At 33.8% G+C, this 72,089-nt stretch overlaps 1 protein-coding gene and 1 long non-coding RNA gene across 3 annotated transcripts; one reads left to right on the top strand and one right to left on the bottom strand.

The window, feature by feature from the left end:
* The first annotated feature begins 21,600 nt into the window (after positions 1-21,600).
* Positions 21,601-47,097, top strand: LOC114328751 (serine protease inhibitor swm-1-like). 2 transcript variants are annotated; one of them, XM_028277702.2, is made up of 2 exons: positions 21,601-21,754; positions 27,497-29,292. In XM_028277702.2, the coding sequence occupies exons 1-2, from the start codon at positions 21,694-21,696 to the stop codon at positions 27,736-27,738; spliced, it is 303 nt and encodes a 100-aa protein (XP_028133503.2). In that variant the 5' UTR covers positions 21,601-21,693; the 3' UTR covers positions 27,739-29,292. The 2 variants fall into 2 exon arrangements, with proteins under 2 accessions (XP_028133503.2, XP_028133504.2); XM_028277703.2 differs by lacking the exon at positions 27,497-29,292 and adding an exon at positions 46,847-47,097 and having other exon boundaries at positions 21,603-21,754.
* A 16,716-nt stretch (positions 47,098-63,813) lies between these two features.
* LOC126879278 (uncharacterized) lies at positions 63,814-64,872 on the bottom strand. Its single transcript, XR_007696023.1, has 2 exons — positions 64,436-64,872; positions 63,814-64,166 (listed from the first exon to the last, which is right to left on the bottom strand). It is a non-coding gene; the product is annotated as an uncharacterized LOC126879278 (long non-coding RNA).
* Positions 64,873-72,089: the final 7,217 nt, after the last annotated feature.

Raw genomic sequence — 72,089 nt, 5'->3', positions numbered from 1 at the left:
CTATTTCACTTGAATGGAGTGGACTTACGATAATCCAACATGGCAATATTAAGGGGTTACCAGATTGTAAAAAACCTGGGATTAGCAAAGGTTAATTTTTAACGTTCCAATAAGCTTGCCCACCAAAGTAATTAGAACGGTCGCGATTATCTCCGACATACGCGTTTTTATTTATATTTTAAGCAATAATTGAAAATAACATTAATATTTATTTAAAGCTGCGGAGGACTATTTTAAAAACAGATTGGTGCAGAAATGTAAAAATATAGAAGTAAAAAATATCTACATTGTAATAAGCTAATCCAATAAGATCTAAATTAGAGCTGCAGGGTCAGATAGTAGAACGAGTGATGGAGTTTAAATAATACCTAGGCATCGCATTACCTAGCTTCGGAAAGCTCGAAACAGAAATGGAAAATCAAGTAAATAGAGCAAACAGAGCTGCGGGTAGCCTGAAGGAAACGATATGGAAAAATAAAAATATCTGAAAAGAATTGAAAGAGCAGAATTTACAAAAGAGTCATCAGACCAATAATAACAAATAGATGGAAAATCGCACAAATCCTTGTGCGGATATCCTGGAGCTTTATCTAATAAAAAAAGAATGTGTGTGTACTTTGTACGCACGTAAGAAGTTATACTTCTATTATATAATTTCAACGAAATAAATAATATACTTAACAGGTTAGTTGTATTTTATTTAAATATTAATCTACCTTTCTTACCTACCACTTTCAAAAAATTTTTATTAAAACAAACAAAAATTAAAAAAAATGTAAATCATCTGGGATTGGAACCCGGAACCTCTCGATCTCTGGTCCAATGCTCTACTAACCAAGCTCTCGAACCCCTTCTCTTCTTCTTCTTAACTCAGGCGAGACTCGTTAGTCTCTGGCACTTGGTCATAAGACCTTTGTACGAAACCCTGTTCTTCTCCTTAAACTTTAATAAGTCCTGTGGCCTCAAGGAAGGCCAACAGCTTTCTTATTGGTAGTTTTAGGATCTCTTCTGGTTCAAACCTCATTTGATCAGTGAAGTCCTGCCTTACATCACCTAGCACACTGCAATGGCATAGTATGTGTATGGCAGTTTCTTCTTCCATTTCGCATTTTCTGCACCATGGTTCATTCACCTTACCTAGTTTGTATAGGTGATTTCTTAAACGGCAATGTCCAGTCACCATTTCAGTGACCGTTTTGATCTCTCGTTTATTGAGGTTTATCAAACTGTTCGAGAGTTTTTTATCAATATTCTTGATTATTTTTTTAGTCTGGATTTGCCCTTGAGTGGTTCTCCATTAATTTTGATGATTCTTTCTCAGCCATTTCTGAACCTCGTTTTTCATAGCATCTTTAGTGATGCCACAGAAAGGTTCTGGGCCTTCAAAAGTTTCTCTCGAGCCTTGTTTCGCTAACATATCTGCTCGTTCGTTCCCATGCACCCCTTCATGACCTGGCACCCATATTAAAGACACTTTATTGTCTTTTGCCAGGTTATTGAGGAGATCTTTGCAGTTTCTCACCAGTTTTGATTTGGTGAGAGGGTTCTTTACAGCCAGAATAGCCGATTGGCTATCTGTGTAAATGTTGATTCTCTTAGCTTTAGGGTCTTCATCAATGATTTCATCAATGCAGGCCACCAAAGCAAACACTTCAGCCTGGAACACCGTTGTATGTTTACCTAGGCTGTAAGATTTATTATAGTTACATGTTTGCCCAAAGACTCCTGATCCAGTACCATGGGCAGTTTTAGATCCATCAGTGAACCATATTAAGTCCCCATTAATGTTTGGGACTTTTTGTTCTCTAGATGGTATAATTGTGTTAATCTTCTCAGTGAAGATTAGTTCTGGTGTCATCAAATCTGAGTTCATCATAAAGATGGATTAGTCCCAGTAATGTTTGTGTGGCTATTCAATAGATAATTTGGCCTCCAAGTATTGTTTGCTTTAAATCTCAGGATGGTCATAAAGGCTACCGCCGAAATATATAATTCCAGCGGAGGGAGACCTGTGATAGCCTCTAGTGAAGCCGTTCCTGTACTATTCAAGGCTCCTGTTATATTTAGAAGCGCTTGTCTCTGTAGGGTGGTGAGAATGGTCACACAAGATTGCAAAGCCGTCTTTCTCCACCAGAGAACTGACCCATAAGTGACTGTCGGTCGTATCACTGATGTGTACAACCAACATACCACCATTGGTTTCAATCCCCAGGTTTTACCTACAACTCGTCTGCAGTTAAAGAAGAGTCGCTTAGCCCTATTGGTTATATTGGTAGTATGAGTATTCCAATTGAGTTTCGAATCCAGGGTAACCCCTAGATACTTAACCTCATTGGTTCTTTCCAGTAGGTACCTCTCCAAATAATTTCAGCTCACTCAGTCCAGTAAGCTTCCTCTTATTTGTAAAGGCTACCAGTTTAGTTTTAGAAGGGTTCACGGAGAGGTTCTCTTTCAGACACCAGTTCTCTATTTTGTGAAGGGCATATCGCACCTGATACGCAACAGTGCTGGGAAATTTTCCCCTAGTTACTATTACGATATCATCTGCGAAACCCTGGACCCAGATTCCTTGGGCGCTTAGCCCATGAGTCAGATCATCGACAACTATGTTCCATAATGACCGTGACAATACACCGCCTTGAGGGCATCCCTTAGTTGCCCTCAGATTTATGGTGTCTTTATGCGTATCTGTGGATATTATTCTGCTCTGAAGCATCTGAATAATCCCCTTGCATGTTGTATTGTTGATTTTCTTCCTCACCAGTGCGCTTTGTATAGACTCGATCGAGGTACCTTCTATATCTAAAAATCGAACCCCTTGTAAGTAACATATAGTATCCTGGATATAATTACACAACACGGTGACAAATAGATCATAATGTAAAGTATAAAAATGTTATACCTAGATATTTTATAATCTTACTACCGAGGAAGACAAATCCAAATACACAAAAATTATAATAAATAATACATTTACTAAAAACACTAAAATATTATTTTAATGACTTATTTGCGCTGATATATACATACCTATCTTGATAGATTAGCAACGAACTACATACTGTCTGTGCGCGCATGCGCCAGGGAATTATAAAATTTCACTCTCGATCGTAAAGAAGTATAACTTCAAAAATCATCTTTAATAGCGGGTTTTTTTAGCATTATTTTAGTTCTTGTAAAAAGTAGTTGGAAAATTAATCTAATAAACTTATCTTGTCACCATGTCCGACTTTGACTTTCTCACGTCACTGGAAATTTTTATGATTTTAAATGCCCGTGGCACGTCACGTGTCAATGTAAATACATGTCACTCTTTTTATGCTTTTAAATGTCCGTGGAGACATCAATTTACCCACAGTTAAGAGTATTACCATAATGACCTCCAACAGTATTTTCACACCATAATAATATGTGATACCCTCCTTTTGAGATGTTCTCCCTAAAACTGTTTTTCTTTCTAGAAACATAACTGCAGTTAAGGATTATTATGCCTTAAAGTAAACCATGTTAAATACATTATTTATTTACAGATTGCGCTAGTAATACTACAGAAGTATGTGGAGACTGTTCCCCAGAAAAACGTTGTGACACAATTCGTGTACAACAGCGAACTTGTTTGGTTTGTTTTTGCAGATGTAACAAAGGCTATTTAAAAGATGGTGGAAGATGTGTACTACCCAAGGATTGTCCCAAACAGTGACATTTGAATATATCAATGTGAAATAATTTTGGGTTATGTTTAAGTGAAATTGTTATTGAAAAATGTATATTTATGCTATAGTTAATAAACCAACATCGCATCACGGCAGTCTATAATTATATGTTGACCAACTTTTTATCACTAATGCATAATTAATATGCATTCACGAATATTGATTTAAAGAAAGCACTTCTAGTCAAAGCAATAAAGCACTGAACCTCTAAAAAACGACAAGACAGATCTTAATAATTATTTTGCATGCGATTCGTGAATACGCCAGGAAACTTTGTGACCATAGTCATAAGGTAATATTGAAAAACTGCATACAAAAAATGCATTTTTAAGTGCATCTCAAACAGACAATAAAGAAAAATTCAAAACTCGTCAATTATTGGCAAAAATGAGTTATTTTGTTTTCTGACGACGAATATGATACGAAATGAAATGATGCGATATGAAAGTGATCTCCTGGTGGCCAGGATACCTACTATTTACCTCGTCTTCTGGAGCTTTCGGCAAATTCATTAAAAAATTAGTCAAAAATTGTTACTCGGGGTTTTTGGGGTCTCTGATGACGAATATGACATCAGAAGTGGTCTCCGGAGTACCAGGTAGCCAGGGTACCTACTGTTTATGTCGCGACTAATGATTTTTGACTAATTTTTTAATGAAATTGCCGAAAACTTCAGAAGACCAGATAAACAGTAGGTAACCTGGGGACCAGGCACTCCGAAGATCACTTCCAATTTCATATTCGTCGTCAGTGACCCCAAAACCCCCCGAGTAATGATTTTTGACTAACGTTTTGATGATTTTGCCGAAAACTTTACAAGACGAGGTAAACAGTAGAATTTTCTGGGGGAGGGGCAGACGTGAAGATTTTGCACATTACATTTTGTACACTTTGAGTAACTATACATAGTTTAAAGTAAAGGAAAAGCCAGTGGGCGGCACGCCCCCCACCTTCCCATGGATATGGGCGCTTATGCACTGGGCACGAGGTACTCCGGAGATCACTTACGACGTCATACTCATTTTGAGTGACCCCAAAAACCCTGAGTAACAAAATTGAACTCTTAAACTGTTGAAATTGAATTGAGTTCTTATTTTTTTATTGTCTGTTTGAGATGCATTTAAGGAATGCATTTTTAGTGTGCAGTTTTTCAATATTTCATAGCTAGGGGTTACAATGTTTCTTGGCTCATTCACGAATCAAATGCAAAAAAATTATTAAGATCCGTCTTGTCGTTTTTTTGTCTTGTCTCAACTGTCATTCCATTAGCATACTGAAATTACATAATTTAAGTAATTTGCCTCTTAGAATGAATCTTAGTAAAACGAAGACAATGCATCACAGATACATGACGAAAATGAACAAAAAAGCAACGATTACAGTAAAATAAAATATCCTAAAACCAGTTAATGAATTTCTATATTTGAAACAATATGCAAAGATTTACAGAAGAACAGACAACAGATAGGTATAAAAAAAGACAATTGAAGTTGGCTTGAGGAATATTTGGATAAGTACGAGTAAGCTACATTTTAGAAACTGATGATACCCAATACATCAAAAAGAGTCACCAGCTCTTCTATTTATTTATACTTTCTATTTTCACTACTGATTAACAAAAATAAAGCATTTGAAAAAATTTGTTAAATTAATGTTGAATATAAAATGAAAAACAAATTAACTCCAGAAGTATCCTTAATAAACGAAGTTAGGAACATGTGTCAAAAATTAAATACAAAGTAATAGTGGAACAGATACATCTAGCAATATTGCATACACTTTAAACAAAGAACCAAATATTACACTGTTAATTAGCCAACTATTTCTTTATATTTTTTAATTACTGCTCTGGTTAAAAAGTAATTAGAAGAAACTTAAACTGAAAAAACAATTTAACTAAATTTATAACTTTGAAGTTTAACTTTTTATTCAATAAAGGGCGAAGGCGCAATATTTGGCGACAATCTGTCTTTAATGCATTTATGTTTTAAGAATCCTGAGAAAAATAATAAGCATTTTTGAAAAATGGCTTATGAGTGACTGTTAGTTGTCATCTAACAGTCTTCATGTAGAGACAAGCTCACTTGTTTAGCAACCCACGTGATGGGGGAGTCATTCGGTGCCTAAGGCCCAATCTTTATAAATTATGTCTATCCTTTGGAATTTTCAGCAACTATATTAATATAACTAATTTTTATGCCATTTAAAAGGTTTATGCCCTGGTATTTCTTTGGTGGTTCAGCTTGTGATTAAGCAGTTCTAAAAACTGATGATGATATTTTAAATACTGAAAACGTTTTGTGATGTAGCCCTTAAAGTGATTTTAATAAATGTTATACCTTTTATAAAGGATTTTTCATTAAATCTTTTGTGATTGATGGTATACATCCAGCTATAGGAAACTTCTTTCCTTGTGGATTTTCTAATATAATAAATTTATAAACCATTTAAAGGGTTTATACCCTGGTATATCTTTGGTGGCTCAGCTGGTGATCAACCAGTTCTAAAAACTGATGGTGATATTTTAAATATCGAAAACCAGTACCGGCGCTAGGGAATAAAACGTCTGCGTGCAACACTAGCATAGGCGCACGTCGGTTTTTTTAATTAGTATTTTTTATAGAACTAGCAGAAAAAAAAAGCTCAATTTGGTGCTCCCCAAACAGGGGCGCCTGTCTGCAGTGCATCCCTTGCAGGCACGTTATCGCCGGCCCTGTCAAAAACGTTGTGTGATCTAGCCTTTAAAGGGATTTTAATACCTAAGTTTTATACCTTTTATAAAGGATTTTCATATTTTTTTTTCATTCAATTTATATTTTGTTCCGTCGTTTATAACGTTTTGTTTTGGTGTAAAAAAAATATTATAATGTAAATTATACTAAATACAGAATTAATTTTCAGATTGTCCTACTAATAGCTCGCAAGTATGCGAAGACTGCTCACCACAACAAAGTTGCGCCACCAAACCTGTTGTACCTAGACGAGGTCGTTTCCACTGTGATTTATGTACGTGCAGATGTGACGAGGGATATCTAATAGATCACAGTACTGGAAGATGTTTATTACCAAAAGATTGTCCCTAGGATTAACATATTATATTTATTGTTATTGTTGGATATGTAATTTGACTTGAAAAATATAAATGTGAATGTTATTGAATTAAACGCTTTTTGTTGCAATAAACTCATTGGATTTATTCTCCCGATAACCTAAAAAATATTACAAACAGAGCAGCAGAATATCCAAAAAATATCTACTAATATTTTTTTTTTGGCTTAGATTTACCGTCATACTGCCAGACACATAAGGAATACAAGTTATCAAGTTATACAAAACAGGTTTAAAACAAAGATAACAACTAAAAGGTATTAAGTAACACTAAGCTTAACAGCTAAAACAACTAACTACCAAAGGTATTAATTAAAAATGTTTAAGGGAATTATAATGATAATTTGCTGTCTTTTAAAAAGTTAATTAAAGAGTTGTATACATCTACAGAACCAAGTGATAATAAATATAGTATATTCCAAGGAGTTGCTACTTTACATTTTAATAAATCATTTATTAATTTAGATGAGTAAATTGTATTTTTAGAACAACCAAAAATATATGATCTAAATCACTTTCCTCTTCACAATGCTCACATTTATCATTATCCAAAACCTGTATTTTCAATAAATGCTTTGGATAACATGCGTGCCCGAATCGTACTCTAATAATAGAAGTTATGTACTTTCTAGAAGCTCTACAAGACTTGTACCAAGGAAATTTGGGAATACCTGGCTGAATTAACGAGTATCTATTTTGATTCACAAAAGAGTATTCCTTCCACTGGTAGCTCCACTCCCGATGCAGTGTTGATTTGAAAGAGATTATACTATCAGTCAGTGTTATTTTATGTAGAATATTGGTATCGGATGAAACGCTTTCTTTGGCTAATAAGTCGACATACTCATTATGTTCAAATCCTGCGTGTGCTTTAATCCAGATAAAATGTACATTGATTCCTTTGGTTAAAAGATTTTGTTTAATATGTTTAATTTTATAAATTTATGGGCATTCTTGGATGTTTGGGGGTCCATATTTACCAAGAGATTTCAATACTGCTAAGGAGTCAGACAAAATTATAATATGGGCGAAATCAAATTTAGCTACATATAGTAAAGCTTCATATATTGCAATAGCCTCTGCTGTATAAATTGAAGTCTCCGGTTTCAGTTTGAATTTCTTTTCTATATGTCCCGATGGTATAAAAAAGGCGCATCCAGTTCCATCTGCAGATTTAGACGCATCTGTATTGTTATATTTCTATTTGATATGAAAATTAAATTTTGATAATTATAAACAAAATTCAATTTAATATAAAATAATTTCAATTTTCTCAACCACGGGCATATAAATTTAAAACAACCTGTATACAAAAAATTGTTATATGTAATTTTAAGAAGTGATTAGAATAAGCGTACGAAACTCGGAACAATGTGCTTAGAATAAACAAAGTGAATGACGCGTACCATTATCGTTTCTTCGCGGAAGGTCGATCATTAGCCTATGCTAAATAAAACTCAGTGAAATAGATGATAGTTCATTATCGTTTTTCGCGGAAGGTTTCGATCATTAGCCTATGCTAAATAAGACTCATTTGAAAGAGAGAATAGGTCATTAAAATTTGTAAATAGTTAGAAAGTATTTTAGAATGGGAATTAAATATTTTCTTTTGAAATCCATTAAGCATATTTAGAAAGATTAAAAATTGGTTTTGAGGAATATTACGAATGAGAGTTGGTGGTGGAAGATTGATTTGTGAATTTGGAAGGGATATTTAGAAAGTAGGGGAATGAATGACAAAGTGAGAGCAGAATGTTTTGAGCTGTCGAGAAGTGAAGTCGAGTAGTAGACGGTAGTGTTCGAGGAGTGAGAAAGCCGATGTAGTTCCGTGAGTGTGGAGTATTTATCGTGGAACGAGAAGTAGGCCAGGTCGAGAGTAAAAGAACCTCCTTGAGCCCAGAGTGTCCCGGTAGCTGATAGCAGTTTCGAAAAAGGTAGAACACAGCATCACGACAAAAGCAGGAACGAGAGCTATTCGAGCTAGTTTTTCAAAGGAGAACATCACTGGAAGCCAGGACGAGGTTTGATCGCAGCCAAGGATAGCAGGAAAGGGTCTTGTGTGAGGACATTTTCAGTTCACCAGGAAAAGGTCAGTCTCATTTGTTTGGACATGAATGTATGGGTTTTCGTATTAAATTCCACATAAAAAATTGAATAACATAATCAATAATATCAGAAAAGCTTCATCAAACTTAAATAGAGTTGTTCCTAATAACTCCTAATAGTTAAATGTTAATAAAAACTTTCAATTGAAAACCAAAAGGAAATAAGATTCCCATTTGTAAATGTTATGTTTAAGAATAATAAGAAACAGCAAATATTAAGCATTGATTGCCTTTTTAAATAAAATAAAAAATATTTTGATTATAATTGTAACCCATATGTGTATTTTTTTTACTCTTTTCTTTTCTATCCCGATTAGGAACCATTAAGAAATATTTAGAAGCCACGGAAGTAAGTAATTAATTTATAATTCGCCCTGAGATTGAAAATATATTGATATGTGATCTGGTTAATTAATTAGATTAGTATTAATACATTGATTAAATTAAGTAACATATAAGAATATTATCTCATATCAATAATAAAGATCACATCAACTGTCGTCCAACGTGGAAAGCATTGTAAAGTATTTCTAGTGGCAAATTTGAAGGATAGAAAGAGTAAAGCCGGTATTTGAAAATTTATATGCCTGTGGTAAAAAGTGAGATACTTACATTTGATAACATAAAATTTTAGATCTCTTTAGGTACAAATTTTACATAACTGATTTAATATTTTATTTTTACGATATTTACATTTGATATATTTATTGACAATTTATAATATTTGAGTAAAAAAAAAGTCGTCTTGGTAACATACTAGTAAAATTTCATATTTGGCGGGGATAATACTTCTTGAAAACAAATGTCTGTGATAAGAAGCCAAAGCAAGGACAACAAAAAACAAAAAGAACATTCAGACCAAGAAGATATTTTAGACACGACAATCATGGCATCAGAACAGCAAGAATTATCAGGAATAGATAAACTATTACAACTGATGCAACTCCAGTCACAAAAACTGGATGACAATCAACGAAAAGTGGATCGAAAAATGGATGAAACACAACAAAAATTGGATCAGAAAATGGATAAAGTGGAGAAAAAAATGGATGACAATCAACAGGAAACAAAACAAGCGATAGAAGAGAACAATAAGAAAATAGAGGAACGCATAGAAAAGTATGAAATGAAAATTAAAGATCACATGCAAAAACAAGAAATGAGAATGAAGGACCACATGAAAGAACAAGAAATGAAAATTCAAAATAAAATGAAGGAGTTAACGAATTGCCAGAAAAAAGAAATGGAAAGTTTGGAAAACAAGTTGCAAAACGCTATTCAAGCAGACATAGAAGAAGTGGAAAGAAAGATTGCGGAAATCAATACGCAACAAAATGTCGGAGAAAGAAGAGAAATGGTTATACATAGCACAGATGACGTGAAGATAAGGTTTGGCGGGGATGTAAGAAGATTACACCCAGTGCCGTTCATTAATAGCCTGAAAAAGAAAATACAACACATCGGAAATTTCGATACAGCAAAAGAAACTATCAGAAACCATCTCAAATATGAAGCAAGCCTATGGTTCGATAGTAAAGAAGAAGAATTCGGCAATTGGCAACAATTTGAACAAAAATTTTTGAATTATTTCTGGGGAAAGGTCCAACAATTGGAAATTAACAAGGAATTGCAAAATGGGAAATACAATGATAGGATGGGTGTATCAGAAAGGACATATGCTTTGCAAATTTACAATAATGCAAAACATTTACAATATAATTACTCATCGGAACAATTAGTCGAACTGATTGCAAGACATTTCGAGGAAACGCTGGAAGACCATATCACATTGCAAAATTACAAAGACATAGATAGTTTATGCCAATTCCTACAAATAAGAGAATCACGTCTAAGAGAAAGAAAATCAAGAAGGTCGCGAGAAGATTACAGGCCCCGAGAAACACAAGATTACAGAGATAGAAATCAAAATAGGAGGGACTATACAAGACGAGATTTTAATCCCAGAAGGGAAAACGAAAATAGAGACAACGGAAGAGGAAATTATGAACAAAGAAATAGGCAATGGAATGAGGACAGAAATCGAGAATACCAGAATAGAAACACCACACGCTCAAATCAAGAAAACAGAAATAATGGTAGACAAAATGAACAGGGATATCGAGAAAACCGAAACAGATCCGACAGACCAAGAGAAAATAGAAGAGAAGTAAATAATACCCAGACAGATGAATATGACGGAGAGAGACATTATGACGAAAATATAAACAACGATGAGCAACCGGCGTCTTTTCACGACGGCGCTCACTAAAAACCAAAAATCAAACAGGAATCTTTTGTCACCCCAAGGAGTTTATTAAATTGGCAGGAAACAACGAAAAGAAAAATGGAGTTAATTTAAAATTTGTGGATGGATTTATCAACGAGAAACCAATTAAAATTATGATAGACACTGGATCTGAAATAACATTGGTCAACAGAAAACTAATAGAAGAAGTTAACTTAACAAATTTAATTTATAAAATACCTAGGGTAAATTTAGTGGGCGCAAACAAACGGACATTGGCAACTATAAATGAAGGCATACGAGTAATGGTACGACTGGGCAAGAATATGTATGCACTACAATGTGTAATAATGCCAAACATGTCACATGACATGATAGTAGGAGTGGACGAATTGGCAGAAAAACATGTAGTAATAGATTTTAAAAATAATACGATGAAACTAACAGAAGAAAAAGAAAAAGAACAGGACAAGGAACATGAGAAACAAAATACGGACGAATCAGGTAAAGAACAAACAGTGGAAATGAATTTGGCAGCGAAGCAAGGACAAAGAAGAAAAAGGAGAAAAGGTCAGAAAAAGATAAAAGAAAATGAAACCTGTGGCTCCTCAAAAGAAGAGTTGAGCCCAGAAGAAGAAAATTTGAGAGTATCAGAAACAAAGGAAACCTGGGATTCCTCAAAAGAAGAGACGGGCTCAGGAGAAGAAGAAATAAAGCTAAAAAATGAAAGTGAAAAGAATATGATTGAAACAGTGGTATTTGAAGAGGAGGTATATGCAAACGAGGATGCAGAATGCACGGTAAACATGTGTGAAGAATCTGAGAAAAAAGACAGAAAATTGATATGTGGAGAAGGGAAAGAAAAAGAATTGCGGTTGATGTTAAGAAACTACGAAAATTTGATCAATGAGGAAAACAAAGTGGCTAAAAAATACGAACATTCATTTGAGGTGAAAAACTTGGGAAATTTTCGATCAAAGACTTACCCGATTCCACACAAGTATCGACAAGAGGTGAAAGAAGAAATAAATAAAATGTTGGAAGATCAAATCATCGAAAGATGTGATTCACCGTATGTTAACCCGATTGTGATAGTAAAGAAAAGCAGTGGAGAATTGAGATTATGTTTAGATGCCAGGAATATCAACCAGCACACTGTATCACAATATGAATCACCTATAAACATCGAGGCCATTTTTGGAAGAATCACCGGGTCACACATATTTTCGAAAATTGACTTAAAACACAGTTTTTGGTTGATACCGTTAGCTGAAAAGTGTAGAAACTACACCGCTTTTTCTATTGATGGTATTGTCTACCGGTTTAAGGTAGTGCCGTTTGGATTGCAGAGTGCTTGTGCTGCACTCGTCCGAGCTCTACATACCATTTTGAATCGCCACGAAGATTTCATAGTTCATTATATCGATGATTTATTAATTTTTTCACAAGATACTCAGAGTCATCTGAAACACATAGAAATAATTCTGGAAGAATTGGACACAGCGGGATTGAAATTAAACATTGAAAAATGTCAATTTTTTCAAAAAGAAGTCATTTATTTGGGTTTTCAATTGGACACCAAAACAGTAAGATTATCCGAAGACAGAGTCAAGCTCATAGATGAATACCCAAGACCAACGAATTTGAAAACATTGAGAGGTTTTCTTGGCACGATTAATTATTTTAAAAAACTGATTCCCGATTTGAGCCAAAAGGAAATCCCTCTGATAAAGTTGCTTAAAAAAGGAATAAAATGGAATTGGAAAGAAGAACAGGAGGAAGCTTTCGAAACATTAAAACGAGAATTCGCAAAAGGAACGAAAATATACCACCCCATTTACAATTTACCTTTTATACTCCGAACTGATGCGTCCATACAAAAATTTGCAGGAGTTCTGTCTCAAATACAAAACGACCAAGAAGTGCCGATATGTTTTATATCGCGAGTGACTAAAACACATGAGAGAAAATATAGTGTTACAGAATTGGAGTTTGCCAGTGTACTATATTGCGTAAACAAATTGAGGTTTTACTTATTGGGAGCAAAATTCACAATCGAAACAGACCATGCTGCTTTAGTACATATCATGAAGAATAGATTAGTAAATAATAGAATACATAGAGGTATTCTATTATTACAGGAGTATGATTTTGAGTTCCGATATATAAAAGGAAAAGACAACATAATAGCCGACGCTCTAACACGGGATGAGGACACGGGAAAAAAGGAAACAATTACTCTACAGGTGGGACTAAATAGATTAATACAAGAAGAAGGGATATATTCGTTAAATGAGATAAGGACAAACCAAGAAGACCTAGAGGAAAGAGAGAAAAGAAGAGCGGAAGTAGAAAATGACATATATTTTAAGAGAATAGACGGAAAGGAACTATATTTAGTGACACAGACATTGGCCGAAAAGATAATAAAGAAATTACATGAGGACAATGGGCATATCGGTAGCAGAAAAGTTTGGCTCGTTTTTAGGGAAAATTACATCAGCCGACAGGATTACCGCATTGCAAAGGAAATTACCCAGAAGTGCGATGTATGTCAAAAATATAAGAGTCGGAATTTCAAAAACGAAAATGTTGCCAAAAATATTGAAGCCCGAAACAAACTAGACATTGTAGCAATAGATATGTTAAGCGATCTAATTATGACCACTAAAAGGAACAAACATATTCTGGTAATGGTGGATGTGTTTTCAAAATACGTAAAATTATATAGTTGCCGCACCACAAAGGGGGAGGAAATATTAAGAAAAATCGACAATTTTATAGCCATAGTAGGAACACCAAAAAAGATCCTACTGGACAATGCAACGTATTTCAGAAATGATCGTTTCAAGGGACAACTTCGAGAACGAGGAATAGAGACAAATTTTGTCAGCATCAGGCATCCACAGAGTAATCCTTCGGAACGATTCATACAGGAAGTGACGAAATTTCTTCGCATTGCAACAGATGGTCAACATCGCCACTGGGACAGGAAATTGGCGGAAATAGAAAGGTATCTAAATACAATTCCGAGCACAGTAACAAAAGAGACCCCAGAATACATCATGAAGGGTGTATTGCCGATACGGCCATGGGAAGACCAAGAGCCAAAAGAATATCAACAGGTGATTGAAACCGTACAGAGAAGATTACGGCGAAGCAACGAAAAATATATCCAAAGACAGGAACAAAATAGAAAAAGAAGACCAGTGACTTTCCAAAAGGGTGAAAAAGTACTCGTGAGGGCATTACGAGTATCAAATCTTCCTGGGGGCATTTGCGCAAAGTTGATGCCTGTTTTCGAAGGCCCGTACATCGTGAATAATGAAAATGGGATAAATAGTTATGAGTTGAGGCACAGGAACTCGGAAAAGATCCGAGGAATTTATAATATTCACGATGTATACAAATATCACGAATAAAAGACAGAATTACATGAAGTAGATAGTAAGTTAGGATATAAGAAGTAGATTAAAGTAAGGAAATATACAGGGAGTTGGTTTTGCCTCGAGAAAATTTATTTAAAAATGCAGATAAATTTTATCGAATACAAGGCGGGGATTTGTTATATTTCTATTTGATATGAAAATTAAATTTTGATAATTATAAACAAAATTCAATTTAATATAAAATAATTTCAATTTTCTCAACCACGGGCATATAAATTTAAAACAACCTGTATACAAAAAATTGTTATATGTAATTTTAAGAAGTGATTAGAATAAGCGTACGAAACTCGGAACAATGTGCTTAGAATAAACAAAGTAAATGACGCGTACCATTATCGTTTCTTCGCGGAAGGTCGATCATTAGCCTATGCTAAATAAAACTCAGTGAAATAGATGATAGTTCATTATCGTTTTTCGCGGAAGGTTTCGATCATTAGCCTATGCTAAATAAGACTCATTTGAAAGAGAGAAGAGGTCATTAAAATTTGTAAATAGTTAGAAAGTATTTTAGAATGGGAATTAAATATTTTCTTTTGAAATCCATTAAGCATATTTAGAAAGATTAAAAATTGGTTTTGAGGAATATTACGAATGAGAGTTGGTGGTGGAAGATTGATTTGTGAATTTGGAAGGGATATTTAGAAAGTAGGGGAATGAATGACAAAGTGAGAGCAGAATGTTTTGAGCTGTCGAGAAGTGAAGTCGAGTAGTAGACGGTAGTGTTCGAGGAGTGAGAAAGCCGGTGTAGTTCCGTGAGTGTGGAGTATTTATCGTGAAACGAGAAGTAGGCCAGGTCGAGAGTAAAAGAACCTCCTTGAGCCCAGAGTGTCCCGGTAGCTGATAGCAGTTTCGAAAAAGGTAGAACACAGCATCACGACAAAAGCAGGAACGAGAGCTATTCGAGCTAGTTTTTCCAAGGAGAACATCACTGGAAGCCAGGACGAGGTTTGATCGCAGCCAAGGATAGCAGGAAAGGGTCTTGTGTGAGGACATTTTCAGTTCACCAGGAAAAGGTCAGTCTCATTTGTTTGGACATGAATGTATGGGTTTTCGTATTAAATTCCACATAAAAAATTGAATAACATAATCAATAATATCAGAAAAGCTTCATCAAACTTAAATAGAGTTGTTCCTAATAACTCCTAATAGTTAAATGTTAATAAAAACTTTCAATTGAAAACCAAAAGGAAATAAGATTCCCATTTGTAAATGTTATGTTTAAGAATAATAAGAAACAGCAAATATTAAGCATTGATTGCCTTTTTAAATAAAATAAAAAATATTTTGATTATAATTGTAACCCATATGTGTATTTTTTCTACTCTTTTCTTTTCTATCCCGATTAGGAACCATTAAGAAATATTTAGAAGCCACGGAAGTAAGTAATTAATTTATAATTCGCCCTGAGATTGAAAACATATTGATATGTGATCTGGTTAATTAATTAGATTAGTATTAATACATTGATTAAATTAAGTAACATATAAGAATATTATCTCATATCAATAATAAAGATCACATCAGTATATAGAGCTATTGACTCATTGTAATTGTTCGTTATGGATAAAAGAATATTTTTATTTAAATATATGTTTTCACTATAATTTGGTGCAATAATATCTGTAGGAGAAAAGAAAGAAGAGTACGCGTAGTTTTTGAATAAGTCGTTCGTTTTATCTATATTTTTTCAGAGTACTATATTTTGATTATAAGCTTCACACAGTAAGGGAGATTTCTTTTTTTGCCAATATTTATTGGTTAGATCATGGCAACTCAAAGTCACTATTTTTTGGTATAGAAGTGGGTTAAGTAAGTATACTTTCATTAAATATTTTTTAGATATCTACTAATATAACTCTGTAAATGTAACTCTGTAATATGTCGTAAAATAAATAACATAAATCAGGTAAATAATTACCCCTATTCTTTAAAATAAATTATTTTTGAAAATCGTACTTACAATACAAATTGCTTTTGTGTATTCTGAGAAAGTTTTTTGAAATAGAGATCCCAATAAAAATAGAAAATTATAGAAAACAAAGACCATTATTCCCTGGAAAACAATAGACATGTAGCATTCTTATGGCAGGAACATCTTAAAAAAAATAACAGTGACATTTGTACACCCCATAAAAATTTTATGGGGTTTTGTTCCCTTAAACCCCCCCCCCCCAAACTTTTGTGTACGTTCCAATTAAATTATTATGGTGGAACCATTAGTTGAACACAATATTTTTAAAACTTTTTTGCCTTTTATATTTTTCGATAAGCCAGTCTTTATCGAGATGCAGCTTCTTTTTTAACATCCATAAGGAAAAATTTTCCTGTAGCTGGCTGTATACCATTAATTACAAAAATTGAAGAAAAAAATCTTCTGTGTAAAAGGCATATTAGTTTGAAAACCCCAATAAAGGGTTACATTAAAATACAGAACGTTTTCGCTCTAAAGAGAGCATCATCAGTGTTCTAAGCAAGCTCTACATGCTAAGCCACCAAAAATACATGGGTTAAAACCTTTAAAATGCCGACCAAAGGTCTTGCATTGGCATATTATTTACTAAACCCTGGTGATGGGTGAAATTTAAAAGGTATACCTAAAGGCACCATATGACTATACCACAAGCATGTGGGTGGTTGAGTTGATTTCTCTGTCTTCACAAAGAGAAAGGTAAAAGCCAACTCAGTTGGCTGGTTATCGAAAATCCGGGTTAGCCCGAGTATATGATAAAAATTAATAAAATATGGTATACTTACAGATAAAGTCCATTATAATTGCAAAAACATGAAACATATTTGTACAGTACATGTAAATTACGTACTGTACACAGTATTGTTTATTTCTCAGTCAAAGGGAAAAAATGTTTGATTTGTCTGATGAAAATCGGTACGGGTTAGCCGGACTTCCATGTTATTGGGGGCCGACTTAACGGGGTTCCACTGTAGTAACTAATGGAAAATAAAGACTCGTCATTATTCCCTACCTACGTGAAAAACATAACATGTTATTCACGAATTATACTGAAAAAACTGCTGTAAAAACGTGAAATATATATCGTTTATTGTGAAGTATATAATATATCGTAAATAAAATAATAGTATACTGTAAACTATACTAAAAATATGTATTAATTTTCAGACTGTCCTACTAATAGCTCGCAGGTATGCGGAGACTGTTCACCAGAAGGAAGATGCATCCCCAAACCTGTAGCTTGGCGAAGTTCTTACGACTGCAGATTATGCCATTGTAGATGTGACAAAGGATATCTAAGAGATTCTGGAAGATGCGTATTACCCAAGGATTGTCCGCAAGATTAAAACATTTTTTGTATATAAAATTTGAGTTGAAAAATATAAATATGTAATTGTTATTGGATTAAACGCTTATTGTTGCAATCAATCAAATTTATTAACCTAACATACCCACTTTAAAGTAAAGTTTATGATTTAAATTTCACGTCACGCCAAAATATATTTTAAACCTAATATCGAAAACATATCTGCTGGCAGCGATCAATGCTTGGACTAAGCTGATAGGCCTTGATCACGCGTATCAAAAAAAGTTTACTAATAGCAAGCTGAAAATTAGTTAATAGCTTAACGGTGTCTAGTTGTACAAACTTTGATGTACGGGAAAACTGGAACAGGGGAAGTTTTAGTTGTGAAACAGGTTACAGTTTCGAACGTCTGACTACGAAAACGTCCCACAAATTTTGTCGCACAGAACTTCCAATAATGGATTTGTTACCCTTTCATTATACTCTCATGCAAAAATCAGACAGCTATTTACCACCAATATAGTTCCTGTCATTTGATATGTTCTACGTGTCGGACTTATTAAAATGCCTAACATATTTGTCGGACCAATATTTTTTCATATATTATATAAAGTTTGTTATATAATAAACTTAAAACAACCTGCTAGTTTTCACAATCATAAACGTGTCAGGATGACACGTTCCACAATTAAAATCACGTTCCACAATTAAAACTTTCCCTATTCCCATACATCAAAGTTTGTCCGACTAGACACCGTTAAGCTATTTGCAAATTTTCACTTTGCTATTAATAAACTTTTTTTAGTACGCGGGATCCAGCTCTATTACGAAATATGGTAAGAAATGAGGAAGTTTGTAGACGAACAAGAGGGAAGATACTATCGAAAGTATTACAGGCCAAAAATGGAAATGGGCGGAAAATATTGAAAGAATTAAAGACAACAGATGGACACAAATATTAATTGAGTAGACACAGACGCAGACAAAGCCGATGAAGACCCCTAAGGAGATTGACCGACGGCCTCAAAACAATAATTGTGACCAATTGGATAGCAGAGGGGCAGAACAGAACAAGATGGAAATATTTGGATGAAGCCTATGTTCAACAATGGACAAATCATGAATGATTGATGATGATGATGATCTGCTGGCATAGCTCTAAATTGGACTTGACGATTATGATAAGATATTTTGTCTCTACTTAGACTCTACGGGAAGAGAGTAACACGATAGGAAACATGAATATGCAAATTTATAATTTGCACATGCTTTCTCAAACAAAAATGTATAATAAAGTTTAACGTGAAGTAAAACCCTTCCTGGTGTAGTTGGTACCTATATTTAAATAAAAATTTAAAATTTTTTTAAAAATCCAAAAGAATTACGTTCATAACGTTTTCGGACTTATCAGTCCATCATCAGTAAACTCCCTGTCCTTGCTAAATAGCCACAATGCCAAACACTGGTTAAGTTGTATGTTCCAACTACATAGTAAAAATTATAAAAGAATTTGGCCTAAATTGGATGTCAATGGATTACTTCCAGCCACATGATGCTCTACTGCATTACAATAAAAAAATTTTTTGTGAAAAATATATAAGAGAGACAACAAAAGTAAAAAATGTAACGGAACATATAACAGGGTTAAAGTGGAGATTTCGCCACAATGCCAGACAGGAAGATAAAAGATGGAATGCTGAAAGTCAAAACTGGAGACCGTGGACAGGAAGAAGAGGAAGAGGAAGACCTCAGATGTGATTAAAGGACGAAATTGTAAAAGATGCAGGAACTCATTGGAAAAGCGCAGCCAAGGACAGACAGATATGAAAAGATTTGGGGAAGGCCTATGTTCAAAGTCGGATAGAAATTTGCTATAGAAGAAAGAAGAAACATGCTTTCTGTTATGATATTATAATAATTACATTATGATAATTATTATTATAGCTAATAATCTCCAACATAATGTCATAAACCAAAGAAAAAAAGTATTGAGAATAAATATACATCAATTATTATTACTGAAGTTTTCACAAAACTTTTTTGCAAAAATTAGAATTCACCACAAAACCCCTCGCATCCACCCAAAACACATCCGCCATGGTCTAATAATATAAATAAAATATACACACATTTTCTATATTTAGCACGTAGTCCAGTCGGGTTAGACGACTAACAGACCTTGCATTAGGAGCTGTCCCAAATTTTATTTTTCTTATCTTTAGTTTACTTTTCCTGCCTGTGAGTCTTCTTAATGTTGCTCTTGCCATGTTGGCCTTCTGGACTGTGGCTTCTACATGTTCCTTTGTCCATGATAACTCCCAGGTATTTGGCTTCATCTTTCCACTCGATGGGGTTGTTCTGCGCCGTCAATTGTTCTTGGGGCTGTTGTCTTCCTTTCTTATATATCACCGCTTGCGTCTTTTCGGAGTTGATGGCTATCTTCCACTTTATACTCCATTCCTCGATGTCTTCTAATGCTGTTTGCAGGTTAGTTACTGCTACATCTATGTTTCTGTATTTGGCCGCTATCGCTGTGTCGTCAGCATAAACACTCATCAGGGTACCTAGTGTTCTTGGTACATCTGCGGTGTATATTGTGTACAGCAGTGGTGACAGGACTGCTCCCTGTGACACTCCAGCCTCCGGGTTCCCGAGTTCGGACAGGACTTTTCCTAACCGAACCCTGAAACTCCGGCAGTCCAATTACGAAAAGATCAGCCTTGTCATCGCCCCGCTGTACCCGTAACCTCGCATTTTGTAGATGAGCCCCTTATACCATACTCTGTCGAAAGCTTTGCTTAAGTCCAGGAATGCTGCTCCAGTGTACTGCTTGTCGTTGAATCCAGCTGCTATGTACTCAGTTAGTCTGAGTACTTGTAGCTCGCTGAAATGCTCTGCTCTAAATCCGAATTGAGCTTCTGGGATTATCTCTAATCTGTTTGTTTCTGCTTGCAGTCTGCTGAGGATAATTCTTTCAACTATCTTACTGATCGCTGGGAGTATGCTGATTGGCCTGTTATTCTGCGGGAATGTGTGGTTCTTGCCAGGTTTTGGGATCATGATGACATGGGCCTCTTTCCATGTTTGGGAATATTTTGAATCTCAGTATCGCGTTCACTATGCTTATTAAATGCATTATAGTTCTTATAGGCAAGTGCTTTAGAGCTCTCTTTTTTATTTGGTCTAGACCAGGCGCTTTTCTTGGTGAACTGTTTTTTATGTGTTCATTTGTTTCTTCCGGTGATGTTGGGGGGATGATATCTTCTGGATCCTCTGGTCTTTCTTCTTGCTCTTCGACTTCTTCCATGAAGTCTACGTCCTCGTCTGGATGGTAATTTAACGGGCATTCTCTTTCGAGTGTGGACCTCATCACCTCTGCTTTTTCTTCTATGATGTATACCATGCCGTTTTCTCCATGTAATGGGGGATGGGTTTTCTGGTCAAATGCTATCCGGACTGGACTAACGGCTATATACAGGGCTAATGATATAGGATTGGTTGTCACTGTACTATCAATATTATTTTGTTAGTTATTTCACATTTTTCATTATTAGCATTTTAAAATGAATGCATTAACTTACCGATAAAACAATGAATAATAATATAAATTCCAAAAAGGATAAACTATAAACACTGTAAACAAAAATATAACAGAAGTAGAATAATTAATTCAGTAGATAAACATTTAAATGGCCGGTGGGAAAACACAGTATTAATTACCTTTACAATATTTGTATACAAACACTTTAGCCACTATTATCCACCACAGCTTTTAGTTTCTTTAAAATAGTTTTTAAAATGAAGTTTGTTGTTTTCTGCTTTGTTTTAAGCGCTATCGTTAGTTTGACGGTTACGATTGGTATGTCATTTTTGTTTATAATAATTATATATAATTAAATAAAATATAACAAACTTTGTATTGTAATATTGCAACCGAAACTCATATGGTTTCATAGTTTTATCAGGTGTCATAGTTATAATGTGTCATAGTAATATATACATATGTTATATACAGTCACATACGTTATATACCGTCATAAACACACCGTTTTAAAAGGAATCAACGCCCTTCCGGTAGGGATCTAAGAAGGAGTGTCACCGAGCTACAAGCCCTTATCCCTTGCCGTACCGCTCCTCCATAGGTCGATCAGACACATACATATGTTTCTGGTCGCAAATATATGGCGTATTATTTCTACAGCTTCTTCAGTTAATTTTTCCGTCTTATTTATTCTACCATATTTGTTCACTATTGTGTAGAGTTTTCTTAACTATATTGTGATAACCTTTTGGCTTATATTCTTATTCTTCATTTACCATGTCGTTTCAGAACGTTGGTTAGATACCATCACATATATTTTAATTTTATTTTGTGCCACCCTAAATAACATGTTTGTATCAACACCATAAGAATCTTGCAAGCTCTTCAACAACGAAGTTCTTCTTTGTCCTGGAATGCGTTTGTCAGCTATTTTCTCTTGAATAATATTTTGTAGCAACCTATATTTGGGACCTCTCACTACATGTCCGAAATACTTCAACTTTCTCTTCTTGAGGCCTTTATTTTATAATGTCAGTAGTCTTGCCGAGACGTTCTAGTTTTGTTTGAGTTTCTAATTTTCTCCACCAAAGAAACTTTTAAAATTCTTCTATAGCACCACATTTCAAAAGCCTCATGGCGATTTAGATCGACTTTTTTACAGTCCAAGTCCAAGTCCAATCCAATTTTAGGTCTCTGTTACATTTATACTTTGGACATCCTACTAAAAGCGGATCTGCGGCTTATATTGGTGACTGCCTAATTTAGGTAACAGAAAATAGACAACAACATATTTTTGTGAAGTATGTAGAGCCCGTAAAGCCCACTGAAATACTTAAAAATATCCTTATCTTTCAAAAAATTGTTTTGTAATGTGAGCGAAGACAGAGAGACAAGGTATGTATTCGTGCTTTCAAGTGAATAGTATACGTATACCGTATTCTAAATCACTTCAACCAACAAGTTAGCATCTAGTCAGCGTCTGTTCACCTAGTTGGTGTGGTTATCTTTATGTTCCAGGAACTAAAAATTCCTGGTCCGATATTAGCCGGGCAACGGAACACAAATTATAAGTAACACTAAATCATTCAAGTAACATAATTTTACCTCGGAGGGACAATCCACCTGTTCAATGACAGCAGCAACCAGACACTCGGCTCTGGAGAATTCCTAGTTATATTCAATAATTAGACAATAATATAAACTGGCAAACAACATATCCTCAAAACAAACAACTCGTCGAACAATAAGTCCGTATAGTTCTGCTTGTCCTTATTTTTGTATAGACACGATAGTCTGTTTTTTCTTACGGTTTCATGTACCGCATGTTTGTGTTTACGTTTCCTTTGTTAAAAGCAATCCATTGTATTTTTTCGCATTAGTATGGCAAAAATTTCATCCAGTTGTACTTTCAACCGCTCTCAATAGTGTTTTAGTATTTTACTATTTTTTAGTTACCAATGCTCAAGTTTTTTCTAATTCAGTTTATAAAGGAGTTTGTAATAATATCCACCATTTTTTTAATATTATGCACGCTTTCATAATTTTCTTGAAAAAATAAAGTTTATTTTATTTGGAGCAGAATTTTATTCAACAGCAGCATAAAGAATATTTAGTATAAAAAACTAATACAGCGATATAAGACAAATTCATAATGAAAACAAAGGAGAATAGACATACCGCATGTCAGTCTATATATCCTGAAAGATCCATGTTAGGTCAGTAGTTCAGGTTTAAAAATCAAAGCCCGTATTATTTCAACTTGCGACAATAATATGCTCTATTTTCCGGTGAAAAACTTATTAAAAAAAGTATTATTTCACAAACCGACCATATAACCCCAACGTGTTTTAACGTTTCTTTCGGAACAAGTGTCGTAAATCAAATGTTTTGGAAGACAACAACTGTATTATTTGGAAATAAAAAAATGCTTTTAATTTGTTAGTTTCTGTCAACAAATATTTCAATAAATAAATAATTCAATAAAAATAATAACACAGGTTTACATTTTTTTTGACTATTTGACGAAACCATGTTACTAGGGGCTTTTTGGGGTCTCTGATCACGAATCCGGGGTCCACTGACCTCTTTCACGTCAGGTAAAGATTTCAAGGTCAAATCAAGATTAATCGACAATCAGTCTAAAAAAGTATATTAGGGGTTTTTGGGGTCGCTGATTACGAAGCAGGGTCCGCCGACCTCTCTTACGTCTAGCTTAAGGTCATTTTAAGGTCAAATCAAAATAAATCGACGCAATCGCTCTGAAAAAGTATATTAGTGGGTTGGCGTCGCTGATCACAAAACTCATTTCAAGGTTAAATCAGGACAGTTAAGTCCACAAAACTGATTTGACCTTGAAATGACCTCTCTACCTGAAGTGGTAAAGCTCATCGGACCCCAGTTTTGTGATCAGCGGCCCCACAAACCCCCTAATATACTATTTCAGACTGATTGTGTCGATTTAGCTTGATTTGACCTTGACATGACCTTAAGCTAGACGTGAGAGAGGTCAGCGGTCATCAGATTCGTGATCAGCGACCCCAAGAACCCCCTAATATACTTTTTCAGAGCGATTGTCGATTTATCTTGATTTGATCTTGAAATGAACTTATGAACTTACCTGACGTGATAGAGGTTATATACGCATATATATGCAAAATGGACAACTAATACAAAATTCTCGGAAATGTTCATCGATGTATGCAATGGTACAACAAATTTTCGGTAATATAAGATATTAATTTATAATTTTAATACCTATTAACACAGATTAACATAATTTTATGTTAATCTGTGCTATTAATATAATATACCTAAACATTTTTCAGCTTAGATTTCTTTATGGCGGTGACTATAATGCCAAGCATCAGAGTTGGGGTTCTAGACTAGATACGACCCGAGCAAGAGAGCTATACAAAGCAATAAACAACGATAATCTAGAAGTAGTAACAACACGAGAACCAACGTACTGGCCAACCGACTCAAATAAAACACCCGATCATCTGGACTTTAGCATAACTAAACAAATTAAGAGGAACTATATGCATGCGGAGTCATGTTATGAACTTTTTTCCGATCATTCGCCAGTTGTTATAACACTAACTAAAAAAAATCTCCACAGGGAAAAACCATGTGAATTGCACAACAGGAAAACAAACTGGAACATCTTTAAACAACGGGTCGAGGAGCGACTTCAACTAAACATTTCCCTAAAGACCAATGAGGAGACCGAATATGCAGTAGAACACCTAAACTTAGTTATACAACAAGCTGCCTGGGACTCAACAACACACAGCAACAATGAAATGAAGAGTGAATACACTTCAATATCAATAAGAGAGAAAATAGCCCAGAAAAGAAGACTCAGAAAACAGTGGCAAGCAACTAGAGCGCCATAAACAAAAACGCAGTTAAACAATGCTGTTAAGGAGCTAAAAGAAATGATAGCAACAGAAAAGAATCTACAATTCAGTGAACACATAAAACAACTAGATACAACTGAACAAACAAACTACTCCCTATGGAAGGCTACTAGAAAATTAAAAAGACCCCAATACAATATACTACCATCAAAAAAAAAGAGCAGGGCGGATGGTTAAAAACACCAAAGGAAAAAACAGAGACATTTGCAAGCCACCTAAGGACTGTGTTCATTCCCAATGAAACAACTGACCCCAACCAAGAGGAAACAATAAACCAAGCACTTGAAGAACCATACCAGCTGGAATTACCAGAAAAAAGATTAAAAAAAGTGATATAAGGGCCACAATAAGATTCAATACCAACCCTAAAAAAGCTCCAGGGTACGACCTAATCACAGGACAAATATTACAAGAACTGCCGGATATAGGATATACATATCTAACACAATTATTCAATTCAATCATGAAAATCAGCTACAGTCGAACCCGCATATTAGAATACCGCTTAAAGGAACATCCCGGCTTAAAGAATAGAAATTTAAGGTCCCTAAACGTTTACACCAGCAACCAATAATCGGTTATTAGAATATCCCGGTTATAGGAATACTTTTGCTTGGCACGAAGGTTATTTAAATAAGCGGGTTTGACTGTATTTTCCGCCACAATGGAAAGTAGCCGAAATAACACCCATTTTAAAAGAAGGCAAACCACCTGAAAGGGTAGAATCATACCGGCCCATCAGCTTACTACCAGTGCTATCCAAAGTGTTCGAAAAACTTTTATTAACAAGACTAACGCCTCTCCTAGAAGACAAGGGAATGATTCCAACTCACCAATTTGGATTCAGGCAGAAACATTCTACCATTCAAGAAGTACATCGAATAGTAAACAGAATCCATAAAGACCTCGAAGCATCCAGATATTGCTCCGCCCTGTTCATAGACATAGGACAAGCGTTTGACAAGGTATGGCACCAGGGGTTGCTCTATAAGCTGAGGAGTTGTTTGCCTCTAAATTATTACACACTATTAAAGTCATACCTTACAAATAGACGCTTTAGAGTCAAATACGACAATGAAATATCAGAACTCCATCCCATAAGAGCGGGTGTCCCCCAGGAAAGTGTGCTGATTCCTGGCCTGTACCTACTCTCTACTGCCGACCTTCCAACATCACCTGCCACAACAACAGCTACATTTGCAGATGATACTGTGATCTTATGCTCCAACAAGAATCCAAACATGGCATCAGAACTACTACAAAATAACATAACTGAAGTCAAAAAATGGTTACAAAAATGGAGAATTAAACCAAATAAGCAAAAGTCGATACATGTAACATTTACAACCCGTAGAGGAACCTGTCCACCTGTATGTATTAACTGCAAACAAATACCACAGAAAGATAATGTAAAGTACCTTGGGATTCACCTGGATATAAAACTCACCTGGAAAAAACACATATTTTCCAAGCCAAAACAATTGGGCCATAAAGTGAGAGACATATACGGGCTAATAGGAAAACAATCCCAGTTATCAACACAAAATAAATTACTCCTATACAAAGCGGTGTTCTATCCAATTTGGACCTATTAGATAGAACTGTGGAGAACAGCCGCAAATTCTAATATAGAAATTATACAAAGGTTCCAATCCAAAATACTAAGGATGATTTTAAATATACCGTGGTATATCACCAACAACGCCGTACATCGAGATGCAGGATGCAGAGGTAACTTATGTAAAGGAAGAAATTACATATCGAATAAAAAAATACAAGGACCGATTGCGGGAACACCCAAACCACCTATCAAGGAATTTGATGCAGATGCGTGCAGTGCGCAGGTTAAAACGTAAAGTGACTAGTGATTTAGTGTGAGCTAAAAACAAGTGTAGTGTTTATTTATGTTTTCCCAGAACCAATAATAGTTTAGTAGACTAACTAGACATGTTCGCCACATGTCAATAGTTTAGCCGACATAAATATTACTGAATGCTTATTATTTGTAAAAAACGGCAGATTGTAATAAATTGGGATGTCAATAAAAAAAAAAGATTTCTTTATGGTTACCGTTAAAGAGAAGATTAAATAAATATTCAACAAATTGTCAATTATATTTGGCGTAATTTTTTTATTTTAGGTCGAATGGAATGTCCTCCTAACTCATCTGAAGCTTGCGAAGGCTGTTGCCTCGAAAGAACTTGTCAAAGAAGAGTCGTAGCTTGTCGTCCTATTAGAGATTGTATATATAACCCTATCGCTGTAAATTTATGTAAACTAGTTTGCAGATGTAAACGAGGATATATTAAAGATGCATTGAGTGACCAATGCGTATTACCGACTGATTGTCCAACAATTCCAATTATAACTCCAACTGATTAATAATATGTAATTGAATTAACTAAACTTATTAAACCAAAATGTATACCCTATTCCACGAATATACGACTGTTTTGGATTATCTCGACAACGAATATTTTACTGTGTAAAATATGAAGAACGAAAGTAAAATGCAAATTACATTGTTGTTTATTGGAATAATTATTAGAGCCATTTACTTTCGTATTTATTATATTGCACACTAAAATATTCATTATCGCGATAATCCAAAATAGTCGTATGTTCGTGGAATGGCCTATATTACGCTTTTATATACCGGGTGTCCACTTATATTTTCCCCCATTTTAACTGCCCATAACTTCTAAACGGCTTAAGATAGAAATATGCTGTTTTCGCTTAAATGTTTTTATTTAGTAAAGTTTTGTCTGAATGGATTGAATTTTTTATATCGCTTTCAGATACGAAAACAAAAATTGCGGATTTTTGGAAAAAACGTTGTTGCCTTTTTTTTAATGGAACACCCAGTATATTTTTTTGTAAATTGAAAGAAAGGTCATTTATCTATCCAGCGATATAAAGTTTTTCAAAATCGGTTGTCAAATCACTGAGTAATTAATTTTTAAAATGAGAGGTGCAACATGGATATCACATACCTAAATAACATAACTAAGCAAATTGATATTATGTTATATGATTTCCACATTGCATCTCTCATTTTAAAAATGAAGTGCTCAGTCATTTGACAACCGATTTTAATTTTTTTTTATATCGCTGGATAGGTAAATGATTGTTTTTTCAAGTTTTTAGGTAAATGACCATTTTTTATCTCGCTTTTAAATAAAAAATGGCGGATTTTTGAAAAAAAAACGTTGTTGACTTTTTTTTCAAAACACCCAGTATATTTTTTGTAACTTGAAAAAATTGTCATTTACCTATCCAACGATATAAATTTTTTTAAAATCGGTTGTCAAATGAGTGAGCAATTAATTTTTAAAGTGAGAGATGCAATGTGGAAATCACATAACATAATATCAATTTGCTTAGTTATGTTATTTAGGTATGTGATATCCACGTTGCACCTCTCATTTCAAAAATTAATTACTCAGTGATTTGACAACCGATTTTGAAAACCTTTATATCGCTGGATAGGTGAATGACCTTTCTTTCAATTTACAAAAAATATACTGGGTGTTCCATTAAAAAAATCAACAACATTTTTTTATAAATCCGCCAATTTTGTTTTCGTATTTGAAAGCGATATAAAAGATTCAATCCATTCAGACAAAACTTTTACTAAAATAAAACATTTCAGCGAAAACCTCATATTTCTATCTTGAGTCGTTTAGAAGTTATAGGCAGTTAAAATGGGGGAAAATATAAGTGGACACACGGTATAAGAAATAAAGATAAGCACAAATTTGAAGAAATGTTAGAATTAGCAAAAAAATTTTAAAATAAAAAATAAAAAGTAGGGTTGTTAATAATTGGTACATATTTATGTAAAGTAAAGGACTTTATGTATTTTTATAAATTTAAAATAAAATTGGCGCAAACAAATGTAGATCCTAGTATAAAATAAAACTTCATAATATGTTACTTTCTTCTATGAAAATAATAATAAATCTTTCCTCTATTAATTTTAATACCACCAATGCAAGAAAGACTATTTCCTTCTTCGTCAAATTTGGCTCATATCGGATATTAGCAATCATTCTGGTAATTAATTATTCTAACTGGGAAATAAGCCACTCCACTTCGGAAGTCGTTTCAAAATACAAAATACTAATAAATTAAACAAAAGTGTTGTTCCTTAGTAAAACAATTCTTCTAATAATTTAATTTAATTTTTATAAGGAAAAAATTTCATGTATACCATTAATTACTTGTTTACCATTAATTACCTGGCTGTATACCATTAATTACAAAAATTAAAGAAAACACCTTCTGTATAAAAGGTATATTTATTTGAAAACCTCAATAAAGGGCTACATTAAAAAACAGAACTTAATTTAATTTGACTCATTCATATCTACTTTAAAATATTTAATAATGTCTGAATTGCCGATATGAATGAGTCAGATTAAATTAAGTTATTAGAAGAATTTTTTACTAAGCAACAACATTTTTGTTTAACTTATTAATATTTTGTATTTTGATAACGACGTCCGAAGTGGAAGTATAAAATTAATTTTTTAAGTTAAATTGTGGCTTATTTCCCAATTAGAGTAGTTATTTACATAAATGTCACAAAGAAATAGCTTCAGAACAATACCATTCTGGCAATTATAATTTTGTTATTGAAACCATACAAAAACAACAGCATACTTCAAGAAATAAGTACTAACCTAGTAAGTGTACATGATAATTATCTTACCAAGTTCAGACAACTATATAGGGCTTTTCATCGATTGTCATTTGTTTCGAGCTTCTGTCATGTGTCATATAATATTATTAATATATCTACGCCATACGTCTTTGGTTTGTATCATTGGTTATATCAATAACGTATGACGTAGATATATTAATATTATGTGACACATGACAGAAGCTTGAACCAAATGACTGTGAATGAAAAGCCCTATTGGGAGAAAATATTGGGGAAGTGACTATTGCGATTATAAAATCACTACAACTATATATAACAATCTGCAACAAACAATTTTCAAAATAAGTTTTAAAAAATTAAATAGCGATGTCAAATCAGTTAGTAGGTCTGAGTACAAACGTCAATAAATCGAAGACCATATAGAGACCAATAATATAGGTTACCTAGTTAATAGGTAGATAAGTCAAAAGAAAACTAGGTCCATTTTATGAACGTATGCGCCATAAATAAAAAAAAAACAGACAATACACAAATCTGAAAGGTATTTCAGATATAGTTCTTCCACTCGACATTTGCACATCGTGATCATTCGTATTATTCGCGGTGTGCAAGTACTTGGAGGGGATACGAGAAAAGATCGTGCGAGAATAGTGGAAAAATGTTGCAACTTTCTTAAATAATTCAAATTGTCAATTGAAATTGTCAAATTGACGTATATTTCATACCTACTCTCATTGAAGAAGAAAATTATATGTTGCTCCACAATATTGATATGATATGCAATTATTATAATATAATGGAGTACTTACAGAAACCCATTAAGTACTACAAAATTGCATTATTAAAATATTTATCCATAAAATCAGAAGTTTAAAAGGCAAATATTTTATCGATTTCAATCCAATTTATCGATTATCAACAACAAATTTTTGCTGATTCATGTAAATAGGCTGCCGTCCAATTTTGCCAAAGGGCCAGGTCCGGCTTCAGATCCACTATTTCCATGCATGTAAATTTTCAACGGGATGATGGCTGAACCGGAGGTGGCCATTTTTTCAAGAAATACACCCACTACGTCATATATACCTTACTCTCATGCATTAAACAGTTTTAAACATCCTTCAAAAGACCAAGGTATCATACTCTCAACCATACAAGGAATACAAGTTGTTGAATATGTAAAAGCTGTTGGATCAATAGTACAGCCCAAAAATGTTATTTGGGTATACAGAATGGCAAACAACCGGATCTGCATATACCTCTCGTCTAAACATATATTTGACCAATTTATTAGCTCCCACAAATATGTAAATATTGACGGTAACCAGATTGAAGTAAGAAGACTAATAACCCCTGCCCAGAGATTAATCATATATAATGTATGTCCTACCATACCTAATAGCGTAATTGAAGAGCATCTAAAAACTATGGGTATAATATCCGCCTCCAACATGACGTTTCTATGAGTAGGCATGCAAGACCCGGAATACAGCTACGTGCTTAGCTTTAGGAGGCAAATCTTTGTAAGTCTTTTAGAAAATGCATCAATTCCTGACTCATCCCTAATCTCATTCGGCAATACATTATATCAACTATTCATTTCCATAGACGGTTTGAACTGCTTCAGATGAAAGATAGTCGGACATCAAGATTCTGACTGCCCTACTTTGTCTTCATTAAGTAGTCCAATTAATGAAATGGAAACTGGCCATCAAGTCAACATACATAACTCTGCCAATGAAGTATCAAGCCAGCTGGAAGAACAACCACGAAATTAACACTAAGAAGGTACCCTGACATAAAAGAAACCAGAACCTAACACGGCACAAAATCGCGAATTAACATCAGCTACAAACGACCAAGCCACGTCCTCACAAACAAACAAAGGATCACAGATTTTGTCACAACCACAAATGCCCCAGGATAATTCTTCAGTAATGGAAAGTGATAGAAAAATTACTGTAGCTACTCAGGTTACTAAAAGACAAATTTCCACCTCTCCTGGAATCCTTGAAAATGACCTAGTTCCTCCCACTACTGAAAAACAAAAAAATAAAAAGCCTAAAACTCAAGATAATATTCCAGATATTCTGAATCAAATTAAAGAAAAAATTGAAAATATAAGCCCTTCCTTTACACTTTCTTTTCATGAAATAAGTGATTTTCTGTCAAATTCCCTTCACTCAAAATATCCTGGACTTATTGCTAAAAACTATTCAAATGAAAGCGAAGAATTAAAAAAAATTATAAACCGTATATATTTTCAAACACAAAATAAAAGTTTAAAAAGCAATATCACCAGATTGAAGAAGAAACTACTTCTAAGCAGTCTTTCTTCTGCTGACAAAACTGACTATGAATCAAGTACTCAAATAAATAATTAAAATGGCCAATAATACATTCATATTACAGTGGAACCCCAATGGTTATTTTGCTCATATAAAATCCATCAAGCTTCGTATAAGCGAATATCTTCCTTTAGTCATATGCCTAGAAGAGACCCATTTCAAGCATAAAAATGTGACATTAAAAAATTATGTTCCTTTCCTAAGAAACCGAATCGCAGATCACTCATACGGCGGAACAGCAATTTTCGTAATGGATTACATGAAGTCAACTGAAATACAACTGAAAACAAACCTCGAAATAGTCGCAGAAATATTCCCACAAACTGAGAATCAATATTTGCAATGTATACTTACCTTATCCTACTGATTTAGAGATAACTGAACTAAGGAACGTTTTAAACCAAATTCCACATCCAAAAATAATGTTAGGCGATTTTAACTGTCACAACAGTACCTGGGAAAGTAACAAAACCGACAAATCCGGTAACCTCTTAGATAATCTCATCGACAATTTAAATTTAGTTTTAGTGAATACTGGAAAATCTAGTAGGTTCAATTCATACAATGGTATATTTTCTGCTATAGATCTGTCTCTATGCAGTCCGTCGCTAGCTCCTTTATTATATTGGGACACATTGGGGTATTTATATGATAGTGATCATTTTCCTATCACAATAACCATAAACACTAATGATAAATCAACTTTTCCAATTCACCAGACATGGAAAATAAAGTCAGCTGACTGGGATTTGTATCAAACATTGACAGAAGAACAAACAAATAACTTTAGTTTAACCAATAACGCAAACCAAAATCTTAAATTATTCAATAATATTATTATTTCTTCAGCAACAATCGCAGTGGGAAAAACAAAATCGAGTAAAAGGCAGCCAGTCCCTTGGTGGAATAACGAAATTGCATAAGCACTCACTTTGTCTAAACACGCTTTCAATGTTTACAAGAAAGGTAAAACTATTGATAACCTTTTAAAGATTAAAAATCTCAGAGCTCAAAGCAGACAATGGAGACATGTTAAAAAAGGAAAACGAAAAAGTTGGAAAAAATACGTGTCTTCAATAAATCCTTTCACTCACTTAGGCAACATATGGAACAATGTTCGCAGAATAAAAGGGACAACATTCTTCCGAGGCATAGATACCCTATTATACAATAACCAAATGCATTTAAACAAAGAAGATATCCCAGAAATACTAGCAGATATATATATGAACTTAATTCTAGTGATTCCAATTATAGCATATCTTTTCTAGAACACAAAAAACTAATGGAGTCGTCAAATATACAAATCACCAAGAGCGACAATCCAATAAATAAACCTATAAGTTTGCAGGAATTAGAATTTTGTTTAAGTGCAAAAAATGCGACGCCAGGACCTGATGATATTCAACGCCTTTTTTTACGAAATTTTTCTCTAAACGCAAAACTAATATTAGTTGATATTTTTAACAATATTTTTATTCACCATGACTTTCCTGATCTTTGGTCGCAAGCGACTATACATAATTCCAATCCTTAAATATAATAAACCAAAAGACGATCCAAATTCCTATCGTCCAATATCAGTTACTTGCTGTACCTGCAAACTTTTAGAAAAAATCAAAACCCACAAGGAAAAAAAGCTGTTTTTCCTGTAGTTGGCTGTATACCATCAATCACGAAAATTGGAAAAAATTCTTTGTAAAAGGTATAACATTTTATTAAAATCCCTTTAAAGGGCTCCATCACAACAAAACGTTTTCGATTTTTATAAAAAAATCATCATTAAAACTGGATGCTAGCTGAGCCACCAAAGAAAAATATCCGGGTAAAACCCTATAAATATAACATAGACGCGTTAAAAGTGCATATTTTAAGAGGAAACAGTAGCGATCAACAGGTAGCAAAAACGCGTTCCAAGATTGCGGCTGTAATTTTGAATATGTTTTCCAGATATTTGGCACACGTATTCTTAATATAATAAAGAATGGCGGTACAGAGCCCAATTTGAAAAATATATTAATATGTGGAAATTACTCTGTAATTAAATACAATATTAAAAAAAAACGTGCCTGTACCGCCATTAAGAAGAACAAAAAAATACACTTTCTTCAAATAAACTTTTTTATCCGATGCCTAGATTTTGTGTCATTTTGGAACTACTAAAATTTTTTGTTTCATTAGTAGTTCCAAAAAGGCACAAATTCTAGGCATCGGATAAAAAAGTTTGTTTGAAGAAAGTGTATTTTTTTTGTTCTTCTTAGTGGCGGTAAAGGCTCCTTTTTTTAATATTGTATTTAATTACAGAGTAATTTCCACATATTAATATATTTTTTAAATTAAGCTCTGTACCGCCATTCTTTATTATATTACGAATACGTGTGCCAAATATCTCAAAAAAATATTCAAAATTACAGCCGCATTCTTGGAACGCGTTTTCGCTACCTGTTGATCGCTACTGTTTCCTCTTAATAAAATGCCTTATGATGGTCACATGGCAACTAGGATAATGCCCTAAGGTAATGTATTGAATTTCCCAACATGTGGGATCCAAATTGAGTTGTTTACATTCCAATGACTACAGTTATTGTATCCAATGATACGGTTGCCATTAAGTCATTGGAATGTAAACAACTTAATTTGGATCCCACGTGTTGGGAAATTCGATACATTACCTTAGGGCATTATTCTAGTTGCCATGTAACCATCATAAGGCATCTTATTAAAGGATGCACTTTTAACGCTTCTATGTTAAATTTAAAGGGTTTTTACCCGGATATTTTTCTTTGGTGGCTCAGCTAGCATCCAGTTTATCTAACACTGACGATGATTTTTTATAAAAATTGAAAACGTTTTGTTGTGATATAGCCCTTTAAAGGGATATTAAAAAAATTTTATACCTTTTACAAAAGATTTTTTCCAACTTTTAGAAAAAATCCTTAATTATCGTCTTAAATGGCATCTCGAAAACAATAACCTAATAAGTATCAGACAAAGTGGATTTCGTACGGGTAGATCCACAACAGATAATCTAATAACACTTGAATCAGCTATACATGAATCTTTTCTGCACAACCAAAAACTTATTGCCGAATTTTTTGACATAAGAAAAGCTTTTGACACAACATGGAGACATCTTATACTAAAAACATTTCAAGAATGGAATGTTCAAGGGCATATGTTGCCGTTTATTAAAATTTTTTTAGAAACACGAACTTTCCGAGTTAGAACCAATGGTTTCACATTTTCCAGACGAGTACTGCAAAACATCACTCCACAAGGATCTACTCAAGTCCTACACTCTTTCTAATCGCTATAAATTAAGCTACCTGTATTTACTAGCCTATATGCAGATGACTTAGTCTAAAAACAAACAATGTAACTCTAGGATCACATAATATTGCAATCTGTCTTACACAAAATTGAAAGCTGGTCGCAAAACACGGGTTTTATATTTTCTGGTGAAAAGATACGTTATTTAGTTTTCAGCAAAAGAAAAAATTATCCTAATTTTAAATTAACACTTAACGGAGTTATGCTGAAACAGGCAGAAGAAATAAATTTCTTAGGACTTTCTTTTGAACGTAACTTAAAATGGGAAAACCACATAACCAATCTGCAACGTTCTTGCCAATGCAGAATTAACTTACTAAAAATGCTGTGAAATACCTCATGGGGGGCTGATACAACAACTTTACTTAGTCTATATAGATCACTAATACGAAGTAAAGTAGACTATGGCTGTTTATGCTACGATACTGCTAAAAAAACATCTTTAAAAAAACTGGACTACATTCAAAATACGTGCTTGAGATTAGTTTCAGGTGTCACAAGAACTAGTCCAGTAACTAGCTTACAAGTTCTGGCTAATGAACTCCCTTAAGCTAACAACGGCAACTTCTATTACTAAATTACGTTGCCAGAATTTCAGAAAACAAAAGCAACGTAACTTACTCAACAATATTTTGCAGAACATATGTATCTTCCGATCTTTAAAGAAACATTGTAAAAATCATACTATATGAGCGCATTACTTGGGATAAAACAGCTATATACAACTCACGCTATACTTCTCAAAATAAAAGAAGAACTATCTTATCTACAGGCTCAACAAAAACATATTTCCTTCATCTAGTTACCTTCCCATATGAGAATAAGTGGCAGTGAGGAAGTGAACGGTCGGACGCACTTGGGGCCTTTCGCCCAGGGTGGTCGCCTGGATCTACACTACTGTCATTAGGCCAATGCTAACTTACGGAGCCATTGCTTGGGTACCAAAAGTGCTACAGGCAACAGCGATCAACAAACTAAACCATATTCAACGGATGGCTTGCCTAAATATAACAGGTGCCATGAAAACAACACCAACTGCTGCAATGGAGTTGCTCATTGGCATTACCCCTTTAGACATATATGTCAGAGAGGTGGCGCTGATGACGATGATGAGGTTACGCTCAGCGGGTGCAAACCGTGATGTAGGAATGGGACAATTGAGATGTCGTTTCTGGCGGGGTGAGCTGGAGGCACTGCCCCAGCTGCATGCGGGCCATGGATGCGACTCAATTAAACCTACGTTTGTCTTCGACAAACCCTACAAAATCGAAACAAGACAACATAGGGAGTCAAACGTGGCAAATGCATATTGCATCTACACCGATGGCTCCAAAACGAAAGAAGGCTCAGGATGTGGAATATACTCCAGATCATTGAACCTTAGTATAAAATGGGGCATGGGCAAAAATGCCAGCGTAGTTCAGACTGAACTGGCTGGTATCTCCATAGCCGCAAAAGAGATAATCGGGAAAGGTATAGCCGGCAAAACTGTAATAATCTGCACAGACAGCAGACAAGCGCTACTAACCCTGAACAGACCACGCGTCATATCAGGGCTAGTAATGGAGTGTCATGAATCACTAGCCCAAGCTTCGGATGGTAACAACATCATCCTGAGGTGGGTTAAAGGACACAACAGAAATAAAGGCAACCGCATTGCTGACCAGCTGGCTAGAAGGGCAGCAAGCCTAAGACTCTTGGGACCTTCTGATCCTTTTGGCTTGTCGACTACAATAATCGCGGAAACTGTCAAATGTCACTCCCACACGCAAACCTTAAGAAGATGGGAAGAAGGGCCAGGATGTAGACTTGCCAGGGTAACACTAAGGAACCTTGGGAAGTCAGCATCAGAAAAGTACTTGAGAATGACCAGGAAAAACCTACGCTTGACCGTTGGTTTTTTAACTGGCCATTGTCAACTAAGAAAACACCTCCACACACTGGGGCTAGTAGACACATCTCTATGCAGGAGGTGTGAACGAGATGACGAAACTGTCGAGCATGTCCTATGTGAATGTCCGGAGTTATCGTCAATACGAGAGTATGCGTTCGGCGAGCCTTGGCCTACACCTGCCGATATAGGGGAGATGTCACCAGGTGATTTGTCCACCTTCCTGGAAATGGCAGGATGGACAATGAACTAAGGAAGACAACCCCCTGGGAGGATGTACAATGGGTCAATTGTGGCCTAAGTGCTGTGGGACTTGACACACACTCCCTACTCTACAGATACAGAGGAAGTGGACTCTCTAGCAAGAAATGCGATCACCAACCAAAGTATTGCTATCATAAATCAAATACCTTGGACTGATCACAAAGTAAACATCAAAGGCCACATTCACATAACGTGGCAAACTGCCTGGGATCAGACTACCAATAAACTTAAAGAATGCCTAAGTCAAGTAGGAACCAAACTCATCGTACCAAGTAACAGAAAAGACCAAGTCATCATCAACCGAGTCTGAATAGGACAGAGGTACATTACTTACACACAAGCAAATCTTCAACCAGGAGGCTGCTCCGATGTGTACCAAGTGCAACACGCAACTGACAGTGAAAAATGTGATGATAGAGTGTCCAGTGTACCAGAACGAAATGATCGCGTGTGCTCTTAGTGACAATCTAAAAAGTGTACTAACTTCAAACTTAAAATCCTTATTAACTTATCTTGAAATATCCAAACTAGATACCAGATTGTAAAGCATTTTTATGTAATAATATGTATCTTACTGATTATTAGGGAGCGGATTTTATGCTAACTGCATATTGCTTGCATATTTCGCATATTTAATAGGAACTTTAAATTTTGCATATTTTTAAAGAAACGTACACATTATGTGTCTATTTGAACACATTTTTGTCCAAACGAAACAATTCTAAATTTTTTTAATTCGACACAAAATATTCCAGCACATACTGTCATATCTTTTCGAGAATTACCTGAAGTCGGCTCATTTATTACCTTTTCGGTTTTTCTTAGAAAACACCCGATTTATACCCACAAAAGTGCGTATACTACGCCGTCATAAAAGATTCTAGGATGTTAAATACCCTATTCTTCAGATAATATTTACACCTCTAAACATCGTTTTACCAAGTTTTACGATCCTCTAACGAAAATTTAAATATGGTTTAAATCAGATACCGTAAATCAGTAAAATTAGTCATCTTTAGTCGGTCAATTCGAATGTTAAGTTATTGTGTAAAAGTACTTCTGTTTGTGAATGCCGAAAAATTCTAGCCTGGTTTATTCCCGGATCAGAACCTATCCCCAGCTTCTTTACACTAATGGAAAATTAGTCCGCAAATCATGTAGTAAAATGATGAATTTAAGATTGCTTCCTTCCTCTTTTTTTTCTTTAATAAATAATATTTGGCTGCTTCCTCAATATTTTAAGCTTAAACAGTTTGAAAAAGTATGTTGTGTTTGTCGTAAATACCATCTCAGCGAAAATGTTCGGTTACTCAACACGTCAAGACGGAACTACATAAAGTCAAAATTCAAGAAGATGAGCTAATCGAAAGGTGATCAGTTGTACATTGACAGTGTAGACAATCGTTGATGACTTCATCAAATGAACAATATAAATTTAATTCGGATTTATACGAGGCGATTATTTGTGCAAACATACCTTTGAAAAAGCTGGAAAATCCTGTTTAAAAGTTTTTTGGAAATATATTCCAAGAAAAGTGTTCCTGATAAAAGTACATTGAGAAAAATTACGCACTTCACAACAATACCATAAAAAATTCAAGAATATAGTGGAAAATCGATACATTTATTTTATTGTAGATAAAAATGTGGTTTCTGAAAATGCGCATTTTTTGAAATTATTGTGCATATCTCGCGCATATTTCGTAATTTTTTACTGCATATGTATGCGCATATTTCATCAAAATTGCTCGCATATAAATCCGCGGGTCCCGGTGAATTCGTAACTATTTTAATCCCCCATCCTAATTACAGGCCAATTGGTAACTCTGACCCTCTCAGGTAATTTTTCGGTAACCGATCAACTACCGGTGAATTCGTAACTAAATAATGGTATAATCTTTTAGACTTGAAATAAACATATGGAAAATCTCTAAATTATCAGATGGATTTAAATAATTTATCATTGCTAAACATCTAAAAAATATTAAATTTACAATTACTTGATAAAAACCAAGCTCGTGTAGAGCTATACTTGATGGAAATAATATTTTAACACGTGTTAATGAAACACTATAATATTGTTTCAATTATTTTATTAAGATATTTCAATTTTTGCTATTTTTTATAGGTACATATAGTACAAATATAATGTTTTTAAGCAAACCAAGAAACATTCGGTTTAGATTTAAGGTATGTATTAGATTTAATCAATGGTTTCGAATTCACTTGAAGAAAGTTTCGGGTTTGCAGGCCAGGTAAAAAAAAGTTACGAATTGGCCGGTGTACATTTTGATTAGAAAATTGTTGTCATTAAAAGTTACGAGTTGGCGCGTGTCCAAATCCGCTCCCTACTGATTATGTATGTCCCTCCTCTAATAACCCTTGGCGGTTGATGCAGGTATATTTGTCTAAATAAAGAAAAGAACGGAATTTATTACAGTTACAGCGTCTACAGCATGTACAGTCATTACCATCTACAAAAAGTTAAAAAAGTAAGTTTTTTTTTTAATAAGAAAGGAATAAGAAAAAAAGTTCTTCAAACCTCCAAAAGTCATCTACAAACCGTGTGAGATGTTGACCAATGTAGGAGGGGCCTTGATTAACGTTCTGTTGCGTTTTCGTTTTCTTCAAGGAAGATTCAGATATCCTTTTTTCAGAAACTTCGCACTATATTTTACTAGTTTACGACAAAATTGTATTTTTACTTGCAGTCCTCTGGTGGTTAGAAAGCAAAAATTATACTGCCATTCTTATTTGCCTGCCTCAATAAATGAACATAATATTGTTCACTATGCCAAATGTTACTGATGATATTATTGTAAACCAAGGATCGTAGAATAGTACGTAGTGACTTCCATCAACAAATATTTGTTGATGGCAATTTTGTCCATCACACAAAAATATTTTAGCCGATATTATAGAACGGGAGATATTAACAGAACTTCAACCACGATTTTCTGAGTCCTGCCCTTTGCAATACTGAAAGGTTAGAAAAGGTACTTACAATTTATGGAAAAATCCACGGGTTTCCTGTGACATTTTCCTGTGAAAATTAGATTTTCCATGAAGAAAAAATGGGGAGATGCCATGAATTTCTGCGTCCTGCCATATCCATAGAATGACAGGGTACAATCAATTTTATGAAGAAAATTTTTTGGGCAGGAGGGTTGCAAAGGACTAAGGGAGTATATAGATATACAAACATAAAGTGAAAATAAAGAAATTTTCATAATTTTCTGAGTCATGCCAACTTAATAAATTAAACATAATTATTTGATAATGATCGAAAAAAATGTTGGCATGACGTCTCCTAATGTTTAACTGCACTTGTCCCTTGGAAAATTCTGTGGAAAATTCCACACCTGTAATTTTGAACCAATCAAAATACGTTATTTTGAGAGATCACCATGGCAACGGAGGTATTTTATCGGAAATTTTTTGCTCGTGGGGTACCCAACAGCGAATTATAGTGGAAATTTTTTGACGTTTACAATAACAGAACATTTTTGACAGACTGGTTTTTATTTGTTTACATAATTTAGTTTTGATTCATTTTCTATCACTTGTAGTTACTCAAAACTTATGTAAAATTGAAGAATATACTATTTTCTATCTTGAAATGGTATTCCCATGCAACTACAATGAGTAGAAATTACGAATTTGAAAGCCTAAATAATTGCTGACAAAGCTATGGCGCGCTATTAATCTGTTCATGCAGCTTTGGATTTTCAAATGCAAATTTGGTGTGGAATTTTCTTACCGAATACCACGCGAAGTCAAATTAATATCCGGAAATTTTTTTTGATCATGAATATTTTTAGAAAATTTCCCTCGTCTGCGACTCGGGAAATTTTCAAAATATTCATGATCTCAAAAAAATTTCCGGAAATAATTTGACCTCTAGTGGTATTACTAGTGAAAATTTTCACGCTGGTTCCGTGATTTTCTGAGTCATAAAATAAATTTTATTATAAAATAAATAATTTAAGAAAACATTATTCAAAATGGCAGGATGTTTAGTTACACCTTTTTTACTATAGATAGTTAAAATATGTGTAGGAAAATTCGTGGAAATTTACACGATTTTCTGAGTCATACCATTTTGCACATATCTCAAGAATGTTAATACAAAGCTATTTATAAAGGGGCAGGATGGTTGTGTAGATATTTCGTATATAAAAATTTGAAGTCTGTAAAATTGTTGCAGGTTGTTATACAAACTTATTCATATCACCACAATTTTCTGTGTCATGCCATGTCAAGTATGCTTAAAAAACACTAATCTAAAACCGTTTACAACGTGGCAGGACAACCGCAAAGGTATTTAATACATAAAAATTAATTTTTATAATATTAAAACAATCTCACGGTATTAAATATCATTTTCCTGAGTAATGTCTCGGATTTTGACATACCTCTCAAATCTAATACCAAACTGTAACATCTTTATTTTAAGCGGTTAGATCATATTTGTGTCTAAGTAAACGTAATAAAAGTAATAGGAAGAGAATCAATAATTTTAAAATTAATTGGTTATGGTAGGAATTGCACCTATTACACAGGGTGTCCAGAAACTCTTCTAACGAACGAAGCCCGGAGATTCACCTAGTCCGAAAATGCTTCCTAAGGAAGCTAGAGCTCTTTAAGGATGGCGTATTGTAACTATTTTTTTTAAAATAGCTCCAGAACACTTCTATTTAGAAAAACGAAAACTGGTACACCTATTTATCTTCCGTAGATAAATCAATTTCATCAATATTGTCAATTTTTAGTTCCGGTCATAGGCGTCCGTTTAGGGTAGGAAAACGGATATTTTATCGCATAACTTTTCTGTGTTTAACTTTTAAGCATTTTTGACACTGGATTGTTAAACTATGGGGTATTCTTGTATTAAAAGGAGCTCTTGCTTTAAGTCGGTTTGATACGCCGTGTTCTTGAAAAATCGATTTGTAAAATTTTTCGGTTTTTTAACTTGAAAAATAAAATATAAAAAAATTATTTAGGAAAACGAAAGTTGGTACGTTTATTTCTCTTCCAGAGATGAATCGATTTTATCAATTGTGAATTTTTAGTATCGGTCATAGGCATCCGTCTTGGGTAGATCAATGAAATCTCATAACTTGCTTCAATTTTTAAGCATTTTTAACAGTAGAGTATTAAATTATGAGGTATTCTAGTACTAAAAGTTACTATTGCTTTAAGTCAGTAAATACACCGTTTTTTTATTTTTTTTTTATTTTTCTTAAATTCAAATACGAATAATTTTAAAATTGATTTTTCTAGATACCCGTGCATCCTACCGACGTAATTTAGTTTCAAAAATGCTTAAAAGTTAAAGACAAAAAAGTTATGCGATAAAATAACCGTTGCCGTACCCAAAACGGACGCCTATGATCGGTACTAAAAATTCGCAAAGGATGGAATAGATTTATCTCTGCAAGATAAATACGCTTACCAATTTTTGTTTTTCTAAATAGAAGCGTTCTGGAGGTATTTAAGAAAAACTCATTACAAGACCTATGACCGGTACTAGAGATTCGCAATTGATGGAGTCGATTTATCTCTGGAAGATAAAAAGGCGGACCAGTTTTAGTCTATAGAAATGGAAGCGTTCTGGAGATATAAAAAACTAATTACAAAGCTCCATCTTCAAAGAGCTCTAGCTCCCTTAGGAAACATTTTTGGATGAGGTGAATTGTGTTAAATTGTCCTTAAATTATCTTAGAAATCTTAAAATTATATAAAGGGTGTTCCATTTAAAAAGAACATAAGTTTGTGTCACCCTGTCAATACGGGTAGCCCTGTATATTAGAAAATATTTGTAAATTATGATAATATCTTTGCTCCACGTTTTACCTAAATACCTTTTTTTCCTATCTCTTACGACAAACGAGTAATTTGACTTTGTCACACTAATGCCCCACCCTTTATACGAAAAACCATCCTGCCTCTTTGTAAATAGACTTATATTAAGATTCTTGAAACATATACAAAATGGCATGACTCAGAACATCGTGGAATTTTTCACGAATTTTCTTACAAATCTGGGACACCTGCCGTCTTACAAGAACCGGTTAACCTTCCTGCCGAGTACCGAAAAAGTATTGATTGCATTTGAGTACATATTATAACTTTTTAAAGGCATGACTCAGAAAATCACGAAATCAGGGTGAAAATTTTCCGCAGAATTTTCCAAGGGACAAGTATACTTAAACAGTAGGAGACGTCATGCCAACATTTTTGTTTGATCATTTTGAAATAAATATGTTTAATTTATTTAGTTAGCAGGACCCAGAGAATCATGAAAATTTCATTATTTTCCTTACATGTTTGTACACATATATATGCTCCGTTAGCCCGTTTGCAACCCTCTTGCCCAAAAAGTTTTCGTCATAAAATCCATAGTATCTTGTCATTCTACGGATATGGCAGGATTCAGAAATTCATCGCAACACCCTATTTTTATTTTTTGGGAAAATCTAATTTTTACAGGTAAATGTCACAGGAAATTTGTGGATATTTTCACAAATTGTAAGTACCTCGTCTACCCTTAAACTATTGCAAAAGGCAGGACTCAGAAAATCGTGGCTGAACTTCTGTATAATACCTCCCAGTCTATTAGCAGGTAAATTTAATAAAATGGACTTTAAAAATTTAAGATTATCTGGCCGCGTCCGTGTTATACAGGTGGCCATAAATAGCATGTCAAATACACTGTTCCAACGAAAATTTGACCCCCAGAAGCTCAGAAACCAAGAGTTTCTTTTAAAAAGCACGTCAATTTATACTGGGAGGGGGACGAATTTTCATGCAAAATCCATGCCATCAAATGTAACCCCCTACTGCCCCAAACCAACCCCCAGTTTTTTTTTAAATAGCAAGTGTGGCACATCATTTGAAAGATAATTTTTTTCTCTACACGACATTCTATTTTTTTATTTATATAATAATTTTGAAGATAATTTTGAATATAATTAATTTATTGGTTGAATATCCAATCTCAATATATTTTATAGTATTAAGGTATTTGCAAATATACGAAGAGGCTTTGAAAATATACTGTATTATTGTATGGAGGTCAGAGGAGGTTTTTTCGAACATTTCATTGGTTCATTTGATGCAATTTTATGTTTTTTGTTATTAATGATGTTCAGCCAATAAAATAGTTAAATTCAACGTTATGGTCCGAGAGCTGTGGGGCATTTTTGAGTAGGTATTTTAGGCAACCTGATATTTTTTCAGGTGACTCTTCCATGATAGCCTAATACAAAAATGCCGGTCTGGCTGGAGGGTAGTTGGGGTTTATTTTTCCCAAAATCGCCTCCCCCCCGCCAAGGTGAAAAAGGGTAAAAATTGTTATTGCAAAACATTTCATTCACGTGAATTTTAAGTAAATTTAAATATTTAAATATAAAGAAAATAAACAAACCAGGCGATTTGAGGGCGATTTTAACTCTGCAAGATACTTGCATTGGCGCCCCAGGATTATTTTCAGGGGGTGCATCTGAACTTCAGAAGATTTCATCTGAATCTGTACATACTATGAATGAGTATAAAATATAGAAACTATACGTGCATAGCTATGTACATTTCTTCCAGACAGGGAGGTGCAATTGTTATTTTGACAGAGTATTTTTTAATATTATAAATAAATACACTAAAAAAGACAGGTTCTTTTTTTTGTGAAATTTTCTAACTGCCAGGTGATCAAACAAATTACGCGTGCATGTTAATGCCAAGCGCTACAGGTAAGCAGCAGTGTCAGAACGAGTGAGAGAGATCGTATACCGATAGCTGTTTGCGTCCTCTGTTGTAGCTGAGCGAGTCCGTTCGCTCGAGAAAATTCACGTGACCTGGCGATACCCATGTTGTTGTGCCTCGAAACGTTAGAGTAATTATTATATATTATAGTTTTTTACGTAACTTTTTCTTAATTTAAGGAAAATAATACGTACTATACAATAGATTTTGCAAATATGACAGAAAAAGACAAATGTGGAGCATGTTCTAGCATGTGGAGCCATTTTTTGAGGTTGAACAAAATAAGTTATCTGACAAATTTTAAGATTTAGCACCGAGAGTGACAGAATAAGTATTTGTTATTCAAAATACACTGCTCAATTTTTTACAAAATACGCTTTAAGAGTCGTATCAGTTTTTTTAACCAGCTGTAATGAGCTATGCATGTATAGTTGTATATTTTATACTCGTTAATAGTTAGTATGTACAGATTTAGATGAAAACTTCTGAAGTTCATATGCACTCCCTGAAAATAATCCTGACATGCCCATGCAAGTTGCAAGTATCTTGCAGAGTTAAAATCGCCCTCAAATCGCCTGGCCTCTTTATTTTCGTTCTACTTGAATATTTAAATTTACTTTAAAGTCACGTCAATGATATTTTTTGTAATAACAATTATTACCCTTTTTTTAACTTTGGGGGGATTTTTGGGGAAAATAACCGCTACCCTCCAGCCAGACCGGCATTTTTGTACCTATTAGGCTATTATGGAAGAGTCACTTGAAAAATTTTCAGGTTGCCTAAAATACCTACTCAAAAATGTCTCACAGCTCTCATGCTATTATCTTCAAAGCTATTCCGCGAATTAAAAAAATAGAGTATCGTGTAGATAAAAAAATACCTTTCAAATTAAGTGCCACTCGACCACACTTGCTATTTAAGAAAAGTGGTGGTTGATGCGGGGCAGTAGGGGGTTAAATTTGAGGGCTTTAGTTTTGCATGAAAATTCGTCCCCTTCCAATATTAATTGTCATGTTTTTTAGATTGTGAAGAAACTCTTGGTTTCTGAGTTTCTTTGGGGGGTCAAACTTTCGTTGGAACACACTGTATAAGGGCATCTACATAATCGGTTTGGAAAATTTTGAAGCTGACCGTTAGTACAGGTGGCCGCTTTTGAAAGGTGGCCCTTGGCAAAGGTTTTACATATTATAATGTCAATTATTATACTAAATTAATATAATTTATTTTCAGATTGCCCTGCTAATAGCACGCAAGTATGCGGAGACTGTTCTCCACAAGAAAGTTGCTCCGCCCCAGAACCTGTAGCTTTGGGAGGTCCCTACCACTGCAGATTATGCCAGTGTAGATGTGACAAAGGATATCTAAGAGATTCTGGGAGATGTGTATTACCAAAAGATTGTCCCTAGGATTCTTTTATATTTATTGTTATAATGGTAAATGTAATTTGACTTGAAAAATATAAATATGTAATTATTGTTATAGTTCTTCCACTCTGTCTTTTCCTATGCATGACATTATTCACGAATTACCTTTTATACTACACTCTGATTTTAAATCATCAGGGTAATTCAAATTTACCGAGCCGTAAAGATTGTTTGTTATTGGTCCAACCTCAGGTAAGTTATGAAATTTTGTACTCCACTGTTATGAAATTTTGACACTAATGACTAATGATTTTTGTGAAGTCTTGACACTTTTAGCATTTCATAGGTTAACTAAGTTATATCGGCTATTTTTTGTGTTTCCTGCGTTATTCCTTTAATTTTTATATGCTAAGTCTGCTTTTATATAATAAAAACTGTTGTTTTAAGAACCCTTTAGCGACGTATTAGTATAATATAATATAAAACAAGGATTAGTCTAGCATATGAACAACAGGTTTTTCGTACTGGAAGATCGTGTACAGATGCAATATTCGTCATAAAGTAAATTACTGAGAAATCACTAGAGTATAATAGACCAGCATTTCTATGTCTGATTGACTTAAAGAAAGCATTTGACAGAGTTAAACTCAAAGATGTAATCCATCTTCTGTATAATAGAGAAGTCCCTCTACATATCATAAAAACTATTGAGAACATCTACCAAAACAACAAAATGGAAGTCAGAATAGATAGACAACTTACAGAACCTATAGATATAGGCAGCGGAATAAGACAGTGAGAATCATTGAGTCCTATGCTTTCCAATTTAATTATGGATGAAATCATCAAAAACGTCAACAAAGGAAGAGGATAAAGAATGGGAAACAAAGAAGTAAAAATACTCTGCTACGCAGACGACGCAATATTGATAGCCCAAGATGAAGATAGTCTGCAAAGATTAGTTCACAGATTTAACATAAGAGCAAAAGAATTCATTATAAAAATTTCATCTCAGAAAACCAAAACAATAGTAATCAGTTAAGAATAAGAACCAATCAGATGCGAAATAGAAATTGATGGTATCAGTATTAAACAAGTAATGGAAGTAAAATACCTTGGAATTACATTGTCAAGTTACGGAGACCTAGACAAAGAAGTGAGAAATCAAGTACAAAAAGCAAATAGATTGGCAGGATGCCTTAATAACACTATATGGCGAAACCGACATATTAACACTGAGATGAGTCAAGAATTTATAAAGCCAGTCTAAAACTAATAATGACATATACATCAGAAACAAGACCCGATACAGCCACAACACAAAGACTACTGGAAACGGCAGAGATGAGAGTACTGAGAAGAATTACAGGAAATATACTGAGAGATGGAAAGAGGAACGAAGATATTAGAAGACAATGTAACGTACAGTGTATAAACGAATGGACACTAAATAGAAAAAAAGAATGGAACAACCACATAACCAGAATGAAGGAGACACGTGTGGTCAAAATAGCACGAGATAAATCACCAATCGGTAGAAGAAGTAAGGGCCGACCGAGCAAAAACTGGAGTGACAACCTTCCATAGAGGTATCAATCCGCCAGTGAACAAGCAGAATTGCTTATAAAGAGGAAGAAAAAGAAGAAGATAAAAGAAGACTTACTTGGTGATTTTTCTAGTGACTTTCTTGGGTGTGAATCTGTCTTTTTGGGTTACTCCTCTCGGTTTAAAAACAAGGCATAGGTTTATTTTTTACTCAGAGAAACTAGTATCGCAAAATTAAGCCGTTTGTCCATAAAAACCACGATAAGTTAAACAAGGATATACAGTACGGCATATCTTTGATACCTTGTTTACTATGAATTTTGACGTCTACAATTTTCAGTGACAGTGACATTAGCGCACTTGTTGTTTATTATTATAGTTTATTTGAATATATTGTTTAGTTATATCCTTTAAAATAACAGCTGACCTGATAGATAAAAATGGGGTTGAGGTTTATTAGGTATACAGCTGAATAAAACCAAGTGGTACTCTGTTTATCAAATCGTTATATTTCGCTGATTTTCATCAGCATCACCAGATGAAAGCTAATTAAATTGAGGTTAACGGTATTCAGATATTAAGATGACATCGAGATACTGGAATTTTGATATAAAGTGGATGAAATTTTGTTAGTATGTAATGATGTATTAGGATTAATTGAACTTATTTTTATATTGACTGGGAAATCAAATTTTTTTCCGACGAGACACCGTTAAGCTATTAGCAAAGGGTACCCCCCGTTAAGATAGGCAAAATGCCCTCACTCTCAGAATTCAATTTTTTTAATTTTTTTACGTTCTGTTCAATCAAAAAATGAGATAACGCGAATTTTTAGCTCGCCACCCCCTTACCCCTCCCCCCATAGCCAAAAACGTAGATTTATATATATTTAATTTTTTTAATTTACGTTGCAATTGATTTAAAAATTTTTTAAAAATTCACACGTGTAGCTGAGGCTTTTACAAAACATGTCCATTTTTATAGACCCTTAGGTCGAGTGTACATAACCTAAAATTTTTTTTTTAACTTTTTTAAAACCCATAACTTTTTTTTGGAGGGTGCTGCAGGTCCAATTTTTTTGGTTTTGGTGTATTTTATCAAAAGCTATCTCTCTGATTTTTTTCAGATTTTTCCGTCAGGTGCGCCATCTTGAAAAATCCGGAAAACTGTTTTTTAGGGGGTTTTTAGGGATTTTCTCCATTTTATAGACTGCAACATAGATCAACTTAAGGTTTTGTTAATAGATTATGTATAATTTGAAATAAATGAGTATTTTAGGATTATCAAAAATTGGGCAAAATACCTTTAAACCCCCCAAAAACCATGTTTTTTTAAGTTGTGTACGAGTTTTTGCGGGCTTAATGATATTATTTTTTGAGATCGATACAGCCTGAATATTTTTTTTTTATTTTTTTACGTTATATGTGAATAAAAAATAAGACTACTCGCATTTTTAGCACCCCCCCCCTGCCCCCACAAAACGTCAATTGTTCTATTTTTTTTTTGTTTAAAGTTACAATTAATTTAAAATTTTTATGAGGCGTCTACAAAACATATCTATTTTATATAGACCCGTGTAGGTCGAGTGTACAATACATATAATCTCAAAATTCCTTTTTTATTTTTTTTTAAATGTATTTTTGACTTCCAATCGATTTTTTTTTAAAACGTCCAATGAAGATTGTACATCTCTCTCTCGCGGACGGCCGCTTCTATACATGCTTAGCGCTCATTTTTAATTATTAAAAATAATAGTTAGTAATAAAATAATGACAAAAATTTCTTTAGGCTATTGCAGGGGGGCTTTAAACTTTGAGTTGATCACTTTATGACTTTCATAATAATAATTTTTAATCGAGTTATTAAGCCTTGACAATGGCCATTTTCGCGTTTTTCAAATTTGAAATTGCATATAACTCGACAACAGTCACTTTTATAGAAAAATCACAAGATACCTTTTTTGCTCAGCTTGATCCAGAGAATCTAAAACAAATTTGTCCGAAGTGAAAAAATTGATTTTTCTATTGATCGTTTTGTCTAATTGATTTGATTCGTTTAAAAAAATGTTTAAACAATTTTCCGACCGCGGTACTGCCTGGCACCTTGTGGATTTGTTATAAGGACCTGTTTTTGAGTAAGTTTGTACAAAAAAATTAATCGGAATAATTTACCTAACGGGACAAGCATACAGCGTGGACTATTTGCATTAGGAGCCAAACGTAGATGGTTCGTAAAATACACAAAAGACAAAAAAAATTAGCAGCCATCGCCAAAAAAAGTTATACGTACCTATTAAAAAAAAAATGAGGTTATAATATGTACACTCGACCTTCGGGTCCATAAAAATAGACGTTTTGTAAAAGCCTCAGCTCTGCGTGTGAATTTTTTGTAATTTATAATTTAATAATTAGGTACTAACTATTCTAAATGACCGGTAATGACATATGGAGCAGAGACACTGACTCTAACCAAGGCAACAGCGTCGAAAATGCGGGTTGCTCAAAGGCGCATGGAAAGATCCATGCTGGGCGTAACTCTACGGGATAAAATAAGAAATGAAGATCTCAGACAAACAACCGGTATCGCAGATGTTGTAGAACGTATCACCAGGCTAAAATGGAACTGGGCAGGACACGTCGCCAGGCTGAAAGATTCAAGATGGGCACGAAAGCTGATGGAGTGGAGACCAAGAGAAGATAAACGAAGTAGAGGAAGGCCGCCTACACGATGGACAGATGATATCAGGCGGATTAGTAAAAACTGGCAAAAATCAGCACAAAACCGTGAAGTGTGGAAACAATTGGGGGAGACCTATGTCCAGCAGTGGACGTAAATTGGTTGGATGATGAACTATTCTAAATGCGACATAAGCCACAATTTAACTAAAAAATGATTTTATTAACGTTTCGACGTCAATCACGGACGTCGTTGTCAAAATACAAAATATTAATAAATTAAACAAAAATGTTGCTTGGTAAAAAAATCTTCTAATAATTTAATTTAATCTGACTTATTTATATAGATCGTCCCAAACCATTTTTTCAGTGCGTCACAGATTATCGAATTCTCTCTATCGCATTACAGATGGAAAATAAAATAATTTTTTAGTTAAATTGTGGCTTATTTCCCATTTAGAATAGTTAATTACAAAAATGCCACAAAGAAATATATTCAGAACAACATTTATAATCTAATTGCAAACCAACTTAAAAAAAATAAAATCGAAAAATTGACATTTTTGGCTGTGGTGGAGGGGGAATAGGGGAAGTGGGCTAAAATTGCGGTGAGTCCTAATTTTTTAAAATCATAGAGAACGTAAAAAAATTAAAAAAATATTCAGGCTGTATCGACCTCAAAAAATATAATTGGACCCGCAAAAATCCTTACAAAACTTTAAACAAACATGGTTTTTGGGGGGCTTAAAAGTTTTCGCCCAATTTTTGAATATTCTAATATACTCAGTTATTACAAATTATACATAATCTATTAACAAAACCGTGAGTTGATCTATGTTGCAGTTTATAAAATGGAGAAAATCCCAAAAACCCCCTAAAAAAACAGTTTTCCGAATTTTTCAAGACGGCGCACCTGACGGAAGAATTTGAAAAAATCACAGAGATAGTTTTTGAAAAAATACACATAATGCAAAAAAAATTGGACCTGCAGCCCCCTCCAAAAAAAGTTATAGGTTTTAAAAAAGTTAAAAAAAATTGAGGTTATGTACACTCGACCTAAGGGTCCATAAAAAATAGACATGTTTTGTAAAAGCCTCAGCTATACGTGTGAATTTTTTGAAATTTTTAAATCAATTGCAACCCAACTAAAAAAAATTAAATCTAAAAATCTACGTTTTTGGCTATGGGGGGAGGGGTAAGGGGGGTGGCGGGCTAAAAATCCGCGTTATCTCATTTTTTAATTGCACAGAACGTACAAAAATTAAAAAGATTGAATTCTGAGAGTGAGGGCATTTTGCCTATCTTAACGGGGGGTACCCTTTTTAGCTTCCTATTAATCAACTTTTTTTGGTACGCGGGATCGAGGTCTAATAAGATATATTTATAAAACTTAAAGCAACTTTTTAAGTAACGGTATTTGTAATTTCCCTAGGGATATAAAATATTCAATCGATCAACTATTAATTATTTAGGGTATAAAAACAGACTTACTTTTGAGTGTAATAAATCATACAAAGAACATTACAATATCTAATATAATTCTAACAATATTACTAACAAATAGTAGTTATTCCCATTATTAACAATTTATAAGTATGCATAAAATGAATTTGTTTTATTAAGTAGTTCTCCAATAACAACTTCTAATAGGTACACAAGGGCCTCTAGTGCTTTCTCTGATATATCCAAATTTACAGAAGCACCCAGGGGTGCAACCATTTGGGCACGACCCACAAGGTCTTGGTAATCTATCTCTACACGTTTGTTCTGGACAACAGGGTTGACAATCTTCGTAAACCTCATTTTGATTACAATTATCTAAAAATTTTCATAAATTGTAATCCGATAGTACCGTCTAAAAGTGTAGGCTAAATAAACAATTTTAAATTATAGGGCGTCATTCTAAAAATATATGACTAGAAATAACGTAATAGAAGAAAATTGGGGCATGCAAAATAAAATACGGAATCATCTGGTAAACTGTAATATATCAACGAAGCAAAATTAAAAAATACATATCTAATATATAAAAATAACAATAAAAAAAGAGAAAGACTAATTTAAAGATAGAATAACAATTTTAGTCCTATCTTTAATTTCTCTTCTTTCCATATATGTACCGACTTTTTGTCCTAAAGAGGAACGTGGATTTAAGTACTAATTTACCTGAGAACTTCTTACTTCTTAATTGGTAATTCACATATTTCAGGGGCTAGGTTGGCCTCATACGATAAAACATTGAGCATATCATTGGATTAGGGATCTCCTGAGTTATAAACTAACATTTTGGTTTTTGTAAACATAAAGTTTTTCATATTTAGTAATAGTTTTTCGAAAGTGTGGATTTCCGAATCCACAATTTATTTCTTGCGAATTGCTGCAGTTACCATTTCATTTAAATACAACAAAATAAAATAAAACAAACCAGCGTATTTATGTTTCGTGGAACCTTAAGAAGGCATTTGACAGGGTCAAAAAAGGGCGTTATCCATTTACAGTACGCAAGAAAGATACCTCTAGGAATAATTAAAACGATCGGAAATATCTACCAGAACAACAAAATAAAAGTGGAAGTAGAAGATGAACTAAATGACCCAATTCAAGCTGGCAATGGGCTAAGACAGGAAGACTCCTTGAGTCCTCTAGTCCTCAGCCTAATCATGGATGAAATAATAAAAAATTAAGACATAAAACAAGATACCAAATGGGAGAAAAACAAAAATACTTACACGGTATACAGTGGTATACAGTGAGCACGTAAAAATTGGAATAAATTCACTTTCTCGTGAATGGGCGATTTTGGAAACAAATCCCGAAACAGGTCGATTTTTTATTTTTAACTTTTAAATTACGATTTTTTGCATATATAAATATTAGTGACGTCATCTATCTGAGCGTGATGACGTAGTCGATGATTTTTTTAAATGAGAATAGGGGTCGTGTGATAGCTCATTTGAAAGGTTATTCAGTGCTTTATTCAGTAGGTAATATAAACATTACCATACTTGTTCATACAGGTTTTCAAAAAAATTTTGAATTAAATTAATTGACACAAAAAGAAGAATCTACCTATGTAATTTATTTAATTCAAAATACATTTTACTGCTGTCAGAAAACAGAAAAAAATGTTTATTTGAAAAATAAAACATTGCTTTTCGCTTAAATTAAATGTTTAAACTGCCAAGAGGCTGGTCGGTTGCAGCTTTAACATTGGATTTAAGAGAAAAATAATATTAATTTATCAAATAAACATTTTTTCCTGTGTTCGGACAGCAAAAATATGTATTTTGAAATAAATAATTGAATAGAAGATTCAATAACCTTTCAAATGAGCAAATCACCTGACCCCTATTCTCATTTAAAAAAATCATCGATTACGTCATCACGCCCAGATGGCTAGCGTCACTAATATTTTTTATATGCCAAAAAATCGAAATTTAAAACAAAAATCGACCTCTTTCGGGATTTACTTCTAAAATCGTCCATTCTTGAGAAAATGAATTTATTATAACCTTTAGAGTAGAATGGAACGACCACAAAAGCCGAATGGCAACAAATAATATATTGAAGAGGGCAAGAGACTGTTCCCCAATAAGAAGACACTCACTGGGAAGACCACCAAAAAGATGGAATGAAAATTTACTAGAAGCACATTGAAAAACAGAGTCATTTCTACACAAAAAGAAGAAGGAGAAGAAGAAGAAGAAGAAGAAGAAGAAGAAGAAGAAGAAGAAGAAGTAGAAGAAGAACTACTGTATCTACATTAGTGAATCGTAGAGAAGACGTTGGATGAGTTCATGTACCGTATCAATAAAGAAGCGAAATTTGTCATTGCTATAATTGCCACGGTTACAAAGAAAAAGAAATCGGGAAAGAAGCTGATAAAGACAATAATGTAGTAGTTTTAGAATAGAGAAGGAGAAGAGTAATACAATAAATGCGATGAAGGAGGCATGGTTACGTACTAACGCATGGTACATGGTTAAGGTTTGCACAATGCCCCTCTCAATTCTTTTTTTGGTTTTTGGAAGGTGGAAATTCCACGGCACTGGCCAGATGGTATCTTTTAAAAAATCTCTTGCATTTGGAAAAATATTATGGAGAATACTTAAAATAACGAGCAATCCACAATTATTGGGATCAAAGCTAGCCGTGCGAACCAACGGCGGATCCAGCAGCCTTGCAAGGTGGGGGTTATGAAATACAAATTTTCTTGTGACTGGCATAGGCAGGATTTTTTTCGGGATGGGCTGTTATTTTCTTATTCTTCATGTACCATGTCCTTTCAGAACGTTGGTTACCATCATAGGTATCTTAATTTTATTTATTGTCATCCTAAATCAACCATGATTTCTTCTTCGTCCTGGACTGCGTTTGCCTGCTATTTTCACTTGAATAATATTTTGTAGCCACCTATATTTGGGACCTCTCATTAAACGTCAGAAATAATCCAGCTATATCTTCTTGATGCTTTCTATAATCGCAGTAGTCTTGCTGAGACATTCTAGTATTGTGGTTTCGAATCTTCTCCATCCAAAAAACTCTTAATATTCTTCTATTGCACCATATTTCGAGAGCCTCAAGACCATTTAGATCGATTTTATTCACAGTCCAAGACTCGGCACCATGCAGTAAGACCGAGAACACGTAGCAGCGAATAATCGGTTCCTTAATGCCAATTTTAGGTCTCTGTTACATAATACTTTGGACATCATTCTAAAAGCGGCTCTTATTCGGAGGGTTTTATTAAATGATCAAATTACCATAACATAGCACCAGCAATTACTATTTTTATCTAGTCTCGGCATTGAATTGAATAGATGGCAATAAACAGATTTATTAACAGCAATAACAATTGAATAGATGGCAATAACTGATTTTTTCATTTATTATGTTCCAAAGACTTTTAATAATTTTCGATTTCAAGGAATTCTGCCATATTTATGTTTAAGTTTTTCAGTGATGAACAAAACACAAAATTCACTATTTATGTTCAATCGTAATCTCTTTCTTAAAAACAGTGTCAGTAGACATCAGGCAAGGTCTCAAGGAGGAGGCAATTGGCTCCATTGACACCCCCCCTTGGATCCGCGCTTGCGTGCAAAAAATTGCGCATGTCTTGTTTTAATCTGAAAGACCGCCGGAGTGTGACGTCACGCCAACTGCGGCTATATTCAGTGTTGTTATGATCACTTTTCCAAACAAATAATAAAGATTGAAAACACGTTGAAAAGATATCCAATCTCAAGACCTTTTAGTTCGTATAAAGTTAAAATTTTGCCTTCTCTGCTACTTTTATGTTCAATTATAGTATTTTTTAAGTTGACGTACGTACATTGATAAGTATCATAGAGTTATATATTAGCATAGAGAGAGTGTCATTCAGAGCGAAGTGACGACACCATCTTTTTTATTTGGATTAGTGCTGTTTCACTCTTACGCATAGTAAAGCTGCTACAGTTGTCCTCCTCTTCCGTGCCTATATTCACACTGAATGTCATCATAGATTTTCGATACAATGTGTTAGAAAGAGATGCAGCAAACCAGTCCATGAGATCTTGTCGTCAGGAATCGCGGAAGGTAGGCTCCCTCTATGTTAATATTTACCTCTATGATAAGTATCTGTCAAAGTTGACGTAAACTGGAAAGTATTTATCTAAATCATTAATAGACATGCACTGTATCTCTTTCTATCTCTTTCGTTCAGAACCACAGACCATACATACTCATAGACGTTTCACGTAAATTGTCAAGGCCAAGACAGCAAATTAGTTACCATTCCAATCCAGAGATGTCGCTGTCAGTCAATTCTCTTGTCATATTTAACAACTGACAGTTGGCAATTAAATTAATTTGTTATTTACTTTTTATTTTACAGTTTGTGGCTTAATTATTTTATTATAGTGGTGTTACGTTTTTAATTAGATTTAATCGCAATTTTAATCAATTGTATTAACCTCCTCTCCGTTTTTATGAGTAGAATTTTTAGTTTACATTGATCATCCGGTGTTGTGTTTCTCCACATTTAAAAAACAATATAATAGATCCTGAAATAGTTTATTCCAATAGACAAGTGTGTCATCAACATTTCGGGCCTATATATTTTTGGAAGTTTGTAATAAGGTGTTTAGTATTTATCTAAACAATCATCCTAGAAGATTCTTTCAAAAATTTTCATTCAACTCAATATTACATCAGTGCTTTCACGTGACACATGGCAGTAGTGTTTAGCATTTTGAAAACAAATTGGAATATTTGAAGTTTTCAGTAAAACATTGAATTGTCTTTCTGTTGTTTTAATTTCCTGCGCAATTTCATCAAAAATCCCGCAATATTTATAATTTGAAATTCCCACGTAACTAAAATTTGTCAATTTAGTTCCCATTCCAATCAAGAGATGGCGTTAATTCGATCCAAAAGATTAACATGGTCGTGAAACGTCTATGAGTATGTATGGTTTGTGTTCAGAACCACCTATGGTGACAATAATTTTGGATCACACGTTAGTATAATCGCTTACTTAATATCATATTTATATAAGACTCAGTAAGTGAAAGTACCTATTTTTCATTATCGGGTCTTGACTTGTTCTAGAATCAGTTTCCATTCCTTCAGATCCGTCAGATGCCCTTCTTTGCTACGAAAAAATACATTCAGTGACATTAATGACAATTAATATTTTAAAAATTATGTAGTGATGACTTTCAACCGTCAAATATTTATCACAACTGTGTGACTAATTGTACTAATTTGTACTTAAATAAATAAATTACAATAAAATTTTGGTTTTGAACAGTTTTATTTATGAAATAATCGCAGCAAATTGCATTCGATCTCTGAAATTATTATGGAATTTTTGCCCTCGTGACACTTGAGTGTCACATAGTGTCACATTTTGACATAATTTCACTCCCCTTCGGGTCGTGAAGTTAAAACTCTCAAAATGTCACTCGGGAAAAATTCGATAATTTTAGAGCTCTTGTGCAATTACTACTGATAATATTATATCCAATTGTGCCAGTATTTTTTTTATTAAACGATAAATCATGAAAAAATTAGCACAACTCATTTAAGTCATTTTTAAATTTAACTCACCTTCTTGTCCTAAAATTTGTTCAATGCTAAAAATAATCACAAGTAACAATAAAAGAGACATTTTGTATAAAAAATACGTAAAACATGTTGACTATATAAACATAAAAAGATTGTATTATCATATAATATTCGTCAATGGCATATATGCATATAAGTTTGTAATAATGTGATGAATAAATTTAAATGAAATACTAAGAAATCCCCTTTCTGCAATGAATAAATTTAAATGAAATATTTTCCTAAAATAAAAATACCCCTACTTAGTGCGAACGCTAGGAAGCCGTGCTGATCGCAAACATCCGGAACTGATATGCAAGAAGAAGAAGGGCGAACAAAAAAGATGTAAAGTCTAACCTTGATAAGTCGAATAAATCGGGACCACGGCCGATCCGGTTTATCGAAAATCCGGATTAGCCGGAGAATATGGTAAAAATTAGTAAAATACATATGTGTAAACAATAAACAAATACACATTACAATCGCAAAAACATGAAATACATATGCACAGTAGGTACATTTAAATTACGTTCAGTTGTATACAATATTGTTTATTTCTTGGTAAAAAACTCAGTCAGAGTGAAATAGTTATTTGTAAAGCAAGGGAGGAGTGCTACTTTTCCTCCCGAGAATGAAGTTTACCTCACGACGCGTAGCGGAGGGCAGTAATCATTCAAGGGAGGAAAAGGCACTTACTCCAATGTTATACATATGATTTTTTTACCTTTCTCAAATATCAAGTAATTTTTTCATTTTTAAATAATTTATTTATGTAACTAACCGACAAAATTTATTAGAGTACTAAAACTAACAAGTACTAACTACAGTATAACTGTCAACTGTCAAATGTAAGTCAAATTATTAATGTAAACATTGTTAAATCATCAAAATAACAATTTACTGTTTTTACCATTCTGCAAAATACAGGGTGCTCTATAAATAAACATTAAAATGTATAGATACCTGGGTAATAGATAATAGAATATTGTACAGTCAAACCCGCTTATTAGAATACCGCTTATAGGAATATCCCGTTTAAGGAATAGAAATTTGAGGAGTCCTTGAGGTCCCGAAACTGTTTTACTAGCAACTAATGATCGGTTATTAGAATATCCCGGTTATAGGAATACTTTTGCTTGGCACGAAGACTATTCCAATAAGCGGGTTCGACTGTATAGAGCGTCAATAAGTTATTTCAACAATGATATACGCATGACGTCACTTTTACTTTTCCTCCTACTTTTACTTTTAGGGAGGAAAAGTACGACTTTGCTCTCTACAATCAGCTCAGGAAAAGTATACTTTTGGTAGAGGTAGGTGGAAAAAATGTTTTCCACCTACCTCTATCGAAAGTATACTTTTTCGGACCTGATTGTAGGGAGCAAAGTTGTACTTTTCCTCCCTAGGGAGGAAAAGTAAAACTGACGTCATGGTATTCCATTCATGAAATATAACTTATTGACGCCCTGTGCAATACCTATTTTCTATTACGTAAGTATCTATACATTTTAACGTTTATTTAAAAACATTCTGTGTTTTGCAGAATGGTAAAAAACAGTAAATTGTTATTCTGATTTCACAATGTTTACATTAATAATTTGACTTATATTTGACAGTTGACAGTTATATTGTAACTACTTGTTAGTTTTAGTTCTAATAAATTTTGTTGGTTAGTTACATAAATAAATTAAGTAAAAATGACAAAATGACTTGTTATTTGAGGAAGGTGGAAAAACCATATGTATAATATGGGAGTAAAGAGCATTTTCCTCTCTTGAATGATTACTGCCCTCCGCTACGCGTCGGGCAGTAAACTTCATTCTCGGGAGGAAAAGTAGCACTTTCCTCCCTTGTTATACAAATAGCTATTGTTTTGATGAAAATCGGTCCGGGTTAGGCAGACTTCCGAGTCATCGGAGGCCGACTTATCGGGGTTCCACTGTACTAAAACGTTTCGAGATTTTTTCATACTAAATTGATTTGGGGTCGCTGAGCACGAACACATTATTAGAACCGACCCTCAGAGTAGGTACCTGGTGCCCAGGATTACTGCTAAGGCACATCATCTAGACTTTCGAGGATTCTCTGTACTAACTTGCTGCTAACAGATTTCTCAAGATTTTTTGGGATTCTGAACACGAATATGGTATTTGAACCGACCCTCGGATTGTGCACAGTATGACTTCTATGTCCGAACATATAAACCCCCCGAATGGGGTCGGTTCTGATGGCGTATTCGTGTTCAGCGACAGCAAAACTTCCAAAGACTTCCGAGTCATCGGAGGCCGACTTATCGGGGTTCCACTGTACTAAAACGTTTCGAGATTTTTTCATACTAAATTGATTTGGTGTCGCTGAGCACGAACACATTATTAGAACCGACCCTCAGAGTAGGTACCTGGTGCCCAGGATCACTGCTAAGGCACATCATCTAGACTTTCGAGGATTCTCTGTACTAACTTGCTGCTAACAGATTTCTCAAGATTTTTTGGGATTCTGAACACGAATATGGTATTTGAACCGACCCTCGGATTGTGCACAGTATGACTTCTATGTCCGAACATATAAACCCCCCGAATGGGGTCGGTTCTGATGGCGTATTCGTGTTCAGCGACAGCAAAACTTCCAAATAGTCTGTTTGCATCAATTTAGTGGTATCAACATAAATATCTAGGCATCACACTATCTCGCTACGGACAGCTCGAAACAGAGTTGAAGATCAAGTGAATAGAGCAAACAGAGCCGCAGGTTGCCTGAATGAAACACTATGGAAAAAAATAATAATATCGGAAAAGAGACGAAAGGCAGAATTTACAAATAAGTTATCAGATCAATAGCGATATAGGTAAATACGCGGCAGAAGCATGACCTGGCGTAGAGAGAACAACAAGAATTCTAGAAACCGCAGATATTCCTCCCAAGAATCGAAAAAATACACTATGGGATATTGTTCGTCCGCTATAACTTTTGCCATGCGTCACGATTCATTTTCAAACAAATTAAGTCAAAACATAAAGTGAAACGAACGTCGATATGTATATACATTTTGTATACTGTATACTAAACTATAATAATATACTACACACATCGGCGTTTTGACTTAATTTGTTTGAAAATGAATCGTAAATCATGGGAAAAGTTATAGCTGACGAACAATACCTACATATACAGTGAGGACCTTTTTAGTTGGAATAAATTCATTATCTCGAGAATGGACGAATTTCAAGAGAAATGCTGAGACAGGTTGATTTTTATTTTTAAGTTATGACTTTTTGGCATGTCGAAGTGTCCATCATACTCGTGACATCATCCATCTGGGCGTGATGACGTAATCGATGATTTTTTTAAATGCGATTAGGGGTTGTGTGGTAGCTCATTTGAAAGGTTATGTAATTTTTTGTATTCCCTAATACAAACATTAACATAATTATTTATATAGAGTGTAAAAAAAATTATTTTATTAAATTAATTTACACAAAAAGAAGAATGTAAGCAATTTATTTAAGTCAAAATACATTTTACTGCAGTCCTAAAAACAGATAATATTGTTTATCGCCAACCGTCACTAAAGTCATTCATTATTGTACTCATTTGCCGCCATTTGCGGCAGTAAAGTAACACTTTGTTGTACTGAAAGAAGAATTTTAATTTACCTGCCGCGATTCATCAAATTAACTGAGATTGAATGTAAGTGGTCGATGGCAGTAATCGATTATTTATTTGAGTGACCTTAAAATTTATTTACTTTAATTATTAAAAATATTGTACCATATTTACGTTATTATTAATTAAATTTATGTCAGAAAATGAAATTCTGTAGTATTTTGCAATTATATTTATAAAACATAAATCAAAATTTTACAGATTTAGTAATTAGGTATTCAATATTGATACCTAACATCTATCGATTAAACATCGAAATCGGCCATCATGCAAGCAAGAGCCCTCTGTCATTACTGTCATACGAAATTTATTTTGTGTAAAAGTAAAAGAATTCTTAAATCTTTTAAGTTTCGTATTAATGCGCATATAGTATGAAATGGTGTTTTTGTTAATTCGATTATATAGGTATAGGACGGTGATAGATATTAGGTACTGATAATTTTTTAGCAAATATATTTATTTAGATTTTCTACTATTCATCACGGCAAATCAACTTCGCTGCGGCATGCTACCGCTACACTTCGTAAACAATGACGTAACTATTAACGGTATTTTTAATTTTTGGTATTTTACTTTATGTATTAAAATTAGTATATTATTTAAATATAAATACGATAAAACTGTTTAGAATATATTTATTTCGTTGAAATCATGATAATAGAAGTATAACTTCTTTCGTGCGTAGAAAGTACACACACTCTTTTTTCATTAGAAGGATGTAATTAAGTAAGTGTTAAGTGTTAATGTTTTTTATGATTGGCGATAAATTTTGTACGCACCTCGTCAGTAAAGACTCTTTACTGACTTGGTACATAAATAACTATTATTTCACAAATAAACATTGCTTTTCACTTAAATTCAAAGCTCAAACTGCTAAGAGACAGATGGATGGCAAACTTCTCGCTCTAATTTATTGTCATTTGTGATTGTTCTTCTTCTTCAAATGCAAATCCACTAATGGATGTTGGCGATCACATTTTCCATTAACTCTCTGTTTCTTGCAATGTGGATCAGTGATTGTATGTCGGTAATCCCTGTCCATTGCCTTATGTTTCGGAGCCAGGACATTTTCTTGCGTCCTATTCCTCTCTTGCCTTCAATTTTACCCTGGATTATAAGTTGAAGGAACTGGTATTTTTCGTTTCGCATGATGTGACCCAAATAAGCCGTTTTTCTTTTCTTGATGTCTTCGAAAAGCTGACGTTCTTGGTTGATTCTTTTAAGGACATCCACATTTGTGACTTTCGCCGTCCATGGTATCTTTAGGATACGGCGATAAAGCCACATTTCGAAGGCTTCTAATCTGTTTATATCCCTCGTTTTGAGTGTCCAGCCCTCTATGCCATATAGCAGCATCGACCACACGTAGCATTTAGTAAACCTTAGTCTCAGTGTAAGGCCTAGATATTTAAATTCTTTAACCACTTCGAAATTATGATCGTTTATAGTAATATTTTGCATTATTCGCCGTCGTTCTTGTTTTGAGACGACCATGTTTTGTCTTCATTTATTTTTAGACCGATGTTCAATGCAGCTTTTTCAAAGCTCGAGAAAATATCCTTAATTTCTAATGTTGATTGTGCTACTGCGTCTACGTCATCGTCAAAGGCGAGTATGATTTTTGGTCCCAGAGCAGTTATGTCTGGTTTGAGTTTTGGATACATTTTTCGCATGACATTGTAACGAGTTACGCGATGGACTACCCCAGCTAATTGAAACAATACTCGAAAATATTATCCCAATCAACTAAGATAGCCATCGTTACACCCTTAGCTTAGCTCAGTCACTCAGGTGTGTGTTCGTCTTGTCCTAACCTCAGATATGAACTATGAAAATTGGAATGGAAGCAAACAAAACATAGTTTTTAACTAATCATGTTTATTGTTCATAAAGATATAATAAATAAAATGATTTAGTAAATTGCATTAACAAATGTATTTAAATTCTTGCCAAAAACTAACAATTCTGGATTATACTTATGGCTTTTGGTAGCTGATGGTATCTTCTTGATGTCGAATGGTACTGCTGCTGGTTCTGCAACTGGCTCTGGAGACGTGGATGTTCTAGGCCACCAGGCCTACGGATGTTGGTCGTTGCAGTCTTGGTGATGCGGTTGCAGCCCTGATGACATGGTCCTCGTTGTTCTATCGCCGGCGATTTGAGGATGCTTGCAGCTCCCGGAGGGAGGAAAGTGATTTTATTCCCAAAAAACTATAAAATAGAGACACATATCAATCATCAAGAAGAAAAACCAACGTGTGCCATCTGCCGTTCTAATCGTCAGAAAGAGTAGCAGATGACAAGAATAAATCAAATGAAATTTAGATGAGAATAGTTAAAATTCTGATTACCAAACGTGCATATTAATAGATGAAAAGAAATATAGAAATCAAACACATGGTTGAACATTTGAAGGTTAGATAAAAAAAATTAGAAAAACTGTTAGACGGAGAAATATAATTACAATATAATATTCTTACCCCAAGAGGAAGATGATTTGTTGAAATAAAATGATCTAATTTTGGAATTACATGCCTTTTTAAGGATTCATTTTTCCCTTCCAGTGTATGTCAGAGAGTAGGGGGTCAAGTCAATGAAGTGACACTGTCATTGAAAACAACATTTAAAATGACAACCAAGTACTATGAAGTAGCAGCATGTTCCGTATTGAGACAGATACTTACGGAGTAAGAATGTATACGAGGTACGTTCAGTATGTTCAGATGATGATTTAAATAAAAAGAGATATAGTAAATAGAAGATAATAAAAGAGGGTAATAAAAGAGAGGGCCAACCGATTTTTAAAGGGGAAAATGGGTAAACCAATTAGAAGAAGATAATTATTAATGAAATATTAAAGAAAATAAGGTAAAATAATTATTTAAAAACAAAATATCAAAGATGTGACGTTTGTAACGTTACAACATATTGTAATAAGGCCAGGTTAAACAACAATGGGGACAACGGATCTCCCTGTCTCAGTCCAGAATTTACGCAGAAAGCATTTGATATTTTTCCCCCTATTCTAACTTGTGCAATGGAGTTACTTAAACACATTTGTGTTACCGCAGCTAGTTTCTTTGGTACGCCGAGCTCGATCATTGCCTTCCATAATATATGCCTTCCATAACTCAAACGTCCTCACTATATACGACAGTGATTTAAGGTGAAGAACATTAAGAAATGGGTAAGAACAAATAAGGTAGTAAGTACGGAGAGGGACGGTTTTCCAGTAGGAAGATGGAAGACAATCAGTCCACAAAAAAAAGGTAAAGACCACGCAAACGATGGAACGATAACTTACTGGAGACATATTGAAAAACAGGCAGTTATGTCTACACAAAAAGATGAAGCAGAAGAAGAACGCACCAACAGACTTGAACGCTCGATAACTTCAACCCCAGTAGTGTAGAGAAGTAGTAGTAAATATAGAAGAAAGCAACGGAAGGAGCAAACACATACATGGTAAAATATTGGCACACAGACAATTATTGCCAAATACCTTTATCGGATAGATATATTTATTGAGTAGATACTTACGTACTGTATGTTGAACATTGAATTTTTTTCTTAGTAACCAAGATTCTTCTGATCACTTGTAGTGCAGTTTTATTATATGGACACATTGCCCGATAAGACTTTTAACAAATATCGTAAATAAGAAAGGTACTAAAAACAGCAATATTATTATAAATATTGCTTCATTATAATGAATAATTTCATGGGCAACAATTTAAGTTATACAAGGGTAAACACTATACTCCTTTAAGGGAATAGGCGCAAAATTTCGGCTCCAATTTAAATACCATAATTTTTTTCGAATCTTGAGAAAACTAATTTTTACTAAAAAAGTATTTTTACAAAGTTTAAACGCAGAATAAAAGATTACGTTATTACCGAGCGCCGAAAGTGCCTGAAAACTTCTGCATTATAATATTTATTTTATTAAGTTACAAAAGTGAAAAAAAAACAAGAGAAAATTTAGTGTGATTTTTAATTTCAAACATCTTGTTTCAGTCTTCAAATGTAGTCTTTCATTCTGCGTTTAAAATTTTCAAAAATTGTTTTTTAGGATTTGAAAACAATGAACACCGTGATATTTCCAAATCGAATATTCACTATCTTTGTCTTACAACGCATTCAGTCGAACAGATTATGGTGACAAGAAAGTGACAAACAAGGTTACTAAATATTTGACGAGGCTTCGGGAAAATTTTAGGTTGTTTATTATACAATATTGATAGCGTATTTAATAAATAATTGATTTAAGAGGAAACAGTAGCGATCAACAGGTAGCAACAAACGCGTTCCAAGATTGCGGCTCTAATTTTGAATATTTTGTCGAGATATTTGGCACACATATTCGTAATATAATAAAGAATGGCGGTACAGAGCCCAATTTCAGAAATATGTTGATATGTGGAAATTACTCTACAACTAAATAAAATATTGAAAAAAGGAGCCTGTACCGCCATTAAGAAAGACAAAAAAATACACTTTCTTCAAATAAACTTTTTTATCCCATGCCTAGATTTTGTGTAATCTTGGAACTACTAAAAATCGATTTTTTTATAACAAGAAATCGAACGTCACTGACTTGGCAACATTTCACGCCTATGTGTATAAAAACTATTGTTTTTGATAGTATAAACGTCACTGTCAGTGTGGCGAATTACCGACGCACTGTTGCCTCACTTTTGAAAGTTCGCAGAACTTTCGCAATATTGGACCGCGTTTGTTGCCACCTGTTGATCGCTACTGTATCACCTTAAGACGTGAACTTAATAAAAAGTTATTTATTGTTTTATGGAAGATCCAAGCATAGAATACACCAGGATATATTCTGTGATCCAAGAATTTTGTTGTTAAAGATGTTCAAAGTTTTTCTAAGCGTTTCCTAGTAACACTGGCGAAGCGTCCATGTAACCACTGTTACCATTGGTAACAGTTAAAAATCTTGAAAATAAATATTTTATGACGATGAATAATTCTATTTACCAATATTTTTACCAATAGAAATATATTATTATATTATGTGGTAATAGTACCTAACTCAGTAAATATCCAACTACTCGTAGACACGAAAATATTGGCGAGTTTATGTGACTCAGTTGCACTTTATTATACCGTGTTACCAGAATCATTTCTGGTTACAATGGTTATATACCCACGCTGGCGCTCGGGACCGGCTAGTGACTAAAAATTTTGAAGAAGGGACGGCATAAGCGCGCTGTGTATCAGTAGCGCTGTTACCAGATTTAAAATTGGTGACAGTAGGTACCTATAAAAAGTGTGCGTGCAGTTAACCATGGATGAGTGTCGCTTCTTAATCGATCAACTACTTGAAAAGTAATCCTCCTTTTAAAATTTTGAAGAAAAAAATGAGATTAAAAATGAAAGACCTATTTTAAACAATTTAAAAAAGGAATCAACAAAAGTAGTTCGATATTTTAAATTTAGTTGGTCCAGTGAAAATCTTTGGTTATATTATGGTTGCAAGAAAAATATACTGTATTGTTGGCCATGTCTTCTGGTTTCTACAGAAAAATGAGTGGACCAGGTTCACGATTTAAATAGTGCTAGATTTAAAAAAAAAGACATGAAATTTCTCCGTTACCTACATGTAAGATGTATAACCAATTTGATTCAGTTTGGCAAAACAAAAATCAAAAGTTCTCCTAACCAAGCTTTTAAAGCAAATATTGCTAAACATAATGAGTTTGTTAAAAAAATAGATAGGTATATCCTTAGCACACTTATAATAGATACTGTATGTTTTTGGGCCAAACAAGAACTAGCGTTTCGTGGTCATTTTGAGTGCGACGACTCTGACAATCGAGGCAATTACAGGGAATTGTTAACATTAATTGCCAAAAAAGATCAAAAATTTGGTCAACATCTAGAAACAACTGTTTTTTCGAGAGTTTCAAGTTATATACAAAATGATATTATTGAAGCTACACTCACCGGCACAAAATTCTGCCACCCAAAATTTTTGATTAAGTTTGACAATTTATAACTTTATTATTTGTGCTCCGATTTTTAAGATTCTTGCACCAGTTTGTAGGTTCGTGTATTTATATTGTTTGGTATTATTCCGGTAACAAAATATTTTGCTTGCATGTCATTGTAAAGGGGTGAAAGGAAGCGTTGTATACATTTAGCCATATCTTCATTTTTTTAAATAAGATTTTTTGCATCTGGTTTTGGTAACACTTTAAAAAAAGTCACGCTTATCACTTTTTCAATTTTCTCGACTCTCGACTTCTTGATTAGTTTTTATTTTATACATAGTATATAAATTATTATAATCATTGAATACGTAGTTAGTGAAAAAGTAATCATATTAATCAACTGAATTAATAATTTAAGCGATTATACAAGTCACGGTTATCCAAGAATATTCAAAATCTCTAAATTAATGATGACAATGGCGTTGTCAACTAATGTTGACATCTCCATACCAGTGAGAATTTTACTCCACGTTAAGAAAGAAAAGGTAGGGATAGCCGTAAAATATTTGCGCCTACGCTCTTAATAAATTACTTTTATGATTTTATTAAAAATCATTTTATATAAATACGCATTTCATTAGTCTTTCGGCAATACTAAATACAAAGTATCTTACCAGGAATATTAAAATGAAATTAGTTGTTTTATACATGATTTTGTGTTTTTTCATTACTTTAGGATTTGGACAGATTGGTATGTATTTCTAATTTATGTAATTTTCTTAAATATGTAACCTTTATTGCAAGAATATTTTACTCATCATTTGTTTTTATTTCGTTGTTTTAAATATACAGGGTGAGTGGTGAGGAACGCGCCAAACTTTAAGACTGTAAAATATACGTAATAATAATTAAAAATATCTCATATGTTGTTATTCGATTTTTATTTGTTTCCGAGAAACGGGGAGTTAAAATTTTTCTTACAAACTGACGATTTATTTTATTGCTCTAAGCAATAGAGCAATAAGTTGTGCAATTGGAATTTGGTGGGTTTTAAGACGTAGCTATTGCGCATTTTCTGACATACAATTAAGAATTTTATATTTCGACGCTGCCAAGCCAAAACGGTATAAACGCCAAAATGACCACTTTTTAGTTAGCTGCACTAAATAATAGGATTTTAATTTCCGCACCAGACAGTCAACGCGGAATAACCGCAGAAAAAGTGAAATAGGTGTAATATAGGTTTAAAATTTTTATAAACGCCAGTCTAGTCACGCACGTGAACACCGACGTGAACACCGATTGACAAAATGGCCAGTGCCCGTAAGATTATCATTGTGTACATTTCGATCACGTAATAATAGTAAAGGTATGTATTTTTACAATTTTTATGGATAAGTAAGATGGTATTATCTACCTTTGCAATATTTTCAATTGGTATTGATTTTTGAAGCGTAAACACACTGAATTTCTTTAAAAACTATGAGGCGTTTATGCCAAAACCACATATTTACATCGTGGTTGACACAAATGCCATTCCTCAATGGTCTTTTATGCAGGTTTCTTATTTAAAAATTGCGCAAATAAAGAGTTTATTTTAAAATATTCTATTGTAACTTTGTACTAGTGTGATGAACAATTCATTTTGTATTACAGCATAGAGTTCAAATCAATTCTATATAGCTAAAAATGGCGATCGATATTTGGCGTTTATGCCATTTTTTTGTTGCACATGAATAGCAGAAGTTAAAAAATAATGGCCTTACTAAATGAAAATAAAACATATACCGAATCAGTACAAAATGATATACTGACTGACAATAATCCCCCTATATTTCCCTTAGAGGTTTATGACATTTATAATGCCAACATTACAGAAGCTTTTAGCAATGACATTATCATATTTGAGGAACCACCAGACGTTGCAGTGGAAGAAGAAATATTTAGTCACGATCTCACATCATGTTTCAACTTAGCAGCAGATAATGGTTTGGATGCCGGTATAAGTAGTGATCAAAATAAGGAAAATACAAGCAATCAAATCAATACGGATGTTGAACCAAATATTGACAGTGATTATGAATTAGAATCCACTACTTATTATTAGATATCCACTTTTAAGTATTTTATATTTACTTTTAAGTATTTCATCCTAGCACCAAAACATGTTTAAAGAATTTAAGGTTTTGTTTTTAACTTAGAATGTATTTTTGATTAATAAAAAATAAACCCTATCAAAAATCTTCGTAAGTTCATCATTTTTCTTGTTGGCATAAATGACAATTTTTGATTTTCGTTTCATTTTTCATTAATGGCATATATCCCTTTTAAGCGCCATATTGACTAACCTTACAACGATGCGATCGACACAAACGCCAGAGGTAAGTTTGGCATATTCACCAATGTTATATCTTGATTGGACATAAGCGCCACTTTATAGTTTTTAATTTATTTCAGACAGTATTTTCAGCCACATTAATGTTCACAATATATTAAAATTTGAAAAAAAAATCCCCAATTTTTTTGAATCACTGTGCAGATAAGCAGAATTGGTAAAAATAAAAATAATCAGTTTTTTGTGTTTCCTGAAAAATCAAGTTAATGTCGTTTATGCCGTTTTGGCTTGACAGCGTCGATTTACCATTGGCGCGCGCATGGGTAATAGTCTGAAATTTTTTAAAGATAAAAATGGTACGCCACTGAAATATTTCAAATTAAAAATCTTTCTTACGTTCCTCGTTCAATTTGTGATAAAAAAATAAATTTTCCCATTTTTTCATTCGACGCTTCGTTTTCATACAAAAAATAAAAAATCTTAACGCTTACAAAGTTTTTGACGAAGTTTCTATATTATGAATGTGTAGAAACGAATACTTTGTAAACGTAAAGATATTTTATTTTTTGCATGAAAACGAAGCATTGTATGAACAAATGGCAAACAAGATTGTTTGTCAGAAATTGAACAAGGAATTCAAAAATAATTTTTAATTTGAAATATCTCAGTGGCGTATTATTTTTTTCTTTAAAAAATTTCAGACCATTACCCGTACGCGCGCCAATGGTAAATATAAAATTGTTAATTGTGTGTCAAAAAATGCGCAATAACTTTGTCTTAAAACCCACCAAATTTCATTTGCACATCTTAACAGGTTTTAGAGCAATAAATAATTCGTCAGTTTGTAAGAAAAATTTTAACACCCCGTATCTCGGAAAGAAATGAAAATCAAATAACAACATATTATGAGTTATTTTTAATTATTATTACGTATATTGTACAGTCTTAAAGTTTGGCGCGTTCCTCACCACTCACTCTGGATATACGATTGAAAAATGTAACTATTATATTATACAGACCTAATAAAAGTGAGTCTACGACCAGACAAGAGACAATTTACAAAGCTGTAAGACAGGAGAATGAAGCGCGAAAAATAGGTCCTATTTTATGTTGCTGCGCGATAGTTTAAAGCTCAGTCTGGTCATCCATTACACTCACCGTAGGACTGACTCATTTTTTGCGTTTCGTTTTACTGCTCTTACAGCGCTGTAAATTGTCGCTTATCTGGCTGTAGCCTTATAAAGAAAATGTAGTACGAAAAGAATCTTGAAAGGCATGCTTAATATAGCGTAAATATTATAAACAAAAATTTAAGGATAGTAATGAGAACCCACAAGAATTAAATTGTCCAACAAGAGCAAGAACGGGAAGATGACAAACAGCAGAAAGAAATTAACTATTTGTTTTAGAATTAACAGTGTAGAATGTACAATCTTAGCTGAAAAAAAATTAATCAAATTTATCATCCTGTTTTTTGAGGATGTGGGAGTAACACCACATTGAGTGGGGTGAGTGGTTTTAATAAACGACTAACGGCAATTTAAATATGGATTCCAATAAATATATACCCGAAAAATATCGGAAAGGAAATAGATTAACAGAACAGAAACATTTTCTCAACATAACCAATATAGAGAAGAGATGTATATTTTATCCTAAAACCATTTTCAGTGCGTCATAGGTTGTGGAATTCTCTCTAAAGGCGACTCTTACACGGTAAATATCATTGAAGCAATATTATTGACGAATAAATGGTAAAAAGACGGTAGCGCTCACACGACTCAATAATATATCAATAAAAATAAAATACGGTAGCCAACACGACTCCATTGCTGGACCAAAGTT

This window comes from Diabrotica virgifera, chromosome 1 (assembly GCF_917563875.1).
Source record: "Diabrotica virgifera virgifera chromosome 1, PGI_DIABVI_V3a".
NCBI lineage: Eukaryota > Metazoa > Arthropoda > Insecta > Coleoptera > Chrysomelidae > Diabrotica > Diabrotica virgifera.
The sequence above is the reverse complement of the archived record's forward strand: the minus strand, read 5'-3'. Positions and strand labels throughout refer to the sequence as shown.

Coding starts and splice junctions, on each gene's coding strand:
- LOC114328751 (XM_028277702.2), top strand. CDS start 21,694: ATGAAGTTTGTTGTTTTCTGCTTTGTTTTAAGCGCTATCGTTAGTTTG. Junction 21,755..27,496: donor TAGTTTGACGGTTACGATTG/GTATGTCATTTT, acceptor TTTTTATTTTAG/GTCGAATGGAATGTCCTCCT.